The sequence below is a fragment of the Colobus angolensis genome, unplaced genomic scaffold (genome assembly GCF_000951035.1).
Source record: "Colobus angolensis palliatus isolate OR3802 unplaced genomic scaffold, Cang.pa_1.0 Scaffold109, whole genome shotgun sequence".
NCBI classification, from domain to species: Eukaryota; Metazoa; Chordata; class Mammalia; order Primates; family Cercopithecidae; genus Colobus; species Colobus angolensis.
The window spans coordinates 3,433,495-3,505,583 of NW_012111919.1; the positions used below are offsets into that span (position 1 = coordinate 3,433,495).

Below are 72,089 nucleotides of genomic sequence, written 5' to 3' on the forward strand. Positions count from 1 at the left end.
GGTTTTAGCTGCTATTTATTATTACCTTCTTTCCCTACTCATTCCATATTTCCTTTGCCTCTACAAACTACCTCAGCTGATTGTGGTTCCTTATCAGATAGGCTGATTCAAAACTTCATCCCTAAAGGGATTTGGGATATTAATAGTACTGCCTATATTGGATTGTTGAAAGTTTCCATTGACTTTAATTGTAGGTTCTGGAGTACTAGGAGATGCTCCAGGGATTCTCTTGAATTGCATGTAAATGCCTCCTTGCCTCTAATATGTAGTAGTAGAAACTCTATATCCTCTTAAAAGCATCAGTTATCCTAATTAGTACAGTGGCCTCCTTCTTCATGTTGAATTATTGAAAGGAGGAACCCAAAGTGCCAGTTATCTGTCAGCTTATAATTTAAGTAAACATTGTTGTACCTATTGCTGGAAGCAGTCCTCCCTTGGGAATGAAAAGGGCCAAAGTTATGGGTAAATCAAAACTTTCTCTTGTGGAATACTAGGAATGACAATAGGAGAAATCACTCCCACTTTCAAAACCCTTATCTCAGGATAAGGAATAAAATGGCTAAGGAAGAAACAGCACCCCATATACTGCTTGTTGATTTAAAGCACAATGCATTCCTGGAGAAATTTCAGAGATCGGTGCCAATACCAAAGACCTGAAGGAAGTAAGATGTGATTTCTACCACATCTTTATTCAACTTGTCTGTTTGGCTGGTGTAGATGACAGACGAATCTTGGAGAATGACAGTGAAGTATCACAAAAACAATCTGATAGTGACTCCAATTGCACCTGCTGTTCCAGATGTGATTTCATTGCTAAAGCGAATCAGCACATTCCCTGGCACCTGGTGTGCGGCTATTGACCTGCCCTTTTCTTTATGCATCTTAGTATAGACCTTTAGTAGTTGTTTGGCTTTCATCCAGTAAGAACAACAATATACCTTTGGTATATCAACTCTCTAGCCATTTGTTATAATCTAGTTCTCAGGCAGATCATGCTGGTTCATTACATTGCCGATATCATAGTGTTTGAACCTCACGAGTGGATATTGCAGTAATCTATGATGCATTGGTAAGAAAATTTTGTACCCAAAGGATGAGAAAAACATATCACTTGCAAGATGACTTCAGTCATTAATCTACCCCAGGGCCAGGTGGTGAATCATCTAATTATACCTGGATAACACTTGGATGCAGCCTATCTATCTCCATTTTCTCCAAGATGGTGACATCTGGTCACTCTATTTAAAACCACCACCCTTACACCAGTTACACAGTCTTGATCTATTACAGTGAGGGCCACAGTGGTACAGTAGAAATACGTGTCGTCAACAAAAGAATGAGCTAGGTTTGTACCATGGTTTTGCCACTTATGCCTAAATGTTTCCTTGGGCAGGTCAGTTTCTTCAACAAAAATCCAACTCACAGAGTTGGTATGAAGACTACGTGTGATGCTATGTATGATGGAGAATGAATTTACATCTATAGAGCCCTTTTATATTCAGACACTTTATGGATTGTGTGTGTTGAGTCTATGTGCATTTTTATTACCTGTTAGCAGATGAGGAACAGAGGTTCTGCCAAGTGGATTCACTTGCCCAGGCTCACACTCTGAGGAGGTGGTAGAACAAGGATGTGAACTCAAGCTGTTTTGTTTGCGAACCACTGTATTCTCTTCATTTGGCCTGTTCCCACTTTGCCATGGAAGAACGTAAACCCTAAAACACTAGCAGTGTATAAATACAGGTTCTATGCTGTTCTTTGTGAATTCATGCTCAACTTCACTGATCCTTCCTTCTCCGATTGCCTAGAAATTCTCTGTCTAGCCATCTGGGGACTCTATCTTTAAAAAGATCAGAGTGTGTTTTTCTTTTATTTTTTAATTCTTATTAAAAAAATTTATGGTTTTATTATATCATGAAACATTGAAATATTGGAAAAAAATCAATGTCTGGGTGATGAGGCAGCTGCTTTCTCCTTCACTTCCTTGTGTAATTAGAGCAACTTGTCAGTAGATTGTTTTTATTTTAAAAAAGGACAAATTTTTGCATTACTTAAGTCTTTCTAAGGCATGCACTAGTACAACACAAATTTCTCCCATCCTATGCAAGTAGTCTAGCATCCAAACATTATGAACATGTCGATGGCAGCAGTGCACTGCACCCACTCCCACCGCAGTCCTGCTCGTTTGTGTATGATATTTGGAGCAACTGGAGGAGTGTGAATAGTACTGACAAGAGGCAGGAGGAGGAAACCGCATGAGTGCCTGGCTGGGAGGAGGTCAGCCCATGCTGTGCAGGGCAAGCCTGAACATGTCATTGGTGCAATCCCACACCTCCTTGATGTTCTTTAACAGGAACATCTGGTGGAACCCTATGATGGAGTCTTCATGTGCCTTAAGCTGACCTACCACCATGCTGAGGACGCAGCTATCTGGTATGGGCCTGTTACTGGGAAGTGCAGGAATCCTTGTTTCTTAGTCTTACTTGGAAGAAAGAATTCTGCCAAGAGAAAATTTAGCACTCCCACCTCCAAAAGAAAGATAATTTATTGAAGGAAAATAGAGAGCAGAGAGTTTATTCAGAGAGACAGGACATTCTGAAAGATGAGGCAGAGTGGGCTGCTGAAAGAGAGTGAGCCAATAGCCTCTGAGAGTTCTGCACTCGGTTTTTATGATACCAGATTTTTTCTTGAAGTTCCCACCTCTGTCATAAATCTCTGCTTTTTTACTTTATTTAGTTTTCCTGCTTCTGCCTTAAGTCCCCCCCCTGTTTTCCCATGTAGTTCCCACCCCAGGCTTGTGGACCTTTCCTTACTGAAGCAACCTCATCGTCTAGGGTAACACCTGAGGTTCCAGGAGATGAAGGATGCAGACACACAAAGAATGAGGTTAAGAGCAGAAATTTAATAGGCAAAAGAAAGAGAATAGCAGTCTGCTACAGACAGGGGTCCTGGGAAATGAGCTGCTCATCCACAGTGAAATGTAGGGATTTTTATACATGAGCTAGTGGGGAGGTGGTGTCTGATCTACACAAGGTGCAAAAAACAAGTTAGGATCGGGTGTGCCATCTGCATAGGGTGTGAATCTCTGGCATCCCCCACCCCAGTCTTTTATTGTGCAGGTGGGTTCTCTGAGCATCTCCATGTTGCCCAGTTCTTTCTTACTGTACACATGCTAACAAAAAAGGAAAGGCGGACCCTGATGGTGGACTTGCCTGGCCCCTAGGTAGCCCTTTTCTGTTGGTGTAGCTGCAGGCCTCCCCTTGTGCAAGCTTCCAGCTTCCTTATCTATGTTTGCAGCTTGATCTTTCAGGCTACTGTTTGTTAGAAAAGAAGTAATGTCTAGGGCTGCTTTTTGTTAGAAGGGAAGTTCTGCCGAGGACCCTTGCCCTCACTATCTGCCTAAATAATTTCTTTCTATCTCCTTTATCATTACTATTCATTGGTGCACATGCATGGGCCCAGTGTTGGATAGGAATTCTACCGAATGGCTGCATTGCTCATTACTGCCACCCCAGGAAGGTTGTATAGCCTTCAAATCTATATGTATTGTGCCTGCATATCTCTTAGGAATTTCTCTGTTGCCTTCTTTCCGCCTTATCAGCATGTAGCTAGCTACATTCTGACCAGCTAACTGCAGAGTGAATGATTACTGGGCATCTTAAGGGGTGTTCCTTTCTGCATAGGTATTTCTCCTCCTCTCTGCTCATATCTAGCATGCATGTTTTGGATGGTCCCTGGGGTGTGAGATTTTCCAGACCTCCCTTTTCTCAGGGGCTCTCCCTTCCTGCTTATTTCTAGCTATCTGCCTACTCTAACAGGCTGATGATCTTACACCCTGATGCTGTGTTGGATTTTCTGGACCAGAAGGGAAGGCTAGCTTTCTCCTGGAACCGCTGTCCTTCCCATGTAAGGCGTGACATGTCAATGTAAATTGCACCTACTTGGTTTGTATTGTAATCAAATAACTGGTAGCAATGTTAAATGAAGCTGGGTCCAATCTGCTCCCAAATTGGCTTGCCTCATATTCTGGCATATCATTGCCCTCACTGAGACCCAAGGGGCTGGCACAGTGGCAGCAGCAACACAGTGTGCTCTGCGACCACTGTTCCTTTTCCCTTGTCTTCCTTTGCCCACTCCACTGCACTCTTGTTTTTGCTTGAAATTTTATTTTCCCATTTTGAAAATTGCCTTTCTATATATTTAGCAGAAACTATATTTAGTGTTCAAAGCACTTGAACGTATGTTCTCTCATTTGACAATCTGTGGAATGGAGGAAATTGTCTTTATTTTATACACAAGAAACTGTGGCTTGGGTAGGGTAAGAACGTATCAAAGCTTACGAAGCTGATAAGTGGAAGAGCCTCCTCCCTCCAGCTTCAGGGCTTTTTTTGCACTCTCTCAGTGCTGCAAGAGCCTCTAAATACCTGTTATATCTGGGAAGCCAGTTTTCTCTTTTGCCCTTTGTACCAGACATAGCTTCCTTTCGAAATATATGGGTATATTGTAATTCTCATAGAAGTTCTTTCATCATTGGGCTACAGAAGGTCCTGAAATTTCTCAGGAGAACTTAATTCCAAAATTCTGTTAGAAGGAACACCCCACCAAAAGCCAGAACCATCAAAACTGAACAAACGTCTGGTTTATCAGGTATGTGGTCTTCTCTCAGCATATCTTATATTGAAAGTAATAAAAATGTTCTCAATATTCACCAGCAGCTTACTTCATTTCAGGTATTATTAAACTAGTCTTCTCTGAAACCTCCTATTAAAAAAACCCACAAAACTCTTGAAAGAAGAATGATAAATGCTTTAAAAGTCCATCATTGAGCCAATAAGAGAGTTACGTTCTTCATGGCCCAAAAACTATGAAAGTAGAAGTGAGAGGGTGGGAAAATTGCAGAATGTAGCTTTTTCACTGAGGCCACCTACTGCTTCCTGGGCTGAGCTTCAGATTTTAAGGCTGGAATAAGAAGTCAATACAAAGAGTTCATCTTATGTGGTGGGTCTAATAAGAGCCCATTGTGTAAAAGCCTATCACCTAAGAAGAGGTTCTAAAACACTACAGAAATCCTTACCAATTTTATTTATATTTTTTGTTTCCCCAACATTAGGTTGGACCATGTCAGAATGTTGATTTTTGACGATTATTGACCTGTAAGTGTGGCAGTTTCATGTGATTTAATGTAACAGAATGTCATTGAGAATTTTGCTCCTGGCTGTATCTCCAATGCCTAGAAGAGCATCAGGTACATAGTAGGTACTGCATAAACATTTGTTGATGGGATGAATTAATAAAATCAAATTGGAAACCATTAATCAAAAAACAAGTAGAATAACTGCATATGTGAGTTAAAGTCACATTTAAACAATCCATAACAAAAGAAGAATTTATAACAAAAATGAAACTAAATCTAAGTTTAATATCTGCTAGAAACAGAAGGAAAAAATACGAAGCAGGGGGTGGGCTCTTGGAGTTGCCTTTAGTGAGATTTGACCAGATAACTGGGTAAACACATTGACTTCCAGGCTCCCCACTGTACTCTTCTTAGCTGTTATTTGCCAGCTTGAAATTTCTGATTTTCATTACCATCTGAATAACACAGATATTAAAAAATAAAAAAAAACTCAAGTCTTTTCAATGTTTATAACCAAATGTAATTTCCTTGAGTAATGTACAAGTTCATATTCATAACAGAAATATGGAATCTCAATTAAAAACCCTATGATGTGGAGCTTTGAAGCCCTCCTTTCAAGAGTTATCCAAGATTATGTGACGTTTCCTCACCACCCCGTCTCTCTTTCATATTTAATCAGATACTGAGATTAGAGATGCAATTTCCTTTTTGTGTCTAGGGAGGTTTATCAGAATGCTGCACACTATTGCTTCCACTCTGCTTCTCCTCATCCCCAGGTTATAGGAACAAAGTGTCTACCTTACATTTATTCACTGGAAATTATTTACTTTCTTGATTTAATGAACAAAAATACTGTGGTCACATTTTGTGTGGTGGTTAAGTTCAAAAGTCAACAAGTAAGGTGAAAATCATATATCGTTAAAACTTCACATGAAAACCTTTCTACTACCCATAAATTAAAACATGCAAAGTTTTAAATGTGCAATCTTATATAGTATTCCTGTGTACTGGATGAGAACCACTGAATTAACTAAAGACATAAATAAGTGAGAAGCATATCAGTAGATGAGAATTAACTAAAGACATAAATAAGTGAGAAGCATATCAGAAGAATTTATAACAAAAATGAAACTAAATCTAAGTTTAATATCTGCTAGAAACAGAAGTACAGCTATTCAAATCCTCTGTCTTTAACAAGATTATGAAATTCATGGGGTAGGTGGAGACTCCTAAAGTACTTTTTGTTTTAATGGTATGCCTCTACCTATATTATACCTGCATGTATTCATTCATATTGAGGATGTGACATGTTGCATTTTATGTAGGAATCAGGGCCTAACCCTAGGGCTGAGGATCATGCACTTGCATTTCTTTCTTTCCTTTTTTTTTTTTTTTTTTTTTACCTGAGATGGAGTCTCCCTCTGTTGCCCACGTTTGAGTGCAGTGGCACCATCTCAGCTCACCGCAACCTCTACCTCCCGGTTGCAAGAGATTCTCTTGCTTTGGCCTCCCGAGTAGCTGGGACTACAAGCACATGCCACCATGCCCAGCTAATTTTTGTATTTTTTTGTAGAGATGGGGTTTTGCCATGTTGGCCAGGCTGGTCTCAACTCCTGACCTCAAGTGATCCGCCCACCTCAGTCTCCCAAAGTGCTGGGATTATAAGTATGAGCCACCATGCCCAGCTATGCATTTCTATTATATAAGCAAAAGAGATCACAGGGTACAAAATAGAGATTCAAGTTTTGGGCTAAATTGTTTACACACTGAACCCACATAGCCAGATTGCCTCCTTCCTAGAAAAAGTGTGGTTGTGAGAGAGGTGAATGGGCCTATTAGGTCCTGGGAGAGAGTGAGAAATTCAGCCTGTGGATGTACACCAGATCTGCTGTGAGGATAGCAGCCTACTGTTACAAAGGTCTGTTCAGCCCAGACATGCATGAGTTGGATTTTCAGCTGGACCTGGGATTAGAGTCTAGGTGCTTTAGGTAATGCCAGATCTGTTAGAGATATTTTCTTCCAGAGTTCCTCCTTGTTCTCCACTGCTTCTGGGGCCGGAAGACTAAGAAGAGACCCAGAGGTAATTTTACCATGAAGATAGTGATGCTTCAGTTTAGGGTTCTGCAATTGCATGAGTCCCTTTTAACATCTGGGGAGGAGTCTTAGCAATATGATCAAATGATCATTTTTTCAAAATTTGTGACATAAAGATATTTTAAATGCAGTCAGCTAAGGCCACTCTTTCTTTCTCCCCAACTTCTCCAGACAAATCCTATTAGTTCGTTTTTGGTGGAGCAGTTGTAGACATTTCTGGGATCCAGCTAAGGAGAGAGTTGCACTGGAATTATAGTGAGTTGGGGTTTTGTGATTCACACATAGGTCACTTCCTTGCAGAGGTAAGTTGTAACTGACTGTCCTGTTGCATGAATGACTTCCAGGATGCTCTTGCCACCTACTGAGATGACCTGCCTGGTGTTGGCAGGAGGATGTGAGGCCAGAGGCCATGCTGCCATGTGAATGTGTCTTACACAGCCTGGCACTAGATGCCAATGGACAGTGAATGAGAAACCTGAAGAGAAAAAGGCTAAGTTATGGTTCCTTCTCTGCCTTGAAAATGATGTCATAAAACTGTTGGCATGGACAGCTGAAAATGTAGGAAACGTACCAAAAAAACTATGTTAGGCGGTTAATTAATACAAATATCATGTCTTTATCTTCATTTTATGATGTTTGTGGTATTTGTCAGTTTTCTAAAACTTGCGTGCTATGATATACTTTGTCTTTTCTTTGTAAGTAAATATTCACTTTTATACAAAATTTTGTTTTTGTAACTGTGCATTCATTCCTAAAATGGGCTGTCAAAATTGTACATAAGCTTCAGATCTCACTATAGCTGCATCTCTGCAGGCTGGACTCTTGGCCAAAGAATGTTTCCACACCCTACGAAGGCTTTTCTTGCTTGCTTAGGGCATTCATCCACTGCAGGAACATGTGTCTCATGAGCTTCAGAGGTCACCAATCTTTTAAAGGCTACCTGAAATTGAGGACAGGTTGCAGTGCCCAGAGCTGGGTAGCATATGAAGTCTGGCCTCTGATCTTTGACAGTAAACTCACTCTTTGTATAGGGAAGAACAAAGAATGGCCCATGCGGACCATGAACCAGAAAGAGGAGGCTGCTTTCCTTCTTATTTGGGAGAAAAAAGGCAAATGAATACTTTGCTTTCATTCCTAGTTGCCCCTGGCTTGTGTGACCCAGAGGGTGGCAAAATCAGATAGAAGCTCTTCCCCTAGACAAAGGCGATCTTCAAAGCCTTTGTTAGAGAGAAGTACTGCTAGTCTAGGAGGCAGAAGACTCAAGTTCTTATTCATGAAGGTACTTCTGCCTCCCTGTGATTTACATTCCTGTTCTGTAAAATGGGAATTTTAGTCCCTTGCTTGATTGTGTTGAAGGACGTATTACACAATGTTGGCTATAGAGCCATGGAAGCATGAAATTCACTAAGTCCGTGTAAGAGATTTGATGAGTAGAAGAAAGTATTAAGGATAAAAATCAATACTGTTACTTAGTTAAACTTTCAGAAAATATTTTCCTGGACTAGCCGTGGGCTACAATAGGGGGGTCCTGATTAATTATGGTCAGGGAGGCTTGGAAGATCTGGAGTTCTATAATTATGCAGTCTAATTCATGGGGGCCAATTTGTTCAAGCCTAGCCATGTTTGTCAGTATAATTGAAAGGAGAATGATCAGATTCCAAGTGCCCCAGCCAGTAGCAGACCCAGGGGACTGTGCTCTCGTTCTGCCTGGGGACCTCACTAGGCTGCTTGTTCCCAGGCTGGCAGGAAGACAGAAGGGAGGAAACCGTCTTTCTGGATTTTGGGCTGCCTATTAATCAACATCACTTTCCTCATTAATATAAAGGCATCCTCAGCTGCACATTTTGAGGAGATTCCAACAATTCGTTTTTCCTGTGGTTGCAGAAAAATCAGCCTTCATAATGAGGAGGAAAGCTGTGTTTTTCACAGAGCTAAATATTAATTCTTTCAGTTTGTCATTTACATATCCCTCAAATTAGGTTTACTTTTTCAATTTACATGACTGAAGCCCCACAGCTAGAAGATACACAATTAACACTCTTTCTCTGGACAGGGTCAGAGTGCCTGCTTGGTGGGCTCAGGTTTCTCTGAAGACAGTAGCTGAAGGTACATGAGAAATGGAAATTTAATTGGCATAACTAGGAGGATCTCCTTGAAGGCTGAGAAGATTCTCCTCTGCCAGTCGTTTCCGCACAAACAATGTTGGCCAGAGAGTGATTCCGCTTTCATGTCTCTTCCCTTCATAGAGGGGAAGCGCCAGCCACTGCCTGTGTGCCTTTAGGGACAGGCTCTACTCTTCTCTGCCAGAATCGAGGAGTCCAGTGGCCACTTGGGAGGTATTGTCTCTTTGCCAGAGCTAGTGGTCTGCATGTGTCAACTAGATCTTCACCAAGGTTTATAGATGCTTTGCTCAAAAACTTGCCTTGGTGTTAAAACAGATGGACTGGGCAGGGTGCCGTGGCTCACGCCTGTAATCCCAGCACTTTGGAAGGCCGAGGTGGGTGGATCACGAGGTCAGGAAGTCGAGACCATCCTGGCTGACATGGTGAAACCCCGTCTCTACTAAAAACACAAAAAATTAGCCAGGCGTGGCGGCAGGTGCCTGTAGTCCCAGCTACTTGGGAGGCTGAGGCAGGAGAATGGCATGAATCCGGGAGGTGGAGCTTCCAGTGAGCTGTGATCGCACCACTGCACTCCAGCCTGAGTGACAGAGTGAGACTCCATCTCAAAAAAACAAACAAACAAAAAAGCAGATGGACTGAGTACTTTCTTCTGCAAGAAGCCTGTATGGATGTCCCAATACCTCTTCTCTTCCTCTGTCTTTTCCTCGCTCCCACTATTCCCTCCTTCCCTCCATTACCTCCTCCCCTTCTTCCCCTCCCTTCCTATCTCCTTTCTTCTCTCTTTCCCTCCCTCTCTTCCTCCCTGACTCATTTCCTTCTTCCCTTCTTCTCCCTCCTTACCTCTCCCTCTCTATCTTCTTTCTTCCTTCCCTCTATTTCCTTCTTCCCTTCCTCCCCCTCCTTTCCTCCCTCTCTCCCTCCCTGTCTTCTTTCCTCCCTCTCTTCCTCCATTCCTCCCTCCCTCTCCTTTCCTCTCTTTCCCCCATTGCCTTTCATGTCTAGTGTCTATATGCTAGACACTGCCAGATGCTGGAAATACTATGATGACAAAGACGCAGGCTGGTGCGGGAGACAGAAACAGGCATGCTTAGGGCAGTCTGATAACCACCCCCATAAAGGAGAGGATAGGGTTCTGTGGCACAAAGAGGAGCCAGGCCAGTGGGATGGGTCTTACCTCTGAAATCTCTCAGCTCCCACTGTTGACTGTCGATACTGCACACTGGATCTTCTGGTACCTCTTGCACTATTATTTATCTGAAAGATGTCTGTGATTCTGGTCTTAGACAGGCCAAATTAAATATTCACATGTTCATTTTTCTCACCTATAAAACAGAAATAGCAAAACCTGAGTTCAGTCATGCCATGCACTTAGAATTCCAGCCACAGCAAATGCCTCCTGAGCCATGAATGGTATCAAATAGGGGTTAGGCTGCTATTTGACCTTTCTCTGTAAGTGACAGTTCATGTCATAGAATTACCTCTGATTCTTAGGGACTTAGAAGACCTCCTTGGAAAGCCAGGGCAAAAAAGGGTTCATGGTGTTGGATTCTTCTTAAAACTGCTGAGTAGCTGGATTTCTTTTCTGAATGCCTTCTGAGGTCATTTGAGGTTAATAAGGTGGGCAGTGTCAGCTTTTCATTTTGATCGGGTGAGAAGAATCAAAGTCAAAACTTTGTATCTACACAGCTGGTAGTTCTATTATACATATTATATAATATAATTTTGGCATTTGGCTTAGTGCTTAATCTACGTTTTCTCAATTAAAAAGAGAATGTCTTGGTGGCAAAGAATGCTGAGTCTAAGGTCAGATAGAGCCTCATTCAAGTCCTGATATTAAAATGTACCAGCTGAATAAACTTGAGCAAGTCACTTCATTTCTCTAAAGCTCAGTCTCCATTTCCTGTCTCTCAAGTAGAGACAATTGCACTACTACCTTAGAGAAATATTGTGATTTCTAAGTGCTCTTGTCAGGCCTTAAATATGCAATGATTATTTATTATTACGGAATACCAAATGTAGGCATGCTGTGCACATGTGAATCAAAGCATATGCCTGTGGTTTTCATGTACATTAGACAAAGCTTCCTGGCACACTTCACCTCACAGAGGACAACTTCGAGGTACGTTAATTGGTGTGGTGGCTACTTGTAAAAGACACTCAAAGGGCTATCTCTTCAGTCCTCTTCTCTAATAATTGTCTCTCCTCATCCTTAATGTGGCCATATGAGAGTCACTATGCTGATAGAGTGATTCTGTTCCTTAGCCATAGCTTATTGGCTCAAGGTTCAGACTTGGGAGCCAGGGAGTTGGGTTAGATTCTTTCTTTGTCCTGTATCAGCAAAAACCATAGTCCAGGAGACGTTGGAGTAGCTATTCTTCCTGCCATGTGGACCTGAGAAGCACAAGAGTTTGGTCTAGAGAGAGAGAGAGAAAGAGGAAGGAAGGAAGGAAAGAAAGGAAGGAAGGAAGGAAGGAAGGAAGGAAGGAAGGAGGGAGGGAGGGAAGGAGGGAGGGAGGGAGGGAGGGAGGGAGGAAAGGAGGGAGGGAGGGAAGAAAACGAAAAAGGGGGAAAGGGAGGGAAGGAGGGAGAAAGGGGAGAGAGAGGGAGGAAAGAAGAAAGAAAGAAAGGATGGAAGTAAGGAAGAGATGTGTAGTGGATGTGCAGAGAGGAGTGGGAATATGAGCTGGGAAATGAATCCCAAGTTATATCTTGTTCCATTTATTCCTGAGATCTAGTCATATTCCAGTTTCTATGCTTTTTAAGATTATCCAGCTGCGTTTTAATAATTCATCTGTACTTTTACTTAAGCTATGGAGAGTTAGATTTTCTAAGTAATACCTTCTTCCACACATATTACACCAGGGAGAGTGCCTAGCACAGATGTCTAGCTGGTATGAACGGATAATAGACACTACACCCACCTGGTCTTTCTAAACAGTTGGTCATCATCATTATAATGACATTAGAGAGTTGCATACATGAGTTTAAAAATTACTTTGTATTTTATTGTTCTTTCTCTGAATTAGTTCCCTCTGAATGAAAAATAAAATAAAATAAAATAAAATAAAATAAAATAAAGAAAGGTAACATGTTCTTAGTCCAGAGGTAGTCAGAACTAGCCTACTCATATGAATAAGAGAAAATCTGGAATGGGGTTGTAGCTGCAGAAATTGGCAGTTTCTAACCCTCGGTCCCAGGAGATTAACAGATCAGGAGCACAAAAGGAAAAGTTCAGTAGAGCAGAGGTTCTAAGGGGCTTGCCTGCCCCTTCCATGTATTGCTGGAGCCACAGTCCTGAGATGCTATGAGGGTCATTTGTCACAGGGAAGAAGATGACCCCTGAAAGAGATGTTCCAGGGTCCTGGGTTCCAAAGAACCCCCACTCTTACCATATGCTATACCTGCAGAGCTAGAGAGCCGAGATCCATCTCTCCTCTGGGGTGGTGACGTAAGAAAGCTGGTAGGAGCATGGACTCCAGAGACAGCTGGAAGCTCCCTGAGTTCCAATCCTGGCTCTTATGTGTGATTTGGGGCAAGTTAGCTGATCCCTTTGCCTTTCAGTTTCTTTATCTGTAAGATATGGATAAGACTATTTTCCTACTAAGGTCTAGGAGATGATTAAATGAGTTAGTATATGAGTGTTTGGTACCTAGTAAGTACCATACAAATATTAGCATTATTGTTCCTGCTGCTGTTAGTATTACTAACAACAGCAGCCCTGGGAGCTCACAATCCACAAGGAGGCAGCACTGAGAGTCCTAAAAGCTAACCAATACAGGCAGTTCAGAAGGAAAGGCATTCACAATGAGGATTCTGGAAATTGAGTAGAAGTACAGGGAAGACCTCCTCATCTTGAAATCTCTTGCTTGGAGGGAGCCTTAGTTTTCCTCTTGTCCAATAGCTGATAGACTTATGAATCTCATTTATAATATTCCTGTCACACAATTGTCCAACACATCTTTGCACACTTTTCAGTGAGGAACTTGTTTTTTCAGGTTAAAGATACCTTATTAAATGGTTTTGCCAGGTAACAAGTCACAGAAGCTGGGGAACTAGAAGTCAATCTTTACTTTTCCTTCTGTCTTATAGCATTTCTTTGCCCGTCATTCATTTACTAAGTCTTATTAGTTCTCCCCACCTACACCCTAAATGCAAGATAACTTGTACTTCCTGAAAGGACATGGTTCATAAAGACCATACATAACTGAAAACTTGCACAAGTTAAGACTAAACCTCTAAAAGGTAGCCATGTTTATTTGCCAGCTAACATGTCACTGGCATCTGGTTAGAGTATGAACAAAGCTTCAATTCATTCGACCTAATAGTTTAGAAAAGAACCATGTCAATGCATTTTGCATGCAGGGATTCACTTGATTTCAGATTGTCTGTATGAAACAAAACCTTGTTAATATTTTATCTCAATTTTTTCAAACTATATAATTGAATGTACCTGAGATGGCACCTGAATCTGTCCCTTCTTCTACATCACCACCTTTCCTTTACTTTACTCATCATCTCTTTGTGCATTGTTGAACCTACATTTTACGTAGTGATTACGATGTCTGTCTACGTGTCTGTGTTCCCATCAGTCTATATATTGAAGAGTAGGGAACAATTTCTGTTGATATTTTTTCTCCATCTCTCTTCTTGCTTGGAAGTGAGTACACACATTCACACACACACACACACACACACTATCTGAAAGTATTTTTAATTTTATTTTTATTTATTATTATTTTTTGAGATGGAGTTTCACTCTTGTTGCCCCAACTGGAGTGTAGTGGCATGATTTTGGCTCGCTGCAAACGCTGCCTCCCGGGTTCAAGTGATTCTTCCACCTCAGCCTCCCGAATAGCTGGGATTATAGGCACCCGCCACCATTCCCAGCTAATTTTTTGTATTTTTAGTAGAGATGAGGTTCCATCATGCTGGTGAGGCTGGTCGCAAACTCCTGACTTCAGGTGACCTGCCCGCCTCGGCCTCCCACATTATCAGAAAATATTACTCTCTGTACACACATTCAAACACATTATCTGAAAATATTACTTCATTCAATCTTCCCAACAATTCTAGGAGAGGCAGGTGGATATTATCTTCATTTTTCTAATTAATAAATGAGGCTCAGGGAGGTTAATAAAATTGTGTACGGTCACGACATTCCCAAGTGATAGAGGCAGCATTTCAACCCAAGCCTCTGACTGCAAAGTCTATTTTCTACCTACCATGCCAGAACTCTGTTCTCTATATTTGCCTTGCTCATTCGAAGCTTCTCAAGGACAGAAACTATGCCTTTTCCATTTTTATTCTGGTAGCCTTTAGCATAGTAAGCCACAGCCACATCCAGGCTGGCATTCACAAAAATTAATAACTGATGTGTTGGTTATTCCTGAAGAATAGTAGAACATGACCTGGAGAAATGAGGAGTGTTTAGAAGTGGAGCAATTTGGCCCGGCGCGGTGGCTCACGCCTGTAATCCCAGCACTTTGGGAGGCCGAGGAGGGTGGATCACGAGGTCAGGAGATTGAGACCATCCTGACTAACACAGTGAAACCCTGTCTCTACTAAAAATGCAAAAAATTAGCCGGGCGTCGTGGTGGGTGCCTGTAGTCCCAGCTACTCGGAGGCTGAGGCAGGAGAATGGCCTGAACCCAGGAGGCGGAGCTTGCAGTTAGCCGAGATCGCGCCACTGTACTCCAGCCTGAGCGGCAGAGTGAGACTCTGTCTCAAAAAAGAAAAAAAAAAAAAGTGGAGCAATTTGTTCAGAAGGGATGGTGATTACGTTTTGCTGTCCTTTGAAGATGTTACTGCCAGGACACAGGGTTCTACCAAGCATTCTTATCATCGTTTCCCAAAATGATGTAAGCCAAAGTGAAAGTCCCTGAGACCTGGCTGTGATTTTGATGTTCACTCAGCTACTTGTTTAGTTGTTGACCTTGGTAACTGGTTTGTGGTAATTGATCAAATGGAAAAGAAAGAAACCAAACCTTGGAGTAAGCGGCCAAGCCTAGTGGATTCTTCCCCTTTTCTGTACCTCACCCACCGTGTTCAGCAAGCCTGGCACAGTTTTCCTGTTCAAAGTCACCAATCACTCCCACCTCAGAGCTTTTGTGCCAGTTGCTACTTATGCCTGGAAACTTCTTCCTCTTTTCTTCTCCTACCCAAATTCCTATTTGCCTTTTGGGTCTCGGCCTAAATGTCTCTTGTTTAGTGCGGTCCTTTCTGACTCGTCCGTGTAGGTTAAGAATTTCTGTTAAGCTCTTGCTGAAATAATCCTGAATACCCAGACATTTATTACATAACTGTTTGCACTAGCATTTTGTATCTCTTTTGCATATTAGACTATGAGCTACTTGAAGGAAGGGACTGTGTCTATTTACCACTTGTCAGACCCACAGCGCCATGTTTTGTACATGATAGGTGCTTAATAAATATGGATCCATGGTAAATGAACAGATGGGGGATAATAGGACCATCTCCCTGTTTCTCCCTCTAGAAGAAAATGGAGACACAGAACAAAAGGGGTGATTTTCACTTTCACCTGGAGAACATAATGTTTCAATAAGAGAGAAGAGATTTCATTTTCTAGATTGTTGTTTTCAGAATGTTTGTCATTTAAATTCTCATTTTATTTGCCAGTACACTTATATTACTCCAATAATGAAATTGAATGAATAAATTTTCGAGTAAACCAAGGTGACCGGGAAGCCTAGGCTGCCTGAGCTTGCTAGAGGGTGAGCAGTCTGCAGGCATCAGGACAGGCAGAGCACTCTGTCTGCCTTTGAACTGGCACTTTCTCCTTCACCATTATCTTTAAACATCAGATGTAAGTCTGGGAATTGCCCTGGTCTTCAGTTCTGGAATGTGATGTGTTTTAAATCTTTAACAATGAAAACAACAAGGGCCTAAGTTAAAAATGAAAACTCCCTCTTTTTGTTCAACATGTTCACAAGTTTTTAGGACTTGTTCATTTTCCATCTTCTAAAACAAAAAGGGTGATTCATGCTCACAATAAAGACATTATTGGGCACAGAATGTAAGGAACCAGACTGGTGTGGAGAATGACAGAGAGCCCCAAAGAGCTTTTAGATTCTCATTAGGGAGTCTGGAATGATATAGAATTTAACATGTAAATAGGCTGACCGTGTTAATCTTCCCTAACTGAGACACTTATGAGAGTAAAAGGAGGTGATAATTATTAATCTGGACTAACCTGTGTAAACAAGTACTGTCTGGGCTAAACCTGAACATGTGTCCATCCTTTATTTAAAAGCACTTTGCAAGAACAATGAAATAGATAGCTCCATGTAGTACATAACTCATTCATTGCTAACTGAATTTTATAGTTGATAATACTCTAGAAGTTCAGAGAAGGGGCCGGGTGGTATCACTGCCTAATACTGGGTGGTTAGCGGGGGCTGTAATAAGAAGTTGTATTCTGAGCTGCATTTGAGAGGATGAGGAGGTAGAGAGGTAGGTAAGGAGAGCAGATTCCCTCATGGGCATGAGGGGATAGAGATATTTTTCAGGATTTCATCCACTGATCTTGTTTATTTAGCCCAAAGTGAAATTTGTGAAAATTATCAATATTTCACACAGAAGAAAACACTCTCTCTTTCCAGCCCTGCTTGCAGTGGAATTCTCTAGCCCCACAGCAAACTCAAACCATCCAAAAATTAGCCTGGATGTGCCAGAGGCAGTGCCCGAGTGATACCTCTCTTTCTCATCCTTGCCTCTTCTTCTTTCTTTCCCTTTCCCCCTTCACTCTCCTTTCCTCTTCCTCTCCTTCCCACCCTCTTTCTACTTTCCTTCTATGGGCAATTATGCCACATACACCCATGTATACTCCATCCTGTTTCTGCCTAGGTCCTGAGGACCAGGGTGACAACAGCAGCAACCAGGACACACTAGACTGTCAGATATGTCATTCTAAAATAAAGAAGCTGCAACTCTCTGGGTTGGGGTGACTGATTGGCTCCTGTCCAGGGAGCATGATCTCTTCTAGGCTCCCAAAATTCCCTCAACACTAGAGAAGAAAAACTCCCAGCTGGGGCACTTCCAAAGAAAGGCACCTTCTTTGTCTCTTTCTTATCTCCGAGCCAAGGCTTAATACCATTTTTAGAAGATAGCCTGATCTATTTTTCAAGAGGATTTCTTTTAAAACAAACAAATTGCTGAGCATCATTGTTCTGGTTCTGCCTGGAGAGCTCACTCGCTTGCAGCTGTGAACTGTAAGCTCTGCTCCATCAAGGCAGCTTGGAGGGAGCTGTGTTGCCAGAGGGACGTGAATCCCCGGAGCCTCCAGGACTCTGCCCAGTTAATACAGCTGGAAAGGCAGGATATTTAAGTATATTAGCAGTAGGCTTTTAGTTTTTATCTTTGTGAAAAATGCTTCTTTTGTAAGTAAAAAATAAAAGTAAAAGTAAAAGAAGTAAACGTTTAAAGTAAAAGAATGTTTCACAATTTGTAAGAGGTTTTGAGTGCCTCTCACAGTCAAATTTGCACACTCTTTTCTTCCTCTGGGAAGTCATAGGCAACACTGTCTCTACCACCCACTTCCTTGCCTTTGGTTCTATGGATGCTGGCTTCCCAGAAGGAAGGAGGCCTGCAGAGAGCATGTACATCACTGCAAGCTGCAGGAAAGCATAGCAAGCTAGAAGGAAGGGCAGTCTGTTATGAGAGAAAGAGAAAATATTGATTTTTAAACCAGAACTGTGGATGGCTGCATATTCTTTCCTGGGGAGTAGAATAAGAGGCTAGAGATCTTTTGGAAAATTCCACCCATGGGATATTGGGTGGAATATCCCACTTATATCTGGTTAACAAGACACTTCCACTTCCATTTCCACTGGTATCTGGTTCACAAGAATCTCTGCGAGAGTTCAGAATCAGCTGGCCATGATCACGCTGGGTTCCAACCTCATGTCTCTCTTCCTCTGTGTTCATTTCACTGGAGCCACATATTTTCTTCTTGCAGTGAGGGATGTTCTTTTGGGAAGGAGGCTTAGTTACAGATGTGGTCTGCTTTCAGGGTTCATTATTTTACAGTGCCTGGCTGTTTTTGATCATGGGCTCATTTGCTGACCTTTTATGTTTGTTTGTTTGCTGTTTACCTTTTAAATCAAATTTTACAATGTCACATTGCTTTATGAACCAAAGTAGTTATAAAAGGCATAATAGTAACTGATTAATAAGTTAAAACAAGTTCTCATTTAATGACTATGCTCAAGGCATTGTGTCAGCCACTGTAGAGAGATGGTGGCTGTATTTGTTCATTTTCATGCTGCTGATGAAGACATACCCTAAACTGGGAACAAAAAGAGATTTAATTGGACTTACAGTTCCACATGGCTGGGGAGGCCTCAGAATCATGGTGGGAGGCATAAGGCACTTCTTATATGGTGGCGGCAAGAGAAAAATGAAGAAGAAGCAAAAGCGGAAACCCCTGATAAACCCGTCAGGTCTCGTGATACTTATTCATTATCATGAGAAGAGCACGGGAAAGATTGGCCCCCATGATTCAATTACTTCTCCCTGGGTCCCTCCTATAACATGTGGGAATTCTGGGGGATACAATTCAAGTTGGGATTTTTGTGGGGACACAGCCAAACCATATCATTCCATCACTGGTCCCTCCAAATCTTATGTCTTTACGTTTCAAAACCAATCATGCCTTCACAACAGTCCCCTAAAGTCTTAACTCATTTCAGCGTTAACCCAAAAGTCCACAGTCCAAAGTCTCATCTGAGACAAGGCAAGTGCCTTCAGCCTATGAGCCCATAAAATCAAAAGCAAGCTAGTTACTTCCTAGATACAATGGGGGTACAGTATTGGGTAAATACAGCTGTTCCAAATGGGAGAAACTGGCCATTATAACAGGGTTACAGGGCCCATGCAAGTCCAAAATCCAGCAGGGAAGTCAAGCTCCAAAATTATCTCCTTTGACTCTAGGTCTCACATTCAGGTCACACTGATGTAAGAGGTGGGTTCCCATGGTTTTGGGCAGCTCCGCCAATGTGGCTTTGCAGGGTACAGCCTCCCTCCCACTGCTTTCATGGGCTGGTGTTGAGTGTCTGTGGCTTTTCCAGGCAAATGGTGCAAGCTCTCGGTGGATCTACCAATCTGGATCTGGAGGACGGTGACCCTCTTCTCACAACTTCATTAGGCAATGCCCCAGTAGGGACTCTGTGTGGGGGCTCCGACCCCACATTTCCATCCTGCACTGCCCTAGCAGAGGTTCTCCATGAGGGCCCTGCCTCTGCAGCAAACTTTTGCCTGTGCATCCAGGCGTTTCCATACCTCTTCTGAAATCTAGATGGAGGTTTCCAAACCTCAGTTCTTCAATTATGTGTACCAGCAAGCTCAACACTATGTGGAAGCTGCCAAGGCGTGGGTTTTCCACCCTCTAAAGCCATAGCCTGAGCTCCATGATGGCCCCTTTTGGACACAATTGGAGCAGCTGGGACAACAGGTCACCAAGTCCCTAAGCTGCATACAGCACGGCGACCCTGGGCTCAGCCCACAAAACCACAGACCTCCAGGCCTGTGATGAGAGGGTCTACTGTGAAGGTCTCTGATGTGGCGTGGAGACATTTTCCCCATGGTTTAGGGGATTAACATTAGGCTGCTTGCTACATATGAATATTTCTGCAGCTGGCTTGAATTTCACTTCAAAAAAATGGGTTTTTCTTTTCTACTGCATCAACAGGCTAAAAATTTTCTAACTTGTAGGCTCTGTTTTCCTTTTAAAATGGAATGTTTTTAACAGCACTCATGTCACCTTTTGAATGCTTTATTGCTTAGAAATTTCTTCCTTCAGATACCCTAAATCATCTCTCTTAAATTCAAAGTTCCACAAATCTTTAAGGCAGTGGCAAAATGTCACCAATCTATTTGCTGTAAGATAACCAAGAGTCACCTTTGGTCCAATTCCCAACAAGTTCCTCATTTCTGTCTGAGACCACCTCAGCCTGGACCTTATTGTTCATATCACTATCAGCATTTTTGTCAAAGCCATTCAACAAGTCTCTAGGGAGTTCCAAACTTTTCCACATTTTCCTGTCTTCTAAGCCCTCCAAGTCTCTAGGAGGCTCCAAACTTTCCCACATTTTCTTGTCTTCTTCTGAGCCCTCCAAACTGTTCCAAACTCTGCCTGTTACCCGGTTCCAAAGTCAATTCCACATTTTCAGGTATCTTTTCAACAATGTCCCACTCTACTGGCACCAATTTACTATATTAGTTCATTCTCATGCTGCTGATAAAGACATACACGAAACTGGGAACGAACTGAGGTTTAACTGGACTTACAGTTCCACTGACTGGGGAGGCCTCAGAATCATGGTGGGAGGTGAAAAGCACTTCCTATATGGTGGTGGCAAGAGAAAAATGAGGAAGAAGCAAAAGCAGAAACCTCTGATAAACCCATTAGATCTCGTGAGACTTATTCACTATCATGAGAATAACATGGGAAAGACTGACCCCCGTGATTCAATTACTGCCACCTGAGTCCCTCCCACAACACATGGGAATTCTGGGAGATGCAATTTAAGTTGAGATTTTGGTGGGGACACAGCCAAACCATATCAGTGGCTTTCAGTGGAGATTATGCATTGGAATCTCCTGGGAGCTTCTAATAAATACCTTACCCACTCAAAGCAATCTGTAGATTAAACATAATCCCCATTAAAATCCAAGTGGCATTTTTTTCAGAAATAGAAAAATTCATCTTAAAATAAATATGGATTCAAAGGACCCTGAATAGACAACAAAATATTTAAAAAGAACAAAGCTAGAGGTGTCACACTCTTTAATTTTAAAATTTATTACAAGCTAGAGTAATCAAAAAAGTCAGTATGGTGCTAGAATAAAGATAGACATAGACCAGTAGAATAGAATGGAGAGTCCATAAATAAATCCTGGTTTATATGATCAAATAATCTTTGCCAAAACTGTCAAGATCATGCAAAGGGAAAAGAGATTTTCAACAAATGGTGTTGGGAAAACTAGATATCCACATGCAAAAGAATGACATTCTTATGACATATACAAAAATTAACTCAAACTGGATTAAAAACTTAAACATGAGACCAAAAACCATAAATCTTCTAGAAGAAAACATAGGGGAAAATCTTCACAACAATGAGTATGACAATGAATGTTTGGATATGACATCAAAAACACAGGGAACAAAAGTAAAAATAGACAAATGGGACTACATCAAACTTAAAAACTTCTGTGCATCAAAGAACATGACCAGTGGAGTGAAAAGGCAACTACAGATTGTGAGAGCATATTTTCAAATCTGATAAGGGGTTAATATGCAGAATACATAAAGAAATCTTACAATTCAACAATACAAAAACAAGTAACACAACTAAAATATGGGCAAAGACCTTGAATAGACATTTGTGCAAAGATAATGTACAAATGGCCAATAAGCATGAAAAGATGCTCAACATCACCAATCATTAGAGAAATACAAATGAAAACCACAGTGAGACATCTCTCACACCCATTAGGATGGCTACTAACACCAAAACAGAAAATAAGAAGTATTGGCAAGGATATGGAGAAATTAGAACCTTTATACACTGTTGGTAGAAATACAAAATGGTGCAGCTTCTGTGGAAAACAGTATGATGATTGCTCCAAAATTTAAACATAGAATTACCGTATGATCTAGTAATCCCAGTTCTGGGAATATAGCCAAAGCAATAGAAAGCGGGATCTTGAAAAGACATTTGCACATCCATGTTTATAGCAGCATTATTCAAAGTAGACAAGGGGTGGAACCATCCCAAATGTCCACTGACAGATGAATGAACAAAGACAATATAGCATATAACTATAATGGAATATTATTTAGCTTACTAAAGGAAAGAAATCCTGTCACATGGTATACAACATGGATGAACCTTGAGAATATTATGTTCAGTGAAATAAGACAGCCATAAATAGATAAATACTGTATGATTCCACTTATATGAGGTATCTAAAGTAGTCAAATTCATGAAGACATACAATAGAATGGTGGTGGCTGGGGCTGGGACTGGGGGGAATGGTGTCATTGTTTAATGGGTATAGAGTTTCAGTTTTGCAAGATGAAAATGTTCTGGAAGCACAACTATGTGCATATGCTTAAGATTACTGAACTATAAACTTAAAAATTGTTCAGATGGTAAAGAAAAAATGAAGCACCCCCAAATCAAAATAAACAAAAATGCCTAGACCCCCACCTCAGACCATTTGCAGCCCAGTGTTGGTATTTCCATGAAGCTCCCAGATGACTAAGCTATGCTGCAGGGCCGAGAAGCTCTGCGGTAAAAAGAGATGGTGAGTGGGTAAGGACTGGTTTTGCCTATGGGGAGTTCATTCATTCTCTAGAGGGAATGTGCAGTGTATATCTAGATTATCATGTAATCAGTCCATTGTGATATGGTATGGGCCTTAGACTTACCAAGTGTCATGAAAAATCAGAAGGTAAAGAACTTCCTTGCAGTATGGGGTGAGTTTCCAGGCATTTGTGACAGGCTTTGAAGAATCAATGGAGGTTGACAGGAGGGTGAAGAGGGGATAGGGTCTCCAGCTGTCACAAAAGCATGAGGGTGAGTAAAAAAGCCTGGCATCATTAGGAAACAGAGGGGTATCTAATTTCACTTGAGTATGTACGATGTGTGTGTGTGTGTCCGGGGGGCGGGTTATAATGGGAATTATACTTTCAAAGACAAGCTGATGCCAGATTGTGGAGGGTCTTGAATGTCATGCTAAGAAGATTATATATTATTCAGTAGACAATAGGGAGTCATTGCTTTTTTAGTAGGGGAATGAGAAAAGCTAAAACATCTGGGTGATTGAAAATCCAGAGTGATAAGAGCTATGTTTGAAGAAGATATGTTTTACTCCTTTCTTAAATGACATATTCCAGCCAATACTTTAGAATTGCCTGTTTGCATTTCATGCAGGTTTTCAACACATGCTATTTCATCTTCCTCTGCCTGGTCCAGTGCCTCTATTTCCTCTAACTTGAAGCTCCCTAGATCCCAATTCATCCAGTTGAGCAAGCAGAATTCACTCCACCTGGATTGCCATCCAATGGGCCAAGTCACTTTGCAAAGTTAAAACAATCTACCTGCAAACAACTCCCTTAAGGGAGAGGCAATTTGTATTAGAAAGATTAGTGCTGACTTTCATCCACAGCAAAACCATTTTGCTACAGCACAGCCCTTTTTGTAAGCAGGAGCCAGATCCTGCCACAGAGCCGAGTGTGAATGCAGCTGATCTCGTTGGACAAGACTGCTGGGGCCTTTGGGAACAGCATGTGGCCACATGTCAGTTTGCTTCTTTGACAAGTCTCTACTGTCTTTCCCCTAGAAAGCCTGGACAATTGTATTTTGTAGAATATTTGCAAATCTGCTCCCGGGCCTTGACATTTCGAAACAACTAACCTGCTTTGTTTGAGAAATGCATTTAAATAAATTAATGAAACCACTGCTCTGAATGAATCCTTTCAGCCTGCTTACAGAGAAATTTTGAAAGGGCAATATTATCACTGACAAAAGCCACAGCATCTGAGCAATTTGATATCCAGAAAGCTGCGTAGGGAGGCAGAACATAATGACAGTTTTACCTATAGCAAAACCATTAAAGGTCGCTTACCAGAAGGACAGCTGAAATCGAATTTGTTTTCAAATTATAAGATTAAAGAACATTCCTTGAAGAAAGTATTATTATACAGTGTCAAAAGAAAGAGAGATTAAAATGGTTGGAAGATGCAATCACAGCTGAGATAAATCCTACTTTCTCTGTGGTTTGCACACCCTGCAGTCTTTCTGGCTCAATGGATTGGGTGGGTTGGAGAAATTAGCAAGTGCTCCTCTCTCTAGACAAATCTTTCCCCCACTGAGAGTTCTTTTCCCCTCTGGTCTTACTGAAAACATACTTGCCTAACAGGGAACCCATGTGGAGGAGTGAAGGGTGTCTTTCTTAATGGTGCCCATTGGAGAGGACAACATTAAAAATTCTCTAAAATGAAGGGGGCAATTTTGAGTTTCCAAGTCATTAGGCAGGTTTATGACTTGTCCATTTGCAGAGGAGCTGATGGGACTCTCCACACAGCCATTTCACTTAAAATGGGCTCATCTTGCACATGGCTTTGTTCAGTCTTCCTCTCGTGCCCAGAACTCTTCTGGTGCAGGCTGAGGCTGCCTTTGGGAGACATGAAAAAGTCTATCCTGTCTCCTCTGTGGCACCATTTTACTTAAAATGCTATATAGCACCTCAACAAGACTATACATGATTCTTTGCAATGAGCAAGTTAAATCAAATAAAACCCTGCTCTATTACTACTGTCAATTCTACAACATGTATCATGCATAAGTTCTTCACAAATATTAGCTAAGAGTGAACCTGCACTACCTTTTTGAGGGGTAACTCCAAGGTGTTTTCTGCGTTTTTAAAATATTTATTTGAATACACTCCTTGAAAACACAACTTTTTCTTTATGCAAGACTTTCAGTAATAGACATAATTTGTTCAAAACTAGACAAAACAGAGTGGCAAGAACTAGGAAGATTATGCAACTTGACTATTTGGAATGTAATATATCATAATGTGCTATTCTGAACACACGGAAATAGAGAGCTTCTAAATATATTGTCAGACTGATCACCCAGTTCTTCCTTATTCAAAATGTCTGCTGCAGACATAAATGCCTACTCAATGGCCACTGAACATCCTTTATGCCTGAACATCCTTTATGCCTCCTGTCTTCCTGGACCACACAAGTTTCCTTGCTGCCTTGTGCCCTTCTCAAATGTTAGTTCTTTATGAAACTTGCCCACACCATCTCCTTTCTCAATGCCTGTGGTGGGTAGGAGGATTATGAAGAATTGCTGGAGAGCTGGGGCAAAGTCAAGCTGTCTGGAGGCCAGAAGCTGGCTGGCACTGTCCTGTACCAGGAATGTCTGATCATCTTGCTTTTTCTTCATCCTAGATAAAAAGACCACAGCATTAGTGACAACCCAGCAGAGCTCCTCAGATGTCCCTGCTGCTGGAACCCACACTCCCAACTTTGTTTTACAGCCCAGCCAGCAGGGCAAGAGCTATTGCTGTTGTGCTGTCTCTGGGAATCAGGAGGGTCTCCTTACAGAAGTCATCAACTAGCCCCTACCACACCCCAAACAAAAACAACTTAATTTGAACTAAGCTTCAATTACTCAGTTAAAAGCCAGACTTTTGATGTCATCCTTGTTTCTATACTGTTCCTTTTAACTCCCATGTTTAATTCCAATCTCACCGAAAGTGGGTCTTGAAGTTTTAGCGCCTTGTTTAGGGAACATGTCCTGTTTCTCAGAGATCCCAGTGAAAAGACAGATATTTGCTATCTATGTTACTACTGTGCCTACATCAGAGGCCAGAGATCAGGCTTGATATTTTAGTATATCTTTTTATTTGTCTGAATTTAGGATCAATTAAGAAAATAGGTGAAAAAAATCAGAAATAATGATTAATGTCAATTTTATTAATCACTAACCTGAATTTGAAAATGTGGATTAAATAGGCAGCTACAAATTACACCTTCATCTATTTTTTTCCAAGTCTAGACTTAGAGTCTACCCATATTATGGAGAGGCTAGACATACTATAAAGATGTTTTTAGCTGGATTTTCTGCCTCATATAACTCTGTGAGGGAGTTCCTAATGGTGCATCATCTTTTATAGATGAATAAATTCCCAAGATAAGTAACTTGTCCAACAGTCATAACTGCTGCCTTCAGGAAACTTATATCCCAGTGGAAATAGGAGACAAGCTCTTAATTATAAAATTATATTGGAATACATTAGATTAAAATTTAGAAAATAGAATGAAGGAGACCTAATTAGGTCATTTAGTCATGGATGACTTTGAAGCTAGGTCTGAGAGGTGAGAAACACCAACCATGAGAAAAGCATAAATCAAAGTAGGGAAACACCCAGCAAACTGTCTAGTTGATATAGTTTAGATATTTGTCCTCGCCCAAATCTCATTTTGATTGTAATCCCCAGTGCTGGAGGTGGGGCCTGGTGGAAGGTATTTGGATCATGAGGGTGGATCTCTCATGGCTTGTTACTGTCTTCATGATAGTGAGTTCTCACAAGATCTGGTCATTTAAAAAGGTGTGTGGCATCTCCCTTTATTCTCTTTCTCTTACTTCTGCTTTCGCCATGCAATGTGCCTGCTCCCCCTTAGCCTCCCACCATGATTGTAATCTTCCTGAGGCCTCCCTAGAAGCTGAGCAGATGCCAGCACCATGATTTTTGCAAAGCCTGCAAAACTGTGAGCCAATTAAACCTCTTTTCTTTATAAATTACCCTGTCTCAATTATTTCTTTATAGCAATGCAAGAATATAACACTAATGCACAGCAGTTATTTAATAAATGCTAGTATCCCCTCCTTTGTCAACCTCTTGTTATAGAAACTTGACATATATATCAGCCAAAGGTTTTAAAATCATGGTGAAGGCAACTGTATCTCTAATACTGAAAAAATAAGTGATGAAAATCAGAGGAGGCCTTACCTTGAACTAGAGAACCTGCCTTATTAGAAAAGGGCAAATGTGATTGCAGTTCCAGGAAACTAGGGAATACCTTGGCTGTTATCCGAATGGAAAAGACCACCACCAGCCCCTCCCAACAGAAGCCTGATCTGGCACTATGACAGGAATGCGTCTAGTGAACACCATCATATCCGTAAGACTGGAGATGAATAAACCAATGGACCTGGCTAATCACATTCCTTAGAAAAATGTAGATATTTGTTCTACAACCAGTTTAAGGATCTTGACTCCTTATAATAATTTTGATGGATGGATGAATAGATGGATGGATGGTTGGATGGATGGCCTGTCTCTATGACATCTTTAAGTGATCCAATCATCACCTTACTATTGAGGACTGGCCAATTCATTCTCACAGAAGCTAGGTTTAGAGTTTAATAATACATTTTCCAGCACTCAGACAGGGGACCTATTAGGCTAGTAATGGAAGCTACACTTCCCGGCCAGCTATTTGTGGCAAAATGACTGTTCAATATATTTTGCAGCTCCTTGATAATCTATCCAGTGAATCTTCTATATTCTGTAGAGGACCTGGGAAATACTCCAGGAAACAAGGAAAAAGCTAAGATGGTATTACAACAAGTTACAAAAAGGGCAGATCCCTTTTATATGTTTTATGTGTTGGGATTATGCCTAAGAATTCATTTAAGCAAAATGGTTTATTGCTAAATCATGGGTCCAAAGTAAGTTAGTTTGGAGATTCTCCTTTTTAATGTAGCTCCGTCGAAAAGTGACAATAATTCCTCCATAATTAAGGGAACTTTGAGAAGCTAGATTGTTTTAAGAATGTCCTCAATAAATGCATAAGAAATACGAATGTGATATTTTGGTAAGTAAATATAAAATTTTAGAATAAGATAAAAATAAGCCAGTGACTTTATATACTTCCCGTCATCTTATTTATGCAATGGGACCAACTCACTTTGAATTATATGAGGATCCATTTTCTCTTTCATAAAATAAAGAGATTTGTGAGAGAAAGGCCTAAGAGTTTTAGAGGACAGCCAACTAAATGTGAGCTCTTTGTTTAATATATGAAATGGAAAATTCGATGAGTCCTAGGATGAATCAGTAGAAGTATATATTTCAAGTTAAAGGAGGTGAGGTCACTATGACAGTAATCACATTTTGAGAAGAACATTCACAACCTAGAATATTCCCAATAAAAAGCTTTAAAATATCAAGGAATATAAAAACTGTGACATATAAGAAAATGTTTATGAGCCTAGAGATTTTAGGACTGTAATAGAGAAGATTTAGAGGCCGGGCATGGTGGCTCACGCCTGTCATCCCAGCACTTTGGGAGGCCAAGGCAGGTGGATCACCTGAGGTTGGGAGTTCAAGACCAGCCTGACCAACATGGAGAAACCCTGTCTCTACTAAAAATACAAAATTAGCCGGGTGTGGTGGCGCATGCCTGTAATCCCAGCTATTTGGGAGGCCAAGACAGAAGAACCACTTGAACCCAGGAGGCGGAGGTTTCAGTGAGCCGAGATCATGCCACTGAACTCCAGCCTGGGCGACAAGAGTGAAACTCCATCTCAAAAAAAAAAAAAAAAAAAAAAGACAAAAAGAGAAGATTTAGAGAAAAATGTGATTATTTAGACTCTATCTGAAGTGAGCAGACTGAGGAATAGGATAAAAATGAGAAGGAATAAAACTTCAGGTGCAAAGGACCTTCCCATGAATGGAACTGTGTGAGCTTCCTTTTTGGGCAAAAGGCAGCCACAGGAAATCTTAAGCATAGTGTAAAGAGTCATGGCAATTGGTAAGAGGTTGAACTACCAACTGGACCTCAACATGCCAGTGCAAGTTCACTGCTGGGCTTGTTCTTAAGAATCATCTAAACGAGGTTGTTTAAAAAATAGGAATTCAAGGTGGGCCCAAACAATCAAGGCCAAAGCGATATGTGCGTTTATGCTGGCTGAGAGGGTGCCATGATCCGACATGGAATAGCAGGGGCCAGGTGGAGTGAGGAGGTGTTGACGCAAGAGGAGATGAGGGTGGAGGTGGAGGCAGCCCGATGTTGGAGTCCGAGTGGGGTAAGAAGGAAACCTGAACAGGAAAATGTGGCACAGTAGTGTGGGGCATCAGAGCCCAAGCAGGGTGAAGAGCAATGCTGGGGGCAGTGACAATAGTCTGGCATGTGTGTTAGAGCCCGAACAGGGTGAGGAAAGCATCTTTGCAGCTTGGCAGTGGGTATTAGAGCCCGGCTGGGTGAGAAGTGTTTTCCCAAAGGGCAGAGCAGAGGCAGTGCAGAAGGATGATGAGAAGGGTGCCTTTGCAGGGGAGCAGCAACTGTGGCAGCCCAGTGTGAGGTGTTGAAGCCTAAGAGAGGTGGAAGGAGCTTCCGCAGTGGGGGCCGGGGATGGGAGCATAACAAGCAGGAGTCTGTGGTGGGAGCTGGGAATATGAAGAAAAATAAAGTTAGGGCTCAAGCTTAGAAAAGTTGATAGTCTTGAGAAGGAGATGGCACATGAAAGGGATGTCAGGGTAAACAAGGTGCTATAATGCACCATGTCAAGATGCAGTGAGAAAAAGTAGGGACCCAAACTCTTATTTAAGCACAGGTGACAGAGTATTCAACAAAAAGCTCAAATATTACAAAAAAAATAAAAAATAAAAAGGGCCAGTGACCAGCAACAGGGTATTGATTACAAACTGAGAGGATTTTCCAAATAAGTAAGTACATGTGGGATTATGGGAGTCAGGCTTCTCACTATTGGTAAAGAAAATTAGAAATATAAAATGGAAGCAAACAAATAAACAAACTAGAATTGACTCAGGAGTGTTGAATTATAATTGGAGTTTGACATGTGAATTCATAGTTGTCAATCTGTAGATATATTGATACATATAAGTAGGTATAGAAATTAATATACATCCCTGTATATGTGATACAGACACATACACACATACATTTCTTACCACTGAGAAGAAGGGGTAGCAGTGATACCTCAATAACAATGAACACACCTATATTGATATCTTGGTATCTAAACGTCATTCTTCACTAGAAGGAACCATGGCTCCTCAGAGAAATAGCTGATTCTAGGGCTAAGAAGGGAAAGTACTAGATGAGCTAAAACGTATTTTTGTACCAGAAAATAAGGAGGTGCTCAGTGAATGATGAAACATCAAAAGGACACAGGACCCAGCTTAAACTGGCAAAGCTCAAATGGTGTCACATGATTAAATAATTAGTAACAAATCAATGTTAGCTCCCTTATTATTATAGTTGTACTTTTGTTGTAGAGAAGGTCTTCATCTGTAGAAAATGTACACTGAAGTATTACAGGAGTAATGGGGCTTTATGTTGTCAATTTAGTCTCAAATTATCTTGAGTAGATAACATGAGGATGGAGGAGTGGGGAATGATACTTTTAATAGTCTTGGAACTATTTTGTATATTTGAAATCATTTCAAAGTTTAAAAAAGATATTCGTAGACCTCATTATAGACCTATGGAAGAATATTAATTTATGAAAGTGAGGCACAAGGATTTGTATGCTAAAGAGTTCATGTCATTCCTTGCTAGGTTTGGAAACCACTGGGCAAAATCACTGCTTTGCAGACTTTAGTGTGCATACGTTACATGGAAATCTTGTTAAAATTCAGATTCTAATTCAGTTGTTTTGTAGCAGGATTTAATTTTCTGCATTTCTAACAAGCCCCAAGGCAACACCAATGCTGTTGATCTGCAGACTAAACTTTGAGTGAAAAACTAGATGATCTTTGAGAATATACTCCACTTGACAAATGATGAGAACAGTATTCTCCTTCCAGTCTTTGTAGAATTCATGGCACTAGAATTCATAGATTTAAATGTTCCTTCACGACCAGCCTGTAAAATAAACTGGCAATGAACTTCATATTTGTGGATGATCTTGCACCTTATAACAAAAGGAGAGGTTTGCCCCTGGAAAACATTCTGTCAGGCTCTGGGCACGACAATAAGAATTTTTGTTTTTTGCCAATATGACCAAAATCTAAACAATGACACTTTATTATTATTTTTTCTTTCTTTTGCTTGTTTGTTTTTCTTTTTTTAATTATACTTTATGTTCTAGGGTACATGTGCACAACATGCAGGTTTGTTACATATGTATACACGTGCCATGTTGGTGTGCTGCACCCATTAACTCGTCATTTACATTAGGTATATCTCCTAATGCTATCCCCCTCCCCTCCCCCCCACCCCATGACAGGTCCCAGTGTGTGATATTCCCCTTCCTGGCAATGACACTTTATTAAAGGTCTACAGAGGCCTTAAGAAAATGAAAAGTTCTTTGGGGTGATATATCATACTCTCTTAGATCATCGTTTTCTTAGAGGTGAAACTGAACTAAAATCAAAAAGATTTTTTTTTTTCCCCCTCAAAGCACAGGTGGAAAAAGCCTAAGAAGTCAATGTCAAAGATAATCATCTCAGCTACTTGGTGAATATCTAGCTCTTCCTTATGCCTCGGTCAAATCCCAACAGAGTGATTCCTTCATCATCTTTGTATGGAGAAATAATCATTATCACTGAGTGCCAAACCTGTGCCTGGCAATGGATTAGGTCCCTTAAGTTGGTTTAATCCTGTATGTCTATTTTTTTCCATTAAAAATAGCTCACTTTTGTCATTAGCTTTCTGAGTATCATTCTATGTTCATAACTGTTTTTTTCTTCATATAGATGTACTTATAAAATCATATATGGTAATGTTTATCCGTGTTTTACAGATGTACATAAATGCTATCATAACGTACCTTTCCTTTTGCAACACTTGTGGTTAGGTTTTAAGATCTACATAGACAGACAGATAGATTGAAGAAGTATTTTCTTCTGTAAACACAATACATTTGGTTTATGGGCCATTAGTTTGTCTTCAATGTTTTCTGTCAAAGCAATGCTATGATAAGCATCTTTCTATATGCTTCTTACTTCATTTGTGCAAGAGGTTCTCTGGGGCATGTAAATAGAAACCAAATTGTAGGATCATAGGGTGTATGCATTGCCAGATTTGCTAGATGATGTCAAATGCCCTTGCATAGTGGTTCTACCTATTTATCCTCCCTCTGGAAGTATAAGAGGGTCCCTGGATCCCCATATCTTTGCAAAGTATTGTTAATCTCATAGGGTTAATGATGTAATGTTCTTGGAACTGTGTCTGACACTTAATCTATGCATATCCCTACGACTCTTCTACAACAACTGCAATAACAGCTCCTATTACTATTACTCTAAAATCACTACTATTTACTTATTAGAGTATGCCCCAGCCTGGAATGAGTGCTCAGTAAATATCTTTTGAATGGATAGATGCCCAGTCCCCAGAGCCATTGTATAAAGTAACATTATGAGGAAAATGAGGCTCCCAGAGGAAACTCACTTGCCCAAGGTTGCCAGTGATGGAACTGGGCCTGGGACTCAGCCCTATTTCTCTGTAGTGTGAATTCAATTTCCATTATATTCCACTTCCCACATCACTTCAAGTAACAGTAATTTTTTATGCCATCCTCTCCTCTATAAAAATTCTGGAAGATTAAAATCTGTAATAAACAACAAAAGAAGAATTGTTTAAATATGCTGGTGAAGAGGATGGTTACTAGTTACATCCAGAGGCCTTGTTTAAAGGGTAGCTTGTGTGTATTACCCTGCTCCCCTCTCTCCCCTTAGCCAAAGAAGCCTTGTCTCCCGGGAGGGGACTTCACAGCCTCAGAATGTGCAAACAGAAGTCTGCAGCTGAAACCAAAGTGCCATGTTCCCCAGGCTGCCCAGGGGCACATTTCTTTCCTACCTCCTCTGTAAGCTGTGCCTGCTGCAGCGGCCTCCCTGGGGCAGGCGCTGCCTCATCTGACAGGCCATAATTTGGGTCATTACACTCTCCCATGGGCAGTAATGACATTTTTTCTTTTCTAGACATGACCTCTGCACAGCTGCCTCATGGGAGGGAGAGTTGATTACTCCTCCACCGGGGCTCCTGTCTTGCAGAAGCTGGCTTCTGAAGGCCACTGCCTTAGTCTGTGGAGCTGCCTGTTTTGTGGCTCTTATCTTCTCGGAGAGGCTCTGCACCGAGGAAGGGAAATCTCTTAAAAGGGTCACACCCTGAAGGCTGTGACTTGAGAATGGTGTGGGGATACAAGGGCCACAGGGGAAGCATTCCTGCTCAAAAACAGCTCTGCGTTTCACCCAGAGAGATGCATGTGCGTTAAATTCTGGGGAGACTTAAGCTCAGAAAAGCACCCACCTTAGAATTATGAGAATCGTCTTGCTTAAGTCAGTTTCCTTCAAGAAAACCATTTAGATGAACACTAAAGAGGAAGGAAAGCAAGTCCTCTGTGGAAGAGGCAGCCAGGACAGAGCTACAGGGGAGTCAGAAGACAGAGCTGGTCCTGCTGCTCCTGGAGGTGCCAGGGGTTCACAGGAGGGGAGACAGGCTGGTGATGGATGCCGATGGTGCTGGCTTCCCCTTACAATGCTGTCTGAGTGCCAGCTCTTCCCAAAGAGGCATTTAGAGAGATGGTGGGATACGATGGATTAAACACACTGACCCTGGGGTCAGATAAAATGGGATCCAGTCACATTCTGACAATTACTTCCTTAGGAACATCAGCAACATGTCAAACCACTCTAAGTCGTTTCCTTATTTGTCAAATGAGGAAATTGCTCTCAGAGTCTTAGGGTCCTGTGCATCCCAGTGTTTTATGACTCTAAGAAGGAGCCATATTTCTATAAAACTGCCAGACTGGGTGCCGGGCTGCCCACGGCAGACACTGTCTGTCTTCTGGGCCCAGGCCCTAAGCAGCAGTTGATTCAGGGTCCTGACTGCATTTGCTCCAACTCGTTACCTGTGGCACTGGCTGTGGGGATGTCTTTGTCAGTGTGGAGTGCTACAGAAAAGTACCATAGACATGGTGGCTTATAAACAACAGAAATTTATTTCTTCCAGATCTGGAGTCTGGAAGTCTAAGGTCAGAGTGCCAGCATGGTTGGGTTCTATGGAGGGCTTTCTTCTGGTTGTATTCTCATGTGGCAGAAAGAGGGCAAATTCCTTTTTTGAAGGTCATTAATCCAGTTCATGAGGGTTCTACCCTCATGGCCTAATCACCATGGCCCAAAGGAGTCACCTCCTCCTACTGTCACCCTAGGGGTAAAGATTTAACATGAACTTTGAAGGGGCACAAACATTCAGTCTGTGGCAGGGACTGACACCTCTGTAAGTACCAGGGATTTGGTTATTTGCCAAACTCTGATTGCGGTCTCCTCTATTTTCTTATCCCTTCTTACAAATCTAGTTTTCAAACTGCCAGCAATTGACCTTTTATTAGTAATTTAATTAATAAGTTATTTGTTTGAATTACTTTAATGTTCAAAAGTGATTGGCTAATTCTTTTTCCTAATCTAATTTCCCTGAAAGTGGGAAGCTGGGAGTAAGGGTATCTTGTGTTCCTGATTGAATCCAGTTTCTCTTTCTGAGAGTTCTTAACAGGGAGGTATTAGACTCTGAAATGACCCCAGGGGATCATGTCTTCCTTTTCATAAACATCTAGCACTTAACATGAACACAGTCAGCAGAAGCCAGGACATCATATTCTCTTGAAATGTGATTTCTGAATTTTTCTCTGTCTTATTAGCTTAAGTTGCAGTACATGTTAGAGAGGAGAGAGGACATAATAGTCATGTTAAATGCCTGTTAAATTGATAAATAAACACATCGAAAGTCTAAGAAATTATTGGTAACTTCATGAGGGTACGTTCAGGGTTCTAAGCAGAGAAGCTGTAGTCATGAGCGCTGTTTCAGCCTTAAGATGGGAGTGGAATCCTAACCCCTAGGGTTTGTAAGCAGAGATATATGGGACTGAGTGTCAGCACAATGCTGCCTGGGTGAGAAATAGGGGAGACTCTTATGCTTTTAATAGTTGGAGTCTAAAGGAGCTTGTATTCTTTATGGGGCTGCTTCTCTGCCCTTTGCTTCTCCATCGAGGTAAGCCAGTGTTCGGGAATCTCTTGTTGGCTAACACCTAAGCATCCATCTCTTGAAGACTCCTTCCCAATTTAGAAACCCCACTGGCAATGTTACTGATATATGGTTTATGAGCATTTCAAGGGTTGAGAAACTACTTTCTTCCAAGAGCAGACTATGCCATTCAGCACTGCTAAGTGGCTGTACGGGTACTAGGAGGCCACAGGTTAGGAGGAGCTGAGTGCTGCCTTGCTATAATTCCTTTGCATACTCTTTGGAGACATCTACAGGTCTCTGTGGCTACTCCTCAGACAAACTGAAACACCTTGACCTACTCTAACTTCAGGGCCTCCCTTTTCAAAGTTGATTATCTAGATCAGGGCTTCAAATATTCCTCAGTCCTGGGAACCCTCCCCTGAGCAAGCTCCAGTTGTGTATTGAGCTTTCCCACAAACATGTCATACTTCTGTCCCTAATATACAACAATCAAGACCTGACTGTGTACCCAGGAGAATCCTAAAGGGGCTCTTCCATCCTGAGGAGTCATGAAGAAAGGAGGAAGTCTGGACTGTGCTGCAGATGGTTGGCTGGAGCTGGCCTAGAGCATGAGGTCTAATGCCCCAGGGAAGAGGCAGCTCTGGGGCCTCTAGTGGTCACTGTCTCTCTCTAACACACACATGCACACGTAAGCACGTGCAAACACAGACACTTACACACCAGTTGGGGTAGAGTCAGTGAGAAGCACTGAACTGAATCTCTTCTCCTCTTTCATCTTTTCTCTGGTGGAACATCAACAGCAACTGCCCATCTGCCCCATCTAGGGTCTTTTGGCTGGTGAGAGGCAGCATGTGAGTTCTGGGTGAAGCTGTAGTGTGTCCTCTCTGCTCTTGGGTTTCTACTTTCTCAATTACAGAAGGTACAAGTTTGTTCCCCATTAGCAGTTAGGATTAACTCCTTCAGAAAAGTATTTTACCTTCTGCAGCTTTTATTTTGTTCTCAGCTCTATCATAATTCACAATGTGACTTGGGACAAATTGTTTGCCCCTGTAAAGTGAGGAGATTGGATAAGGCCACCACTAAGTTCCTTCCTGTTTCTACAGGAACATTTCACCCTGCAGGACAATGAGCCAGAGCCTTGCATACCAGGGGCAGGCATTAGACCACACCTACTTTGACTGTCAGACTCATCTCCAGTGCTTGTGCCACTAGTGAGATGCACCTAATGGGGGACTTCATCCCCCACCTCACCCTGGTGTAAGTAGTTTACTGGATGGGAATTTGGGGTCCTAGAAGCCTTCATCTTAATATTTATGTACCTCCTCTGAATTGAGCAGGTGTTATAAAAGGGCAAACTGAAGCTAAAAGCTACCTGGAGAAGATGCCTGGAGCAGGGTTCAAGATCAGTGTAGCTTTTAGTCTCAGCCATAAACCATCTGAGCTTTGGGTAAGTCACTTGACCACCAGGCCTGTTTCCTCATCATAACAGAATGGAATTCTGAATTCCCTTTCTGTTGTAATAGTCTGATTGCTCGAGTTTCCCTTAGAGAAGTTTCATACCTGTTAGACCTCCTGCTGCCAGGAACTAACCTCCTGGGAGACAGGTCTTATTGTCATCCAGGCATATAGGAGGGTGTTGAGAAAACACTTGTAGTAGATGCTAGACTGTGCCATTCAAAGCTAGCTCCCTTTGTTATTGAAGAACTTATTTCCCTACATGTCAGGACTTCTGCTGGCTGATGGCCCCCCGCTGTGAGCTCTTTCAGGCATCACCCTTGGCTGCAAAAGGCTCCCTCTCCTGAGGTTACTACCTGCATCCCTGGAGGCAGACTTCATCTCATGTCTTCATCCAAAGTTTGAACAAATTGGCTAAGAGGGTGCTAGACATGCAAAGGGACTAATTTTTTTTTTAATTGAAATGTAGGAGGAGTATAGATCTCCAAGAACCAGAAGAGCCACATACATATGTAAGTGGATTCTGAAAGTGCTGAAGCGAGGGGAATGCAACATTAAGTTGGATGAGGGAGGATTTGTCAATATGAATGCACTCATCTGTGATACAGAATTTAACAACCTGGCAAGACCCCCAGGAGAGGGTTCTAACATGTTGTTAGGATGGCTCTGAAAAGCATGAAGAAACTGATGGCTCAAACCACGTAAGGCAGAAATACCAGAATTGCTATGGCAGAGGGTGGATCAAAAGTCTCAGAAAAATGAGCATGTAAGAATACTATGTACTATTTAATGTGGAAAGTCCACCATCTGGTTATATTTAGTGAGAGGACACAGAAGATGCTCTGTTTGTCAAAGCAATACGAGATATACTAAAAAAAAAAAAAAAAAGGCATCTCCCAGAACCTATTGGTGGCTGTCCCTAATAAAGAACTAGTTTCACTAATAGTAATAGTCTGATAAGATCCCCCAAATAATAAAAGTAGGGTGGTAGTGCTTAACAATCAGAAGAAAAAGAGGTAAAACTGTGGTAATGAGGTAAGGTTAGAGAGGTAAATGAATGCTGTGTCCCAAACAGGTAGAATACGTGAGTCTGGGAAACAAGAGGTAAAAGAAGAAATGGCCAATTTCATCATCATCCCCAGAAAACTACTTGTTGGAATTGGAATTAGGGCTTTCTGCTCCCACAACTCTGGGCTCTGTGGATTTAGAAAATTAGGTCTTGATTTCCAAAGGAGATGTGCTTATACCAGTGGACTTGACAAGAGTTCCATTGAACATTGAGTTTCAGCTGCTACCAGGCATTGTGGGCTCTTTGTACAAAGGCACCAGGCAAGGAAAGGAGTTGCCATCAAGTTCAGGGGCAAGTGACCTTGATAATCAGGAGAAGGTAAGGCTACTGTTTTATAATGAGGATAGGGAAAATACTTTTTCCACCCCTTTGCCTAACTTTAATGGTAAATGAACAAGGATGGCAGCCACGGCCTGAGAAAGGCATGATGTCCAGAGGCTCAGACTCCTCAGAGAGGAGGGCCTGGATCATGCCACTTAGGTAGCAGAGGTACTGATGGAGGGTAAAGCAATTGAGAATGGGTAGTAGGGATGGAGATGATTAGTATCAGTTGAGGCCTTGAGACCAGCTGTAAGAGCAGAAGCTGTAATTTGACTGACTATTGTTTTTATTGTAAGTTTACCCAGGAAAAGAAGACCCCCATGAATCCTGGAGGATCTGATGTTGGAACTTTTATAAACGGACTCTGGGTGGCACAAGAGTAGATTACAGTAGACCTAAGATTGTGTTGCTCAGACCTTCCCCTTAAGACAAGCTTATGGCTTACAGCTTACAGCCCACAGCTGTCTGCCCTGTCCAGGAATTGCCCTTGGTTGTGAAGAGCCCCCTTCCTACAAGCAGTCTTCCCCAAAGGCCAGTCATTGCAGAGGCATAAAGGCCACCCTCACCCCAACTGCAGACAATTCTGGAAGAGCATTCCAGCTCCAGGTTTCCCTGTGGGGTCAGCTGAGACTGTTGTCATTGCACTGAAGCTCAACAGTGCAAGCTGTTCCTCTACCCAGAGCTATTTGCCTTTCTTTCCTTCTAGATATTAATCCTGAGAGCACTGCCCAAGACACTTCCTGTAGGCTGCTATCTCAGAGCCCACTCTCTGTCAATCCTGACTTGCAGGAGTACGTTTAAAATATTGAGCTTGATACAAGAATTATTATCATGATAATAAGGATTATTTATATATTAGGTGCTCACTAAATATATGTTGAAGCAGTGATGAATGTCATTGCAGGACATTTTAATATGCTCATTGCTATAATCTCCTTAATGGAGTATTCATTTAACATGTCAAGCTCTAATATTAAGCAGAATCATATGAATCCTGTCAGAAAGAAAAAAAGCCTTTGAAAATCTCAGCATGATGCACTGTGTCTTCTAATGGATCTCCTTTGGCCTGTTCTATATTCACTTGCCCAACAATCCTTGACTATGGGCCTATCCTACATCTTTTTCTGGAGTAACCAGGGGAAAAGGTATGTAAATTGTATACATTTAAAGAATTTGATCAAACCAACTCTGACTAGATTAGAGGTCAGCAAACTTTTTATGTAAAGATGCAGACAGTAAATATTTTGCGCTTCAGGGGCCACATGATCTCTGTTGTAATTACTGAACTCTGCCATGATAGGGTGAAAGTTACCATACATAATATGTAAATAAAAGGGAGTTACTGTATTCAAATAAAACAGAACTTACAATAATAGGTGTTAGGTCACATTTGGCCTGCAGGTGATATTTTGCCAATCACTAACCTATGTAATATACAGAACGTAAGAAATGAGATGGCTGCTTGTCCTCCTTGAGCTGGAATTAGCTACCCTCTGTGTCATGTCCCTGGTTTCACAAATTGGCTAGTCTTCTCAATCAACAAGTATGTATTCAACCTACAGGTCCTAGGTATATAAAGGTAAACAAACATGATCCATGGCTGTTAGGGGCTAATAGAGAAGCAGAGGTGAGTCATGGTGGTACAGTTCCTTAAATATTACAAAGGATCCATGAAGAACAGAGTTCGGTGAAGACCCAGAAGAAGGGGTGACAGATTCTTCTTCCAGATTCTTTGAAAGTCATGAAATAGCGTGGTGTGTCCATGGGCCCTGCACACTTGGAGGTTTGGTGATAAGGGGGGGTCTGTGATAAGAGACCCAGCTGGAGGGATAACTAGAGGTCAGAGCCATGGGCTTTATCCTCAATGCAATGGGAACAATTGAAGGGTTTTAATCAGAGAACTAGCATGGTGAGATTTGTGTTTTATAAAGGCTCCTCCGAAAGCAGATTGCCGGATGATTGGATGGGATCAGCAAGTGACCATAGTGAAACCAGAGCACTTATCATTTTCTGATGTTACAGGCAACCTACTTTTAGATTAAGTTTATTGTTTATTTCTATTTGTCCTTGCTAGAGTACAAACACCAGAAAGGCATAGATTCATTCTGATTCCCCAGTACTGTTTTTCAAGGGCCTGTAACAGTACTGGGCAATAGTAGGCACTTAATATGTACTTGTTGAGTGAATATAATTAGTAAATTAAAGGTTTCTTTCTTTTTTTTTTCTAATGTATATTTTTAGAGACAGGGTCTCACTATGTTGCCCAGGCTGGCCTCACACTCCTGGGCTCAAGCAATTCTCCTCTTTAGCCTCTCAAGTATTTGGGACTATAGGAGTATGCCTATGCGCCCAGCAGTTTCTCTTCTTGTGGTAAGAAAGAAGGTAATGTAATTCCAGTTTCAGTTTTATCAAAGGGCTGGAAGCAGAAAATATCTTCAGTAAATCGATTCACAAATATTTGGACTACAAGAAAGGCTATGGAAGATCCAAAATGACATAGATTAGCACAAGCAAAGATTCAAACTGAGAAACGTTACCAGTTCCACAAAGGGCAGCTCCCAAGAGCAATGCGCAAAGGAAGAACTCTAGGCTAGGAATATGGAAATCTGTATTTTTATTTCAACCCTGCCACTTATTTACTATGTGAACGTGGCCATGCATCTTCTTACTCTAGCTCCCTATGGAATGAGACTGTTTCTTACTTATCTCAGCCTAACTCAGAGGATCTAGCCCATAGTAGATGCTCAGCACACTTGTGTTAAGTGCCAGCTACAGCAGGAGTTAGGAGTGGACTCATGGTTCACAAAGTTGAAAAGGCAAGGCTCAGAGGATGGAAGGTAAACCCAATAGGAGTAAACCATCTCCTTTCACCTTTAATGACACAAAATTATGGCCAGGGATTCCCAGCTGCACCCCATCCAATTATTTCCTGGCTCTGTGGAAATTCTTGACAAGCAGATTTTTTACTGTGGGCAGAAAAATTCAGGCCCAGCTCAGTGCTCCATCTATAAGCCGGAGTCCTCTGAGAGAGGAGGCAGCTGCCTCCTGCTGAGGTCTGACACCCTCACTACAAGAAATGGGCTCCAATCTTAGCCAGGCCAGCACTCCACAGACACCATGGATGATCTCAGATCCCTGGAAAACCCTGACTTTAGTGAGTTTAAGGAGTGCTTCTTGAAACCAGACTATTTCCCTCATAGGAACTAACCAGGCCCTCTCTTCAAAGCTCTTCCCTATTTAATTTTCCACCATCTGCTTGGGTCTCTGTTCTGGAATAACACTTTATAGGCAAACTTTGCAGTGAAGGCCCTTAAAAAGGAAAGAGAGACTAAATATTTTAGAAAAGAAAGAACTCAGAAGGCAAGAATCAGAAATCTTATCCAAACTGGTAGTGAAAAAAGGGGAAATTAACTTTTCTATTTTCACGAAATCTCTTACAAGGTTGGGCTTGACCTCAGTACAACTTGGGGAAAAATCTCCGGCTGTCCTTCAAGAAGCCAGGCGTGAGGAAGCATTACCTCTATTTTCTTTAGTTTGTTTTCTTCTGGAGCGGAAACAATGGGCAGGGGAGTGAGATTCAGCAGGAAAGTGGGTGCACCTTCGGGCTATCCCATGAGCATGATTTCTTGTGTTTATTACCACTCCTCAAACACTTATCATGTTGGGCACTGTAGATATAAAGGTGATTTAGACAAAGACTCTGCCTGAAGGAACTCACAGTATACCAGGGAAAGGGAAGCTCAGCCAATTACAACACAATATGCCAAATGTGTGCTGTCATGGAAGCCTTGACACGGTGCTATGGGAACACCAACTCTGTATGTTTCCCAACCTGCATTGAATTTTTAGACCAGGTCTGGTAAGTTGGTGGGTTTAGTGCATCAGAAATCACTCCTTTGGAAGAATAAGGAATCTGGTGGGAGAGCTCATTCTGAGGGAAGGATGATGAAGGAAGAATATGGTGAAGTTGGTCCTACTAAGAAAACCTTAGCCATGGAAGGATAATTCTGAGTACAGTCCGGTATCTGCCACTAAAGGGTGAATGGAAGAGATGTAATGGGGAAGTACAAACCAGACTAGATACTCCACTTAAACATGTATGAATTGCTGGGGGCGGGCACATGGCTGAGGCACTCTCACTAGTGTAGTGCTGGAGCTGGCTCCTACCTGCTCACCAGAGCTGACTGCGTGCATCGCTCACCAGTGACATCACTACGGTAGCTTGAAATCAGCCATGGTGGGCATATTTACACCATAGAATTTGGCAAGCCCTATAAATCAGGACTATTTTGTCCCACGGGGAGCTGCTTAGTAAACATTTGCCAGCATATGACTCTCAGAATATAATCAACAGGCCGAAAGACAAGAAGATCTTATCTCCCAAGCCATTCTAGACCATAGTACAATTGGGCATGGTGAAGTTCCAATACAAGTGTTCTGAAAATGTGCATTGCAGAACACTCATCTTGCATACTTTATGTGCTTCTTGGAGTTTATACTACGTACTAGCATATTAAAAGTTCTGAGGAAGTTGCATAAAGAAAGCTGCTTAATTTTTTTAATTTAGAGCAGTGCTTCTCAGACTTCAGTGTGTATACGATTCACTTGGATTTTGTTAACATTCAGGTCTGGGGTGAGACTTGAGTTTCTGCGTTTTTAAGAAGCTACCAAGTGATGTTGATACTGCTGGTTCAAGGACCATACTTTGAGAAACAACAATGTAGTATTCCTTATTTAATGATGGAATCTAGCATGTTCTTGTTAATCTGTGTAACACATGTTGGCATTCTGCAGAAACTTATCCTTGGAGTACACTTTGGAAACATTTATAAAATAAGCACATGGTGGTATATGGGGTTGTGGGAGGTATAGACAGGCCCTGGTGGAGATTACAGTGTCCTCAGAGCACGATGGAAGCTGTGGGGGCCAAAGGAGCAATAATTGACCCTGGGGAGACCACAGTTTTCAGAGAGACAGCAATGGAGCTTGGTAGAAAACACTGCCAAGACAGACGTACAGATGGAGACCTATCCAAGGGCATATGTGAACCACAGTGAGACATGGCATGGGAAACTTCCAGAAAGTCTTGGTGGGAATGTTTGACAGGGAGCTGAGTTTCTGCATCATGCAGATGGTGGTATAAGCAAACAAAATATTACACGTTACTGTGAATATTACCTAGTTTCTGCCCATAGGGTAGTGAAGGCAGGCCAAAATGAATACATTCTCTCAAAAAGAATTGGCAACAGTTTATAAGGGGTGACATGTTCTCTTGGAAGATGAGTAGAACCCCATTAAGCAAAGGTGGAGTATGAACCAGGGAAGGAGAAGGCCAGGAAAGGATGGTGTATGTGGTACAGGGAATGTGTTTTGGTTTCAAGGATCAGAGAAGGCAAAGGTATGCAGGGGACAGGCCAGATAGGGTGGAGCTGGGTCTCATGCACAAGCTCTTTTTTCTACCTAGTGTCTGATTCCTGTGGAACCAGAGGCAAGTGCTGTCTGGAGCACAGTGGGGAGCTTCGCATTCTGCAGAAGGCCAGGCACCTGCATGAGAGGAGACGCTAAGAGGATGGGGTTGTAGGGAAGGCAATGGGAGGAAAAACTGATTCCTAAGGAAATAAACTTTTCAAAAGAAATCACCTGAAAAGTCAGGGGACTGAATTATATTTAATGATTTGACATATTAGTTTGGCCTTATTGCTAAAGACAAAATTGCCTTTCCAAGGGAGACTCACCAGTATAATAAAACTGGAGGCAGTAGAAAGGCTTTCATTGGTTTCACATGGAACATGCTTAGGCCCAACAATTCAGCGACAGCACCATCAACCCAGATGGGGGTTGTGAGCAGAGTCCAAGATAGTCAGGAAGAAAGGAGAACGTGGGAGGTGGCGAGTGTCCACTGTAGCACCACTCACCGCTCTAGTCTGAGGACAGCCTGCTCTGTTAAAACATCTGGTCCTCCTTCCCAAAGACTGCAGTCCCACCCTGTGTTATGTTTTGTTCTGTGTATGTGTGTGTATCTCTCCTGCTAAATGCTGAGCTTGCTAAGGAAAGGGACCTCATTTTGTGAAATAAAAGATATTTACGAGCTTCTGTGCTATGGTCTGAATATTTGTGTCTCTCCAAAATTTGTATGTTGAAACCTAATCCCTCATGAGATGGTATTAGGAGATAAGGCCTTTGGGAGGAGATTAGGTCATGAAGGCAGAGCCCTCATTAATGAGATTAGTGCCCTTACAAAACAGACCCCAGAGAGTTGCCTCCTCCCTTCGGCCATGTGAGGACATACTGAGAAGAAGGATAACTATGAACTAGGAAATGGACCCTCACCAGAAGTGTCTGATCTTGAACTTCCCAGCCTCCAGAACGTTGACCAATAAATGTTTGTTGTTTATTAGCCACCTAGTCCATGGCATTCTGTTATAGCAGTCTGAATGGACTAAAACAATCTGAGATTTCAAAAACGTTATCTCCTTCACTTCTCATAGCAGCTTGTCAAGGTGAGTATGATGTTCCCAAATTTACAGGAAAGGAAACCAAGTTTCAGAAAAAATAAGAGGCTTGTGAAAGTCCTATAGAAAGGAGCTCTAGCTCCCAGTTCAGCGCTTGTCTGCAATATGATAGCTTTCCCTTATTCAACTCTGTATTCCCCACAGAGCTTCATGCAGACACACAGTAGGCTTGTAAGACATGACTCAGTGAGCAATATTATGTCTGTTCATCCTTCATCCAGAAATTGTTTCAGAATTGATACCAAATGACTAGAGGGATATTGAAGAAAAAGATATTGCAAACTCAGAATCTTCACAATGAACTTTACAATTTGGATTTTTACCAATTATATGTAGCTTTTACAATTACAGGCCATTCTTTCAACAATGATTTCACTAGGGTTTCACTGATAGACACGGTCTCTGCCCACAATCTAATAGCATCGAGGATCACATAACAAGCCTTGGGCACTGAGCTTAACATCTGTTTCCATTTCAAAGTCTCACCCACAATTTATCATCTGCCTCTCTGTCCATGTGAAATAAAGTCTGTACTTGTATCTTCTAAATCAAAATAAGCCTTAAAGCGCAGGTGCCATTTGAGTTTCTTCATTTATCTGTGGTCAGTTTTATTTGACCTCTTTATCTTGATGAGCTTAAGGCTGTAGATTTTGGGGCAAAGGGACTGTGCCTTTGGTGAAAGCCCAGAGCAATGTGCTTTTAATAATAAACAGCTAAGAGGGAGGGTGGAAATAGAAGATTAGACTCCGAGATTAAAGGGGTGAGTACTGCCAGAGTAAGCACGGGGTCAACTCAGGTGGCTGATCACTCTGGCAGTGCAGAGAAGGGATAACTACTTTAATCCGGGCATAACCAGGGCATCTTCACAGAAAAGACAATATCTACGTTAAGACTTAAAGATCAAGTAGGAATGGACAAGAAGAAGTAGGAATGTGTGCAAAAACCCAGAGAGAGCAGACATCACGGTGAGGAGGCAAGTGGTTCAGGACAATTGGACCTGAGAGTCTGACGGGAGGAAGTGTCAGGAAAACACCGTGCTGAGCTGTTGGATTTAATAGAGTGAGCAATGGAGAGTCAATGATGGGTTAGACAGGGAAGTGGCCTGATCAGATTTTTATTTTAGAAATATTACTCTGGCTGTGATGTGGAAATTGGTTTGTAGTTAGAGCAATTACGAGGGGGCAGGGTGACTAGAGAGGAAGCTGCTACAGTTGTCCAGGTGAAAGATTATTGTGCTAAACTGAGCAGAGGCAGTGGAGATGGCAGAGAATGGGCAGATTTGATAGTTATTTGGAAGGTGTTAGCAGTAGAATTAGGTGAATAATTGGTTGTAGGGATAGAGACATGGTCAAAGATGACTCAAGGCTGGTTGGCTTGAATCACAAAGAACCCAAGGTGATGTCATTCTCTGAGAGGGGAAGGTACAGGGAAGAGGAGAGTTTTCATTTTAACTCACACTGCTTGGGAATAGAGAATGAAGAGGAAAAGTTCATTTGTGTAGGAACTGAGGTGTCTGTGGGAGAGCCAGAGTGCAGGAGGTAGCTGGATATACAGGTCTGAGGATCAAAGTGAGAAGAGAGAGCTCCAAAAATACGTCAAAGAACAGACCATAAACATTTCTAGGACAGGCTTAGCTCAATGAGCCCTTGAAGGAAGCTGAGAAAGAGAGGTCAGAAGGAGAGGAGGGAGTCCAGCGGGCCGTGGCAGCCGTAGGGCCAAGGGGAGAGGGCAATTCAGGAAGGACGGGTCTGCAGGCAGTGCCAAGTGTTTCACCATCCCATGTACTTCTTCCCTGTCTTGGGGCTTTTTCACTTCATTGATGTCGCTCAATTATGTGGCTGAGGGAGGTTACAGGGAGCAGGCACTGAGAGTGATCTGAACCCCCCTGGGACAATTGTGGTACCTGGTGATACAGGCGTGACATTTTTTAAGTACCTATGATCCACATTTTATAACAAACTCAAGATGCCTGGGCCAGAAAATGACCAGGGGTGAAGGGACAACTGGAAATGTGTCATCTATTGTATTTATTCCTTGACTGATTAAAACATGTCGATAGAGCGCCTATTGTATTTCAGGATCCGCTAGGCTGTAGGCTGCAGTGATACGTGAAGTATAGTCCCTGTTATTATGAGGGAAGAAACAGGTTTGTGTTCCAAGTTTACAGAGGTTGATAGCAATTATTTAAATAATTATATTAATTATATCTGTTGGAAAGAATACAGAAGAGAGGTATCAAGTACCATGTGACTGTGGAACAGAGGGTTGAAAGTCATTTAGAAGATCAGGGAAGAACTCCTTGAAGAAGGAACATTGAATAAGTGCAAATTGAAAGATGAGTAGGTCATGGGGTGCATGCTAACTTGTCAAAGAAGGGGAAACAGGGCTTAGACAGAAGGAACAGCCTGACTGAAATATCTCACGCAGGAGGAAGCCCGGCACGGGGGAAATGAAAGCAGCTTCGTGTGTTTGGAGCAGAGAGAGCTGAGACAGAAAGATGTAAGGGGAGCTGAGGAGGACGGCAGGAGCTAGACTTGGCAGGACATGGCCGGGTTTATTGGGCAGGTTAATAATTTGGGAAGGATTTAAGCTGGGGAGTGCTGTGATCAGAGTTGCATGAGAAAATTCACTGTGGCTGCAGGATGAAAAATGGACTGAGGTGAGCACACATGGATACAGGGAATCCACATGTGAGTGGCTTTGAACACCTAAGTTGTGCAGCTTTTATTGTGTATCTACTGATTATAGCAACTGTTGGATGAGTTGAAGAGGATGCAGGACATGTGGGTGGGACAGTAAATGTGGGAGAGGTATATATATGTTCTTTAAGAGGCTGAAATCTTTTTTGGAGCTGAAGTCATGAATCCCCAAGAGAGAAAATAAAATTGAGAGCTGAGTGTGATGAGTCAGAGGTTTCCAGTTGGGAGGGACCAGTGTGGCCTGGAAGAGTGAAAGAAAGAGTTTAAGTGGCAAATAGAGAGGTTGGCCTCATGCACGAATTCCCAAGGTGGACAGCATGAGTGATGGGGCTTCCAGAAGGGTCGAGGGTGGGGAGCAGGAAGAGCACATTCTTTCTTGGAACAGGACATTGCAGGTCTCTTTTCCCAACCACCGGAGGTGACTCCCCTGTCCACACAAAATTCTGGAATTGTCAGGCTTGCTTGATTATGTATTAATTTATGCATTTATTTATTTATTTGAAAATGGACATCTCTGAGGAAGTTTTCTTCTTCTTCCTGTCATTTCTCAGCAGAACAATCAGCTTTGCAAAGCTTCAGATTTTAGGGATGATCATGTTTCTTTCCTCCCTGGAAAAGAACTGGAAAAAACATTTGCATGTTTTTATGAGTCTTATTACATAGCTTTATGACTTGTACATGTAATAATAGCAAGCCAGACGTTCATGGTATGTGTCTCCAGAGAAGTCATCATTTGACCATAAAAATGTAAATCCATTTGGAAAAACACAGACCAGTTATTGAAAGTGAAGCCTGCAGACCATGTGCCCCCGGTGATCAATTAGCAAAAGCCCAGGGACACACATCCTCAGCTTGGACAGACTCTGCAGACCATCTGGAAACAGGCGATGCTTAATAATGCAGAATAATAAAATCAGCTAAGTTCCCATTTGCAAATGAAATAAATTGAAGAAAGTGATTACACTGATTTACAGTGCATGAAAATATTTTCTGCAAATTGGGGGCAGGACTGGGGCTAGAGGCTGAGGAGTGGGGAAACATGGTCACAGATTCCTGTGCCCATTTTGTGAATCCTAGGTGAAGCCAGACTTTTGAAAATATGAAACCACAGATTCTAGGTGGTTGATTCTCTCTGCAAAATTGACCTGTCAAAACCCTCCATGAATGACTGTACTTTCTCTGACAAACAGATATCAATATCTAAAAATGCTTCCTGCAATTTATTTCCACAAAGCAGTAAGATAGTTTCAGACCAATAAGAGCTCACTAAGTGATATTCTCAGCTCTGTCACCTCTGCAGCTATAACCAACTAAATGAAAAGGTAGGAGAGATAAAACAAAAATCAGGGGTCACCTGCTATAACCCAGTGGGGTTCTTTATTCTGATAGGGCAAGCTTTACTCTTTTCTTGTTTCATTAGCTTTTCCTCTTAAAATCTTATAGGTCTTTCACAAGCAATTAAGACCATTATTTGTTTGACTATTAAACAGGGAACCCAGAACCTGGAAGTTTATGTCACATACAATTGAGAGGTGGTTTAGCTGGAAGAACTTGGCTGGGGAGCAGAGGAGGGCAGAGCCTGAGTGTCCCATATTGTAACTGCCCCAGTTCTGGCGCTGGGTGCATGTTAAGTGTTTGTTGCTCCTCCAGCAGTGCTGTGCTCATTCTGCAGCAAAACCTGGCAGAGATTTCTGTGCTGGGTTAGAAGCAGCAGCAGCTTTTCTGGGTTTGTCATATTGGAAGCAGAAGCATTTTATCAGCCATCCAAGAAATGTGTTCCTGCTACCCCAGCACATTCTCCTACTTCTAAAGTTACATCTAACACCATTTCTCTTTCTTTTATGTCAATCAAATATCTAGCAAACCTAGATTGGTGTGGCTAGCCTTCTGCCATATGGTTTGGCCGATGCGTTGCCTTGCATGTGTGCATATGTTCATGTGGGAGTGGTGATGGGTGTGGGAGGGTTGAGTCGAAGGAGACTGGGGGAGGAATAGGGTTGAAGTAGCAAGGGTGGTCCTTGGGGCATTCTGAACTGGGGAAAGAACCCTGGTCAGTAAATCGCAGAGGAAGTAACTCACATAAAATTCCAAATAAGATGAGTGCAATGCACTTTGAGGCTCTGTAGGAGGAGAGAGATCCCTGTGTCTTGGGAGGGGCTGTGGTGGTGTGGTAATGTCTAGGTTGGACCTTGAAGATGAAGGTGGAGGAAGGAGGGGAATGAGGGAACCCTGATGGTAGGGGAAATGTTGGTCTCTATAGAGGATGCTGCAGTGTACCATCCATATACCTTCTGTAGGACTGGGGATTTTGACGGCTAGCAGCTTATAGCTGAGTCTTACACCCAGGCCCAGAATTATCCTCAGCTGAGGAGAGCTACCTGTTTTAACATCGCACCCCCTTTCCAGGGGGTATCCCACATCCAATGGCTGGTTGATACAGAGGTTAAAAGGCCTGATACCCCTGTCCCAATATGGGAGAGTTTGGCGGGACCATCCCAGCTCCTGAGCACCCCGTGGGAGGCCTTTGTAATTGCATCACAGTCTTCTGGTGGATTCTTTGTTCACTCTTTTCCCAGTGTTGATCCTGACAACATCATGTCCGGGTATGAGGCCAGACTGTACCTTTCAGCAAAGGGTTTGCCGCTGCTGGCTCCTGGGGGTGGGAGATAGTGCCTTCCAGGTAAGGGCCTACTGCACTCAGAAGAGCCCCCAGATAATGGCATCTTAGCAGCTGCTACCTGGCCAGGCAGGGAGAAACACTTAGAGTGGAGAAAGAGAGAAACGTGGAAAGGAGTTAAGGCCTAAGAGGAAAAGGTGAGAGAAAGAGACTGGCAGTTCTGGAGGTCAGAAGTACTAAATGAATCTCACTGGGCTAAAATCAAGATGTTGGCAGAGTTGAGTTTCTTCTAGAGGCTCTAGGGAAAAATCCATTTCCTCGTCTTTTCCAGCTTCTGGAGGCCACTTGCATTCCTTGGCTTGTGACCCCCCCCTCTGTCTTCAAGGAGACCTTCCTCCCTCAAGGTCCAGCTGGGATGCTTCCATCTCTCTGGTTCAGACCTTCTCTTCCATTTCTCTCTTCCACTTATGAGGACTTCTGTGATTACATTATGTCCACCTGAATAATCCAAGATAATTTTATTTTAAGGTCATTGATTAGCAACCTCAATTCCATCTGCAACCTTAATTCCACTTTGCCATATAATCTAATATATTCACAGGTTCTGGAGGTTAGAACATGAACATCTTTGCAGGGAGCATTGTTCTGCTGACTCCAAGAGGTCTATGTTATTTCTGTCTTCATAATACAATGAAAAGGAAGAATAGGGACTTGGGCCCTTGCATCTACTTTCCCAGCATTGGCCAGTTGGACTGGCCATTGACACAGCTGTGTGTTCAGCACTGTTTCATCTCCCAGATTCAAATAATGTATATAGGCTGAGGTCTCCCAAATCCTGATCCTCAAAGTGGATGATCTTTCTGAGTTTCATCGACTTAATGGAACTGTCACTGAATACATTTTCTTGACTCTCCCAAGGCACCATCTTTATTGAGTCTGCTTGTTCGTCCCTCTGTATCTCTCTCTCTCTCTCCATCTCTCTCTCTCTCTCTTTCTTGTCACTACTCCCTGGGGGCTAAAACATCAAAGTTTTTTTTTTTTCATGGATTACCTACAGTCTCTTACCAAGTATTTTTTTTTTTAAGAATTACCGTTCTTTTTAAGGGTAGCAGGAAGTGGGGGATAAAGAAGGGTTGATTAATGGATATAAGAATATAGTTAGTAGGAATAATATCTAGTGTTTGGTGGTGCAATAAGGCAACTATAGTTAATAATAATTTATTGTATATTTCAAAATAACTAGAGGAGTACATTTGAAATGGTCCCAACACAAACAAATGATAAATGTTTGAGGTGATGGATATCCCAATTACCCTGATTGAAACATTACACATTGCATACTTATAACAAAACATTGCCTGTACCCCATAAATATGTATAACCATTATGCATTCATAAAATTAAAATAAAAAAGATTCTGATGCCCACATCTTCTCTCCTTTCTCACTCTCACTATGCCGCTCATTATCTTTTCCTGATCTACTGTATAAGCCATAGCTTCTGACCAGGCCTGCCTCTCTCAAAACCCCATTTCTTACATCAAACCTTCACAGATGCTGTCAGAGCAGTTGCATAGAAACACAAAGTTCTAATTCTGTATTTGAAATATAGTTGTTACCTGCTTTATAAAAATCAAAGTCTAACTCATCAACCCATACACATCATTTATCTTTAAACTATCTTTCCATATTTATTTTGTCCCACTACCCCTAGTTCCATCAAGGCAATGCTGTCATGCTTTACTCTCTGTATAATTACTCATACATGTGTCTCCTCCAGAGTGGGGGTGGTGTCATTCACCTCAGTATCTTCTTTATACTGAGTAAGAGTATTCATGGACACTCAGCAAATATTAAAACAGCCACTAAATTCTCCCTGTGGTTTGCATTTTTGCTGTCGTCCCAGAACAGCTTAGAGCAACAGCAACTACCAAGTAGTCAACAAGACCCGGCTGAGAGCCTCTGTGCATCTTGGCCACCTCCAGCCACTTTAAAGCTTCTCCCTCTGATTGCTCTGGGGCAAAGCTGCTCCCAGTGTGACCAGAACTACCAATTAAAATCAAGTCAGAGCCTTCTAGTTTTTAGCAACAACTGCCAAAAAATGGCTTTCAGGCAACCATATCCTTTATCCCACTGTTCTTTTGAGTCAGCCCTCTTGAAATTTCCCTTTTCTAATACTCTGCTTTTCAAAGAATTACCTGGTGTAGTTTTCTCAAGGTCGGATGAATAAACCATAGCCAAAGGCTGAGGTCAGCTGTGTCCAGATGTTGTGAGGAAGAAGGTAACTCGACTCAAAGTCTTTTGTCCACAAATCTCACCATCTCCTACTTGTTCTTGGATACAGGAACAATTCTAAGATGCAAGGACAGCTTATTCCTTCTAAAACTATTTTCTTATTGAATTAACTCATTGGGCCTCAGCTTTGCAGGGGTCATGAACAACTTTAAGTCGTATCAACTTTTTGACAATTTCACAATATGAAACTGTAATAATTAGTTTCAATTTTTTCCTGTTACAGTTTTAAAAAACCCTCTAATGTCTATGTTATATGTACTTTATAACGCATCCTTGAGTTAATGATGCTTACAAGAAGTGCCCTAACGTTTGCATTATTAGTCACTCATCTTCAAAATATATTATGTCCTTGGCAGATTTTTGTGTCATTTTTGGATGGTTCTGTGAATATGCAAATTATGTCATCTGTGATATAGGTTTATATGACAACCTCTGACCACAGGCCCTTATAACAAAGTGCCATAGAAATAGCATATGGTGTGTAGGGCAAGTGGCTGTGGAAGAACAGGGGTCCCTCATTGTCCCAGGTGGGGCAGGTGTATATATCAATTACACTTTCGTATTCTCTATGCCTGAGAAAAAATTCAACAGTGGAGCAGCAGAGGTTAGAACAGAGGACAGAATGACGTCTCCAAGACCAAGTGCCCTAGGCCAGCAGAATGCTTGTCAGCTACCCCCAGCATCGCTCATGGGCTTCTTCTAGTTTACACTAAGAAATGTGTAGAAAAGATCATTAAAAAAAAACACCACCACACAACAGCCAACAATTCTCCCACAAAGAAATCTGAGACTGAAATACAGGCAGTAAATCTTGGGATTTGGAGATCAGGATCTCTGTGCTGCCCCACATTTCTCTTCTTTTTGAAATGCTGAAAAATATTGAACCTCACTGCTGTGTAACAATGCACTTAGTATCACACAGGTGTTCTGGGTGCTCTCTCTCCTCCATGTCCTCCATCAAAGGATCTGGGTCAGGATTTTCCCATTTGCTGGACAAGAGCAAAGGTTCAAGGCTTTAATGACAGACTACAGCTCTGCAAATACTCCTTCAACCTGAAGCTCACCCTGTGTCCTAACCCCCGCCCCCACCTCTCTTCCCAGTGATTGGAGAAGCTTAAGGAGATGGACCCTAATCTTCTATTGGTGAAAACCAAAGGCGTCTGAGTCTTTGGGAACATGCTTGTCACTCTGTGATGTTTCTCACATATGTTCTGTTAGTCAGACCGACTTCTTTAAATTCCCCATTTAAGTCACTCCTAGAAGCTTAGACTTGTCTGAAAACATGATTCAGGTTTTGCTGGATTGATACTTACAGAACTATAAAACCCCTTCTCAAAGAGAAAAAGTGATGAAAAATACAGGCCAAAGGAGTTTTCAAGGGTTCCCTCACAGCAGAATCTGATTTTAAGCTGGATTCTTAGTATTTCATGGACCCAAATCCAATGTACTTGGTCTCATCCCTTTGCAGAGCCCCAGAGTAAAGAAAAGTATCATGGAGGCCTTGTTAAGCTGTTGGGAACCAAGAGAAAACACTTTGGGTTTTGCACAGTCCCTGGATTAGAAGCATGCAGCGCTGAGCCTGCTGGGTTGATAATAAAATCAAGCCTGGGTAGCCCTTTGTGAGGCTCTTCTCAGGGGCAACTATCGAATTCTCTCTCTGCCCAACCCCTTGTGCTTCTTGCTAGGGGGTTATCTCCAGAGCACAAGTGGGAAGGTGGTCACATTTTTTCTGGCAGCTTGCGATTCTTCTACAGTGCAGCTGGGGGCCCTTTGGGTGAAAGGCAGTAAACAGATCACCTGGTGATGAATGCTGCCCTTCTGACTGGCTGGAACCTTCTTTCCTGCAAAGCTGCCTACAGTCTTTAGGGAAGGCAATGAATGGAGCCTGCACGGGAAGCATGAATAATCCCAGTCTATTTACTTACAAATGTGTAAAGGTCTCACGCAGCTCAGGATGGTTTTGAATAAATATGCTGCTCTCTCGAGATCAGCAGCCCTGTAGATCTGGAGACAGAGGCTTGCTACTCCCCAGTGCTCAGCTCATACATAAATAAAAGATGCTTGTTGGTTCAGCTGCCAAATGTGACATGGTGATGAATTTCCAAGGGTGTCACTCAGGAAGGTGACAATTGCAATGCTGATGGGCCTGGGGAGGCAGACTACAGCTAAAGTATCTATGTTCATGGGTCTAGCGCTAGTGTCCCTTGTGGGATGGTGACCTAAAATTCTGGTCACCAGCACAGCCTGGCTTTCTCACATATCTCACCTAGCACACACTGTAAAACAAGGTGAAGAGGCTAAAAAGACCTCGTGCACTAGACACAAAGGAGAAAGAATGAGAGTGAAGACTCCATCTTAAGGCTTACACAACAATGTGATAGTGTGTATGAGGCCATCTTTTCTTGCCAGCAGTTCTGTCCCATCCCATCCCTATTCTCTTTGGTGAATTCTCAGAGAGTTTTTCTAGTGGACATGATGTGGCAATAATCCTTGCCTACAATTTTTCAGTGCCCCCTGTGTACTTACAGGATAAGATCCCAATTTAGGAGCATGGCCAAAAAGTTCTTCACGATCATGCTGTCTCCCTCATGGCTCCATCTCCTACCATTCTCTGCACTTCTGCCATAATGAATCTCTTCTTACCTAGGCACATCTTGCACCTGCTGTGTATTAGTCAAGGTTCTCCGGACAAATAGAACCAAATGGATATACAATAAACCCTTAAACAACACAGGGTTGAAATGCACAGGCCTAGTTCTACTCAGATTTTCTTCTACCTCTGCCACCCTTGAGAGAGCGAGACCGACTCCTCCTCTTCCTCCTAGCCTACTCAATGTGAAGGTGATGAGGATGAAGACTCTTATGATATCTGCTTCCACTTAATGTGTAGCGAATATACTTTCTCTTATGATTTTCTTAATAACATTTTCTTTCCTGTAACGTAATTTATTGTAAGAAGCAGTATATAATACATACAACATAAAAAATGTGTGTCAGTTGTGTTATCATGAAGGCTTCTGGTCAAAAATAGGTTATTAGTTACTAAGTTTTGGTAGAGTCAAAAGTTATACATGAATTATTGACTGCACAAGGGGTTGATCCCCCTCACCCCAACGTTGTTCTAGGCTCGATTATATATTAGTAGATTTATTTTAAGGAATTGACTCACATGGTTGTGGGGGCTGGCAAGTCTGAAATCTGCAGAGAAGGCCATTGGGCTGAGAATTCAATCAGAATTTCTGTGTTACAGTCTTGAAGCTAAATTCGTTTTTCTCCAGGAAAGGTCAATTTTTGCCCTTAACGGCCTTGAACTGATTGGATAAGGCTTACCCATAGTAAAGAAAGTAATCTTCTTTATTTAAAGCCAACTCTTTATAGATGTTAATTACATCTGCAAAATACCTTTACAGCAACATCTAGACCAGTGTTTGACCAAACAGCCGGGCACCAAGCCTAGCCAAATTGACGCATACAATTTAGTCATCACATGGTGTCCGTCTGCTCCTGCATACTATTCTCCTTGTCTAGAACTGCACCACCACCTCACAGAATGCACACTCTTCTGCCTGTTGAATGCTTATTCATTCAATCATCTCTTTCTCTACAAAGCTTGCTCCTCACAAAGGAAGAGTCTGACACTCACTCCTCCCTTTCCCATATGTCCTTTATTCTTTCGTCATAGCACTTAGTGTATTTTATAGCAGTAGCTAACTTATTAAGTTAGTCTTAAGTTAGATTACTAGCTCCTTGAAGGCAGGCATTTTATCTTTTTCATCTACGCATTTTCTACTCTCAGCCCAGGACCTGGACCTACTACATGTACTATACCCACTACACCTCCTATAGTAGGTTGTCAATTAATATGGGATGAACAAAGGATTTATCATTACAATCCACTAATAAAACCTCCCATTTGGCTAAGTTGTAATGTAAACAATCTGTTCATTGATTTGGCTTTGACTTTCATCATGAACAGTGTACAACCCAATGCATCTCTGAACTATCTAGAAGATATCAGCCACTCAGTCTGCATAAATTTGGGATCAGTTTGTATTCAAGCCCTAGGCTACTCCCTCTGGTTCGCTCCCAGTTCTGCAGGGAGGAGGTCTCTCAAATCTTCCAAAGTGCTCCCTCTCACTCACCCCACTGGAGGGCTACTGTCAAAGCACACACAGCTATTGGAGTTTCTAATGTCTAAAAAGACACTTTTCTTTTCCTTGAATAAGATCTCTACTAGAGGGAGGAAATTTTCCAAGTACTTCAGGCCCAAGCAACTATTGAAACAGAAAGAGAGACAGAGAGAGAGAGATGATTTGGAAAAGACTTGTTCTGATTGGGCATTTTTCTGGCTAATCGGTTAACAACTTGATATGGTTTGGCTCTGTGTCCCCACCCAAATCTCATCTTTAATTGTAATAATTCCCATGTGTCAAGGGTGGGACCCAGTGGAGAAAACTGAACCATGGGAGTGGTTATCCACCACGCTGTTTTTGTGATAGCGAGCAAGTTCTCATGAGATCCAATAGTTGTATAAGGGGTTTTTCCTCCTATGCTCAGCACTCCTCTCTCCTGCTGCCATGTGATGAAGGACATGTTTGCTTCCCCTTTGTCCATGATTGTAAGTTTTCTGAGGCCTTCCCAGCCATGCAGAACTATGAGTCAATTAAGTCTCTTCCTTTATAAACTACCCAGTCTTGGGCAGTTCTTTATAGCAGCATAAGAACAGACTAAGACACAACTCAGCAAGTCCCCTTGCTCATCTACTCAGAGCCTTGCCCCCAGCACACTTTTTAACACTGATGAATTCACAGATGCTGAGTTTTCTGTTGTTAACTCAACATCACCACTTTCTTCTTCCAGAGGAGAAGCCGTGAGCCACATTGCATAGCCTTTCCTTGCTCCTAAGGTTTGGGGGAAAGAGTCAGCCAAGGAGTGACATTCACATGACATTTGGAAGGCAGGAGAGGAGAGACTAATACTCCACAGACACAGTAGTAGACTGTTGTGTGAGTTTCTCTGCAAGTCTCTAATTCCCAAATTAATGCCTTTATAATATAAACTGAGGAGCTTCTGGCTGCTATTTTCCTCAGGATACCCTGTCATCTTATTGTTTATGGTAGATTTTGACAAATCATTTGGTTTCTTAGAAGCTGGATGATAGAAAAGGCCCTGGACTAAGATTCAGGGATTCCAGTGATATGACAATCATGGCAACTCACTTCCTCTATTTCTCATCAGTAAAGGATAAGTTGAACTAGTTACTTTTAAAATTAAAAATTAAAACACAAATCCTTATCAATGATATAAAATGTGACATCTTAGATGTATTGCAGGTCTACTAAACTCTGCTGGAGATATTGTGAGAGCCATTCAGTACAGAGGAAAAACTTGCTTCTCAAGACTCTGGAGTCAAATGCATTATAGTGGTAGACTGGCAGGGGTTAATACTGAAAACTGGAGGATCGGATGGACAAGGACTCCAGGACATAGCATTCATCTGGGTGAACATTAGGAGTGTCCTTTCAGTGCCCAGTGCAGTGTCCTGTAGGGGGTCTATGTACTGAAGACATAAATAGAAAAAAGTAGTAATTCTTGCTCAATGATACCCTATCCTTCAGACTTGCAGATGAGGGTGTCCCAGGCAATGGCAGTGCTGAGTAAACTCAGAGTTTTCTGTGCATTGCAACCACTGGAGTCTTTATTAACAGCTATTCTCTGTCCCTGGAAAAACCCATCCCCAAGATAATCTTTGAAGCCTGACCTGGCCCAGTAATAGCATATGGATTTTAGAACAAAACCACAAGAGATGGGTGGAAGGTCAGAAACCTTCAGAGCAAGTACATGATGTAGAGCTCAGAGTGGGTGTCCAAGCCTTCTTGGTGGAATATGTTTGATGATACATCTTCTACTTTGCTCAGGGCTGGCCGAAGCATCTTAAAACCTAGCTTGGACTATTTGCCTTGTACTTGGTGGTGGTAAGGGGCTTATTTCAGGTTTTCTTGCTGATCTTGTCTGAAAACCAACCAACATACACTTCACCCCCCTAAAAATACCCCACAAACCTCTGATGAAAATACCATAATTTAATTTAAATGATATCATGTTACTCTTTTCCAGGAACTGTGATGGCAGATGCTTAATAAGTGGAGATAATTATTATTAAGTTGTTTTTCCTTGCAAAGGTGGCTAATGGAATAGCCTATTATATTTGAACAAAGTTGCAATTACTCAGCTCACTTGATAAAATACCTAAAAATTCTCTTTGATTATACAATTTTAAAGAGAAAGAATCTATCAGCGACTAGTTTGCAAAAGCCCTCTGGGCAGTGGGCATTCTGATTCTTTGTCTCCTTACAGCTCAAAGCTCCATTTTAGACACTAGGTATTTAATGAATATTTGTGGTTGGCATGTTCTAAATGGGTTGCCAAAAATCTCCCAGAGATATGCTTCAATATCCTTTTTTCCTATCCGCTAGAGAGTCATTTCAGCCCAAGGCATCACACTGTGTAGAACAGAGCCGCTTTGGAAGGTGTTGATTTTTATGCATAAAGCACAGGATTTATTAAGAAGAGAATGGGTTCCTCCCTTAGGAGATACTTATCCCCTTGAGATAGCCAGATGTGAACACGGGAGTATAAGTCAGCAAGCTCCACTGGAAGGACTTCCTTTTCAGTATTCAGACTGAAAGCACCTGTCTGCCTCCTTGTGCCCCTCCAGAGAAGAGCTGCTGATGACATAGAGTTGATTTGAAGAAACCCTTAGATGGATTTGTTTGCATGTCCTCTTTCTGTGTTTTTCCTCTTCTGAAACTCCAACATGTTGCTGTCATGGTGGCAAGAGTGAACACTATAGCAGAAAAATGTATCTGCACTTCTTCCAGACTGACCCTGTTTTCCCCTCAGGTGAAAACTTTCCAAAATTAGACTTTCTTGATATGACATTTCTTGACATGAAGCTTAACTCAGTAAAGAATGAGGTTTGAACTATGGATTGTTTTTGAGAAATATAAATTTTTCAGAATACACTCTTCAACTGTCGCTTTTATTTTCCTTTTTGTGAACGCACAAACACAATGCTTGATTTTTAGTAGTTCTTAATCATTTATTGCAAAACATACAGTTCATTGTAAATATTTAGCCTACGAATTGATTGTGGCGTAAGTCTAAATACTGTAGCTGGGAAATTATTTATCTAAGTTTTAAAAGTTTAAGATTTGATTCCCAGAGATGCCAGTATAAGCAGGTAGATTCTAGTTTAATGAATTCAGGATTACTGGTAAATGAACATATGTTTGCATTTCAAAAATTATGTTTGCATTACACAAGAACTATACTTAGTACCAAGGAGTTGAAATCAGCAAATACTTTACTGTGTTTTTGACTGTAAGCAGATGACTAACTTTGATAATAGACGTGCAAAGAAAGGAAGATTAACGAAGTTATTGCTGTTTCATGATGTTAATATTGGATTTCCTTTGGTTCTTATTGTGCTAGAAGTATTTCACAAACACAGTGTCACAACAGTCTGGTCACATCTCTTCTCCCCCCTCATTCAGATTATCCTGACTTCCCTACTTTTTGTCAATTTTATATTGATAAAATATTATCTTAGTTAATCCTTCTCCAAAACTTGAAGCTGTTGTTAGCCATTATTTCTACTATCCAACCAATAAAGCCTCAAGTTCAAATTTTAGCCTTTAGATATTTTAAAACTGTTTGAGCTAGAAAACAACTTCTGATGTATAGTAAATATATTTGAAGGTATTATCCTTTTGCTATAATAAATTAAATTAAAAATCCACCCAACTTTCTGATGTGGCAGCTAATTTTTATGACTATTTTGTTCATCAAAGCAACCTTATAAGATTACCAGTGTTACTCTCCATTTTACAAAAGAGAAATTTAGGGCAAAGAGAGGTTCAGTAATCTGCCTGAGTTCCCAAAACAGGAGGGTGAAGCTGGGACTTAAACCGAGGTCTGCCTGACCCCAAGTGTTCTTTGTTTTCTGCAACCCCAGGCTGTCCAGAGCATCAAGACATTAGAAAGTAATGAGCATATTCATTTCATTTGGTTATATACAAGTCTGTAATGATAACTGTCCAGCCATGAGGATATAGTATTTCAAACAGCTGATGAGTCCAGAGACCATTTTCCTTTGTAGACAGTCTTCTCCTGGGCTGGAACACTCTCCTCTTTTCAGGGACCCTATTTCTCCAAAGTTTGGGCAGGCAGAGACAACTTGAACTCCTCCACCTTCTTTGCTATGCCGAGCCTTTCCTTCAATTCAACCTCAGTAGCATTTATGAACTTAAGAAGGGGACGTGTGTGGCAGAGTGGTGGCAAAAAGAAAGGAGACTTGGGATGCCTCTGGGAGACATTGTTGGTTTCAAACAGGCCTACCCATAACTTTTCCCTAACTCAAGACTGCTGTCCCTCAGGAGAGGGATGGGACTGTGTTGGGCTCTGAGAGGTGTAAGGATTGTTAGAGCCTAAGTGGGGTAGTAGATCACTAAACAGAGGATAAGATTGGACTGTGGTGGTGGGAGCTTTGGTTCCTGAGAAGTTGGGGAGCAGGGGTAGGGCCTGGGATAGGGGTGTGGCTCAGGGCAGGAGTAGAGTCTGGAATGTTGCCTAGGGCAGGGGAAGGGGCAAAGACAGGGGTGGGGCTGGGGTGGGGTCAGAACAAAGGTCTGAGAGGAGGGAAAATACAAAGACTGGAGGTGAGAAGTATGTATGCCTCTCCTTCCCAGTGCTTCCCTGCAGGGCCTTTCACCCACCATCCACTGCAGGCCCCTCCCTGCACACACACAGCCTCTCCTGCAAATGATACTCCAGATCTTCCCATTTAGGAGCTTCCCTCTATAAACTGCTCCCCACCCTCTTCTTAAACTCTCAGTTACAGGTCAAGCCTCTTTCCTAGGAAGCCATTCTTGTTGGGCTGGGTGATAGTGATCACCTTCTCCTTAAGACGCTGGTGCGTAGACTGCAGTTCTGTGTTCATGTGGATCCTGTGTTCAGGACATTTATGCCAAACACAAAGCCCAGGAGAATGGAGGCCTGCCTTTGTAATGCATACACATTAATTGATGGTGGAGTAGTGCAGGGAATCTCTCTCTCCTTCCTTGATAAGGGCTAATCTAGGCAAATACTAGGGAGTTGTAAAATGTCTCTCAAAGACCAGGACACAGAGCTCTAAACCTGTGTTAAACCATGCTTCACTGTGCATAGGAATTGCCCAGTGATCTTGCTAAAATAAAAGTTCTGATTCAATGGGTCTAAGCTGGAGCCCGAGGATTTCTTCTAACTGATGCCTGTGCTAAATGCCGCATTTTGAGTAGCTCTGTGTTTGCACTAGCGGCTCCAAGCCCTTAAGCTGACACGCCCATGGACACACACTCCAACTAGCTCTCAGGATGCATCCCCATTGCTGCTGCTGAGGCCATGAGGTTTTCTCTGCATGAACTGAGTCTGAACTGGTGATCTCTTAGTGATCTAATTGTGCTGGTCAAAGAGAAGCTCCTAGAAACTCTCACAGCCTCTGTCTTGCTTACTGTGCCTCCTCCAGGGCTCTGGGACTCCTCTCTTGCCCCACTGTCTGCCTGGAAAGAGGGACAAGTGTGTTTGTCAAGCTCATGGCCTGATAATTGTGTTTCCACTACCTGAGGCTTGGCTTTTGAATTTTTCAGCAGAGAGAGAGAAAAAAAGAAAAATACCCACAAAAAATAAGAAACCTGCATTGGGAAATAATTTCCTTGTTGGTGGGTTCTATAAAGGTTATGTACAACAACAGATATACCACATAGATACTCCGGGTAACAAAAGAGACGTGCTTCGTCCATTGCTGACCTCATTGCTGGGTAGTGATGGTGACTAGTGAGCCTTGGTGGCCCTTCCCACTGGACTCAGCACTCTCTCTCTGGCCATGATTAATTCTAGGCCCTGAACTGAAATGACAATCATTTTTTTAAATTCTGTTTTACATATGCGCCTCTGGGGAGTCCAGCTAAAAGCGCTAATTTTCTAGTTCAATTGTAGCACTATTCTTTGAGAGGCATTGACTGCAGAGATGCTAAAAGGATGCCAGTTCAGTGAATTATTGAGTTTTAGCCAGAATCATATGCTTATATGGATTCAGGTAGCGCTTACTGAAATATAATGCAGACCTCCCTTTTGCCCTGGGCCTCTATGATCATAGGAGGAAGAAGAAGGAGCACGGGTGGGAGTGACCTATTACAAAATCAATGAGCTCGGGCAGCCCCGCTGTCTCCCTGCAGTACCTGGCTGTCCTCAGATACAGTCACAGTTGTCAGTCAGCTCTGAGCAGATCTTGGCTGCCCGTCTCCTCATCTTTCCCCAAGTTCCTGGCTGTGGGAATGGAAATCGAGGCAGTTTTCTACTTATTTAAATATGTCATTCAAGATTCTTTGTATAAAAGTGTTTCAACAACATGAAATCTCTTAATCTCCTATTTAAAATGACGCTGGAGATTTCAGAGCAGCAATTTTGAGGCCAGTTGAGTTTCTAGACATGCGTGAGCACACAGTGTAACTGGAGAGCCTGTCAGGTACCTGGAGCTGCTAGTTGGATGAGAATAGAACTTTCTGGCCTGAGCATAGCACCTGGGTAGGTTTTGCTTTTACTTCAGCCCTCAAAAGAATGAAAATGTCTAGTAATGTCTTTCTGGTGATGTGTGTCCTGGGCATCTTACTTGGATCTTTTCGATTTTATAGAATGTTTACCTGTGCCTCAGTTTGGGTTATTCTAACAATAAATAAAATAGTAAACTTTGACTTCTAGGTAGGCGAGTGAATCAGGAAACAAATTTGAAAATAAATGAATGCATAGCCTTAAGCAGGAAGGGAGCAGCTGGCAACTGGAGATGAAAAGAACAGGTGAAGCTTAGAGAGCTATGGGGGAAGTGAAATGCTCATGCAAGTGCCCACCAAGCTGGGAGTCAGGCTGCAGCCAGAAGGGCGCGCCAGAGCCGGGAGCAAGGGCGTCTGTAGAGAGAGGAGAGGAAGGAGAGAGCTGCCCTTAGCTGGCTCTGGTGACATAAGGATGGATTTTGACTGATAAAGACCTGCCTCAGGGAAATAAGGGGTCTGGAAGAGGTCATGGCCATCTAGTCCATTCACGGTGCTGGGGTCTGAAGGTTGTTGTCGCCCTCAAAATTCCTATGTTGAAATCTAACCCTCAATGTGATGATACTAGGAGGTGGGGTTTTGGGGAGGTGATTAGGTTAAGAGGGTGGCACCCTCATGAATGGAATTAGTGCCCTTATAAAAGGGGCCCTAGAGGCCAGGCGCGATGGCTCACGCCTGTAATCCCAGCACTTTGGGAGGCTGAGGTGGGCGGATCACAAGGTCAGGAGATCAAGACCATCCTGGCTAACACGGTGAAACCCCATCTCTACTAAAAATACAAAAATAAAATAAAATAAAATAAAATAAAAAATTAGCAGGGCGTGGTGGTGGGCGCCTGTAGTCCCAGCTAATTGGGAGGCTGAGGCAGGAGAATGGTGTGACCCCAGGAGGCAGAGCTTGCGGTGACCTGAGATTCACCACAGCACTCCAGCCTGGGCGACAGAGCGAGACTCCACCTCAAAAAAAAAAAAAAAAGTGGGTGTCGTAGAGCACTCCCTTGCCACTTCCACCCTGTGAAGACACAGACAGTGGGTGCCATCTATGAAACAGAAAGCGGGGCCTTACCAGACACCAAATAGATGCCAAATCTGCTGGCACCTTTACCTTGGACTTACCAGTCTCCAAAACCGTGGGCAATAAATTTCTTTTATTTTTTTTTTAAGTGAACCACTGTATGGTGTTTTGTTACAGCTGCCCAAATAGCCTAAGACATGCTTAGATCCACAGGAGATTTCATGAGTTCTCAGAATTGGGTAATGATGTTCTACCATATTCATATCTCTCCTTCTCAGTGCTCCTGGGAAAGGAGCAGGAGAAATGCAGCGTGGCTTTGCAGTCCAGGCTCACCTCGTGCATGCAGAATGACCCAGATAAAGTGTTCACATGGTAACAGAGACACTATGTGCACAATACTTAACACAGCATGTGATCACTAGTCAATACACATTAGTTCCCACTGCTCATTTACCCATTTGACAAACATGGATCAGGGGCCACCCTGTGCTTGGAACTGGGGTTACAAAGGAAAAAAAGAAAGTGTGTTCTCTGCCCTTTGGAAGCTCGAAAGGTTGTATAAACACTATCCCAATGCAATCAGCTAAATGGTCAAAAGGGGAATAAACAGAGAGTTTATGTTGTGAAAACATGGCAGAGGGAACACTGACTGCCTCAAGGGGTCAGGAAAGGCTTCTAGGAGGAGGTGACATTTGAGCTGGTTCACAAAGCATAAATGAGTCTATATAAAGTCAATGAAGAAAGGGGCAATCTGGTCTTTGGAGGGCATTCCAGGATAGCATGTTAGCATGAGAGAATGCTCTTGAAAGGCAGAAGTTCTGGTTTTGTGGCCAGCTAGACATTTGTGGTTGTTGATGGGAAGGTGTACAGAGGACATGCTGGGAGAGAAAGTTGAAAATCAATTCAGAAGAAGCCCTAACAAGTTGTTTTGCCTTTATCCTGCAGTCAAGGAGAAGTCAAGTGGGGAGGGTCCATAAGAAGGGTGTGACCACACCTTGTTTTAATATATCCTGCAGTCAATGGGAAGTTGGGGGGAGGGTCCATAAGGACAGTGTGACACAGCTGGTCTCAATATACCTCAGTGTCCTTATCAGTGTGACTGACAGAGATACTCTGGGAAGTTGGTTAGTCATTGTCCCTGCAGTCTTAACAGCTTGATCCTGCTGAAAATACACCTACCTGTTCACCAGGTGTCCGAAGAGAGGCAGACTTGCCCCTTTCCAGGGCACCAGGCTGAGAGCAGTGTGCTGCCTTACCATTTCATATCACTAAGCCATGCCCAGTAACTCATGCGGCAGCTGCCCTCAAATGTGTCCCATCATCAAAATCAAATGTGGGAACCAAAGATTTTATTTCTCGGTAGTTAGCATTTATTCTTCCCTAGTTGAGACTCTGCGGCCAAAAGTGTGTTCCTCACTTTACCATGTCCCGACTGTGGCCTTTGATCAGGCTGCTGCCTATCTCTCTGAGTCATTTCGTGGTCTGAGGGCCGGAATAACACATTAGGCGCAGCTATCAAGAATCTGTCCCAGCCCTGCTGCCTCCACAGTCCATGAGTCTAACGCTTGTTCATCAAAACAACCCTTTGGCAGGCTTAGTGATGCTATCTTGTCAAGCTTGAAGCAGAGGTAGTTGACAAAATAAAGATGAGACCAATGCCCATGTTTGAATTAGTCCATACACTTTTTGGTATCTTAAGTCTGTTCTCTTCCAGAGTTTTCTTATTCCTTACTTACAAAATGAGGTGACTGGACAAGGTGACCTTTAAGGCACCTTCCTCTCCAGATTTCTAGGGCTTGCTGAAGCTCAGTTTCACCTGAAGTCACCGTAGTAGATCCTCATTACTCCAGTGGACGTGCACCACCAAGAGGTGGCTGACAGCAACAAAATCCACTCATGGAAAATTCTGGCCATGCTGGCAACTGCTGAAAGGCTTAGGACCCCCCGAGGCTGAGGGCTATGGACCAGGGCATTCAGCCATCCGTGACATCACAGGGCTGCAGCCTGGATTAGTGCAGTGCAGAGCACACTGCAGGGACAGGGAAAGGACACGGATGGGTCACCCCTGAGAAATGAAGCCAGTATGGCAGGAGCTCAGGGCTTAAGAGCAGGGAGGGATTTGGTACATTCAGCAATTTGTTTAAACTGCCTTCAGACAGAGAGAGAGAGGGAGAGAGAGAGAAAGTAACAAAGAGAGAGAGATTGAGAGAGAGATTTTAAATAATGACTAAGAATCAAGATTGCAGCAGCAGAACAGATGTTTAGGTGACCAAAGGGAGGGGGAGACATTAGTCAAGCCCACAATTCCCAAGAAGATTTGGCTAATGTCATTACTGTTTTCACCTGAGTAGTTTCATACATTTCAAACATCCTACACCAAATAATAGTGACTATCTATTAAGTTTTAGTTACCGTTTTAAGCATTTTATGGGTAAAAACAGTGTGCAAAATCTTAGGTAATACTTTGGGGATATAGAGGAAGAGAAAGAACATTAAATTTGCCTGAGGCCGCACAACTGGTGAGTGGAGAAATCAGAATTGAAAGTTGGGCAGTGTGGTGCCAGCACCTGTTCTCCTGACCCTGCAGGATTCCGCTGTTTCTCCTGACACCTGTGTGATTCTGCTGGTTCTCGTCCCTGCGTGATTCTGCTAGTATTAGTCTCTCAGGCTGCTGTAACAGATTACCACAAACTTAAGTGGCTTCAAAGAGCATACATTTACTTTCTTATCGTTCTGGAGGTCAGAAGTCTGAATTGGGTTTAATGAAACCCATAAAACTTTATAGTTTAATAAAACTTTAATTGGAAATATAGTGCTTTGCTGAGTTCTTTGAGTTATTCTAGTAAATTATCAAATTTGAGGGGGGTCATGGATGTCCCTGGATTTGTAGCTGGTTAGTCTGAACTGAGGGCAGTCTTCTTGTGGACCATGCCCTTTAAGTTGTGGGGTCTGCCCTAACTCCGGGTTGTTAGTGGCAGAATTGAACTGTAGTCTACCAGTTGATGTCATAATACTCCCTGCATTGTTAGTGCCAGAATTGAATTGTAGGGTACCAGTTGATATCATAATACTGTCCTAACTCTGGATTGTTAGTGGCAGAAATGAATTGTAGTCTACCAGTTGATGTCATAATACTGCCCAATCTCCAGGTTGTTAGTGGCAGAACTGAACTGTAGTGTACCAGTCGATGTCATAATACTGTCCTAACTCCCAGTTGTTAGTGCCCGAATTGAATTGCAGCGGACCAGTTGATGTCATAATACTCCCCGTCTATAATCCACATGTCAACATCCTTAACTTTTCACATCTATGAAACCCCTTTTGCCTTGTAAGGTAAAAAAGTCACAGGTTCTGGGGACCAGAATGTGGACATCTTTGGGAGCATTTATTCTGCCTATCACTCTGTTTCAAAGCGTTTATACTTTGTTAGAGAACCTACCATGTGGTGGGTTAGATATCAGAGTCAGAAGCCACCAGTTGAGCAGGAAGCAGCAGAGAGGTTTTGAAGCTGTCCTCGAAGCTGTCCTCGAAGCTGACAAACCCTGGAAGAGGAATCAGGAGGCTTTTCAGCCCTGCTCCTCCAAGGACATATAAGGCTTCAAAGGCACATTGTCTGACTACTTTGGCCTCAATGTCCTCATGTAAAAATGGGAATAAATATCCCCTGCTTAGCACTGAACAAAATTCTGTAGGTAGTTAATGGTGTATGTGTGTATGTGTATATATAAATATTTATGAAATTCTGTAGGTGTGTATATATATATATTCACACACACATCTATATATAAATTTCTAAATGATTAAAATGTATTCTTATGTAATATTCTTATTCTGCCAATAAGTAAGTACAGAAGTCGGTTGGACCTTTATTAGTTTCAGATTTATGTATTTAATAAATGCACGAGCCTTTGACAAACACTTATAGATTTAATTATTATAATATCCTTCTTACATGGAACTATCCCCACTAGATAAGAAAATGGAGGCACAGAGGGGTTAAGTCACTCGCCCAGTGTCACACATCACATAGTTGGTAAGTGGCAGAACCAAGACGCAAACGCAGCCAGTCTGACTGCAAAGTCCAGTCCCTTAGCTGCTCCATGCTGCCTGACCCGGTGGCAGAAAAAGAGGATGGAGTACGAAAAGAATGTGCTTTTGTTCTATCAACTCCTCACCCAGCATCAGGGAATTACTTGGGACGATCTATAGCATCAAGGTCTCCAGCAGAACATGCCAGGAACCCAAAAAGCACCCTCCAGGACCATGAGCCTGCCCTGGACATTGCATGTCACATAAGTTAGGTGGATGTCACCTCAGATTGCTGGGCACTTTCACATTCACAGTAAATGCACACTAAAGCTGATAGAGTACTTGTTCCCATATGTGAGGTCATCCCCCATCCTGTGCTCCTTCCATAGCCTGTGAAGTGGCATATCCCAAGTTTCAGAAGGTTTTTGGCTTCTAATATTTGAATTATTTTTTCTTCTAGTTAATTGAAATGCTACCAGAAAAAGAAATAAAACATTGACAACTACTTGCTTAGACTCTCAATTTGTCTATTTATCAAATGATCTAAACTTGGACACGACTGCGCTTCGGTTTCGTCATGGTCAAATAGGGTAACAAATTGTTGACAGGACTGACTGCAATGACATATTTAACATTTCTTGCACAGAGCCCAGCTATGTTGGAGATCACCAACTCCTGCTTCTGACCCCTCTCTTCTTGCTTCATTGCTCCCTACTCTGCTGGACACTCACCCTCTTCCTTTCAGTGCTGCTATTTACAAGCCTTGGCCCTGCTCCCTCCGAGTCTCTGGGGCCATTCCCTTCTCACCCCCTCTCCAATCTGGCTTCTTGCTGGCTATTCCTCTGAAACCAGGCCTGCATGCCATCAGCAGCTTCCTAGTTACCAAAGCTGTTTTCTTTCCTTGGTCTGGAACCTGTTTGCCCTTTTGGAAACATCAGGCCCCTGAACAGCAAACAACTATGGTTGCTTGCAGTCTACAATCCACCCACTTCCTGTGTGATTCCTCTCCTGGCCTTTAAATGGCTTCCTGTGCTGAGGGCTGTGCTCTGTCCTCCTGCCTCGCTTCCTGCATCTCTGCTTCTGATGATTCCCTTTCACTGGCTCCTCTTGACCCTTAAACATACAGATGTTCATCGAAGTGCTGCTCTCTGTACTATTCTTTGTTATACTCTCCTCATTCTTGTCTATAGCTTCCACTTCACCCATGTCCTGCTGTATGCCTGTCATTCCACAATCAAAATATTTTATGCCAACTACCTCTCCTCTGATCTCAAGATCTGTATTCTCAGTTCCTAAACACTGAAGCGCTATTCATGATGGCACTCTGAACATGCCCACACTCTGATCATTATCTCCATGCTGCCCCAAAAGAGGTGCTTCATTTGACTTTTTCTTGGTAAATAGGCCATTTGTCCCATCTTCTTCTCAGCAAGGCTTTCCTGAGAAAAGTCCTCCTCCTTCTTCCATCAACAACTCAGAAGAAATAGCTCCCTCCAGTGAGTTTGTACCATATTTTGCTCACCATCTAGAGTAATTGGCAGGCTAAGTTTCAATTGATTGTCTAGGAACCAATTCCCCCTTTCTAGATAATGAGCTCCCTGTGGGCAGAGGCAGGGCATCATTTACCCAGGAAGGATCTGAGTAACTTCATAGCCCTCAGCACCCATTTGGATACTCCAATTATTCACCTTTCCCCTGTGTAGGTCTGATTTCACCCAAGAGTCTATAAATTTACTGAAGCAAAGATGCAGTCTGTGTATTTCTGTACGGTCAGTAGTATTTATTTGTAATAGTAGACACAAAAAAATGCCCTGTTGAATAAAATTATTTTTAGCTCCCTTAGTAGCTGTTATGGGCTGAATTATATCTTCATGCCCAAATTCAGATGTTGAAGTCACAACCCCCGTATCTCAGACTATATCTAGAAACAGGATCTTTAAAGAGGTAAATGTAAATTAAGGTAAAATGAAGTCATATGGATAGACTCTAGTCAAATACGAGTGGCATCCTTAGAAGAAGAGGAGATTAGGACACAGAAACACACAGCCTGAGGGACAACTATATGTTAGAACACAGTGACAATGCAGCATCTGCAAGCCAAGGAGAGAGGCCTCAGAAGAAATTCACCCTGTTGACACTGCAATCTTGGACTTCCAGCCTCCAGAACTGTAAATCTCTGTTGTTTAAGTCACCCAGTCTGTAGTATTTTTGTTGCAAGTAACACTAGCAAATTAATACACTAGCTGAATGCTACTCACCAGTTTCAGTGGTGAGGTGTAATACTTCCTTTCAACTTGACACTAAAAAACTGTATTTTCCTTTTATGTGTAGAGATGGCTCAAAGTCAGACTTTGGGTTAGTTGGATGGTATACTTGCCCACATGATCTTAAGGCAACTTCTGAACAATCTTATCGGAAGTTACTAATGATTTTCTTTCTATATTTTTCTCTTCCTTCCCTCTTTTTTACTTCTGTTCCTCTTCCACCTCCACTTCTCCATCTAAAAGTTGAGCAGAGATTTGCTATTTGAGTCACAAGGCCGCCTATATTGACGATAAAACAAACTGGAATATTTGGGCTGTGAAAGAGTTGCAGCTTTACAGTAAGGAAGATAGGAATGCCATGTTCAATTTCTGCCCCAAGTGGTTATGGATGTATAACAGAGCCCAGAGACTGAATCATAGTTTGGGTTTCACAAAGGACCTGTCCAGGTGTGTTCAGTAAGAATCTTTTAAGCTGCTCTTGCTGTTAACAATCTGGCTTCTTATACCCAGATGATTAGATGTCATAGACATCAGAAGGAGGTCAATAAAATTCAAGCTTTAAACTTTGACAATAATTTGAGCTGAATAATAGTTGAATTTCAGAACTGAGTTGTCATGGTGAGAACCATTGAAGAGGAATAATTATCTTATAACTCAGTTACTGTCCTGCTGAACTCTTAGCAATATCCCTAACCCCATTTCTAACTCACCAAGCCCACATTATATTAAGTCATGCTTAGGGACATTATTTTTATATTCTTTTATGTATATGTTCGCATTCATAGCCAAATATACATAAAATATATTGGAGTAAATATGTGTTCAATGCAGCTAATGGGAAAATGGTACAAATGGTTTAGTCAGCTATAAATTGCATATTCCGAGGAAAAATACTAAAGTACCATTCAAGTATTCTCAAGAGCCAAGTGGTAGAAAGACGTTAGCAATAATTCTTTTTGTGATTTAGCAGATAGGACAATCAAGCCATTTGTTTTCATTATTTTTGTGGACTAAAATTTTCATCTCATTTCTCTTGGGTAATACCAAACATTTTCCCCCTTATTAATCCATAACAACACTATGATGCACTTTGCTAATCAAAATTGCACACTGCATAATAATTTGCAATCTAATAAATATAAGCTTCATCCACATTTCATCAAATGTAGATGAAATTACTTAAAGATGCTAAAATACAAGATATAAATTTGAACTAAAAGGAATTTTAGGGGCATCCAAACAGTGAAACATAAATCAAATGGTAACTTATTTTATTTTGAATGCAATTTCATAAATTATTTGAGGAAAATTCCCAGGGTGTTTTCCATGTGAGAAAAGAATGTCAATCTCTCTACTAAGACAGGAGATTTGTCAAGTGGATGCCAATAAATGAAGGGCGAAGGGAAGGAATGAAGATACTGATAACTATTCTATTTTTGATGCCAATGAAATGAAAAAGAAGGGGAAATTAAGAATTAATGGAGAGGAATCCCATTAATGTTCAAGACAGAATGATCTACCCTCCCTGGCCTATTGAAATAATCAATGGAAGGCCAGGCACGGTGGCTCACGACTGTAATCCCAGCACTTTGGGAGGCCGAGGCGAGCAGATCACAAGTTCAGGAGATCGAGACCATCCTGGCCAACATGGTGAAACCCCGTCTCTACTAAAAATACAAAAATTAACTGGGCGTGATTGTGCACGCCTGTAATCCCAGCTGCTTGAGAGGCTGAGGCAGGAGAATTGCTTGAACCAGGGAGTCAGAGGTTGCAGTGAGCCAAGATGGCGCCACTGTACTCCAGCCTGGCGACAGTGCGAGACTCCGTCTCAAAATAAATAAGTAAGTAAGTAAGTAAATAAATAAATAAGTTACAATAAAAATAAAAATAAAAGAGAAAGAATCAATGGAAAACACAAGTGATGAAAAATTTTCATCAGCTATGGAAACAAGGGTGTCAACTACATGGTGAGAATTTCAAGTAACTTCTGCTAACAAAAGCTGACACTCCACCATACTGAAGCTGTTGAGAGGACTAGCATGTGCCCCCTGTCTGGGAACAAAAGGCATACCTGGAAGGAAACAGAGGAGATAGAGGCAGCAAGCCCCTAACACTAAATCTCAGCTGGGAGAGTGCCGAAGGCAAGGTGGCATGCCCACTTGTCATATCTGCTCACTGCCAGGCCACCTGACTCCAGTGGCGATGGCACAGCTCCAGGTTTTCTCTCTGGTGTTGATTCCAGACCCTACAGAGGGCTGGACACACTGAGGTTTGTGTCTGTTGT

General features: G+C 42.1%; 1 long non-coding RNA gene across 1 annotated transcript; it reads left to right on the plus strand.

The window, feature by feature from the left end:
• The first annotated feature begins 36,554 nt into the window (after nt 1-36,554).
• LOC105517923 lies at nt 36,555-43,822 on the plus strand. The gene is made up of 2 exons (XR_001002746.1): nt 36,555-36,855; nt 43,531-43,822. It is a non-coding gene; the product is annotated as an uncharacterized LOC105517923 (long non-coding RNA).
• Nucleotides 43,823-72,089: the final 28,267 nt, after the last annotated feature.